The 65184-nt window shown below is 40.4% G+C and overlaps 1 protein-coding gene and 1 non-coding gene across 2 annotated transcripts in view; one reads left to right on the top strand and one right to left on the bottom strand.

Moving 5' to 3' along the window:
* LOC117192132 overlaps positions 1-3289 on the top strand; it is a 5079-nt gene extending 1790 nt beyond the window's left edge. The window contains exon 1 of the ribosomal RNA XR_004474228.1: positions 1-3289. This exon is cut by the window's left edge and continues 1790 nt beyond it. This is a non-coding gene — a ribosomal RNA (large subunit ribosomal RNA).
* A 22823-nt stretch (positions 3290-26112) lies between these two features.
* Positions 26113-27926, bottom strand: LOC117191276. Its single transcript, XM_033396186.1, has 2 exons — positions 26612-27926; positions 26113-26541 (listed from the first exon to the last, which is right to left on the bottom strand). Exons 1-2 carry the CDS (start codon positions 27692-27694, stop codon positions 26512-26514), a joined length of 1113 nt encoding a protein of 370 aa, XP_033252077.1. The 5' UTR covers positions 27695-27926; the 3' UTR covers positions 26113-26511.
* Positions 27927-65184: the final 37258 nt, after the last annotated feature.

Below are 65184 nucleotides of genomic sequence, written 5' to 3'. Positions count from 1 at the left end.
TTTTCAAGTAAAAAATCAGTGAGTAATATTGTCAAATCTTTTATGATTTTTAAATACTTGAATAATTTTGAACGAAAGGGAATACGGTTCCAATTCCGTAACCTGTTGAGTATCCGTTTGTTATTAAATATGGGCCTCGTGCTCATCCTGGCAACAGGAACGACCATAAAGAAGCCGTCGAGAGATATCGGAAGAGTTTTCTTTTCTGTTTTATAGCCGTACTACCATGGAAGTCTTTCGCAGAGAGATATGGTAGATGGGCTAGAAGAGCATGACATATACTGTTGTGTCGATATTTTCTCCTCGGACCTTGAAAATTTATGGTGGGGACACGCAAACTTCTCAACAGGCCGTACCAATATCCGCAGCTGGTCTCCAAGGTGAAGAGTCTCTAGTCGATAGAATAATGTAGGTAAGGGAAGTCGGCAAATTAGATCCGTAACTTCGGGATAAGGATTGGCTCTGAAGATTGAGATAGTCGGGCTTGATTGGGAAACAATAACATGGTTTATGTGCTCGTTCTGGGTAAATAGAGTTTCTATCATTTATGGTAGTTACTTGTTCCCCGGATAGTTTAGTTACGTAGCCAATTGTGGAACTTTCTTGCTAAAATTTTTAAGAATACTAATTGGGTTAAACCAGTTAGTTCTTATTAATTATAACGATTATCAATTAACAATCAATTCAGAACTGGCACGGACTTGGGGAATCCGACTGTCTAATTAAAACAAAGCATTGTGATGGCCCTAGCGGGTGTTGACACAATGTGATTTCTGCCCAGTGCTCTGAATGTCAAAGTGAAGAAATTCAAGTAAGCGCGGGTCAACGGCGGGAGTAACTATGACTCTCTTAAGGTAGCCAAATGCCTCGTCATCTAATTAGTGACGCGCATGAATGGATTAACGAGATTCCTACTGTCCCTATCTACTATCTAGCGAAACCACAGCCAAGGGAACGGGCTTGGAATAATTAGCGGGGAAAGAAGACCCTTTTGAGCTTGACTCTAATCTGGCAGTGTAAGGAGACATAAGAGGTGTAGCATAAGTGGGAGATATTAGATTTCGGTTTGGTATCGACAATGAAATACCACTACTCTTATTGTTTCCTTACTTACTTGATTAAATGGAACGTGTATCATTTCCTAGCCATTATACGGATATATTTATTATATCTTATGGTATTGGGTTTTGATGCAAGCTTCTTGATCAAAGTATCACGAGTTTGTTATATAATCGCAAACAAATTCTTTAATGAGAAGATGCAGTTATGTATTTTCAATTTGAAAATTTGGTATAACTCCAATTACTCAGGTATGATCCAATTCAAGGACATTGCCAGGTAGGGAGTTTGACTGGGGCGGTACATCTCTCAAATAATAACGGAGGTGTCCCAAGGCCAGCTCAGTGCGGACAGAAACCACACATAGAGCAAAAGGGCAAATGCTGACTTGATCTCGGTGTTCAGTACACACAGGGACAGCAAAAGCTCGGCCTATCGATCCTTTTGGTTTAAAGAGTTTTTAACAAGAGGTGTCAGAAAAGTTACCATAGGGATAACTGGCTTGTGGCGGCCAAGCGTTCATAGCGACGTCGCTTTTTATACCCGATACTCAAAATGAGTATTGGGGTATATTAGATTTGTGGTAAAAGTGGATGTGTGTAACGTCCAGAAGGAATCGTTACCGACCCCATAAAGTATATATATTCTTGATCAGCATCAATAGCCGAGTCGATTGAGCCCTGTCTGTCTGTCCGTCTGTCCGTCCGTCCGTCCGTCCGTCCGTCCGTCCGTCCGTCCCCTTCAGTGCTCGAAGACTATAAGAGCTAGAGCAACGATGTTTTGGATCCAGACTTCTGTGATATGTCACTGCTACAAAAATATTTCAAAACTTCGCCTCGCCCACTTCCGCTCCCACAAAGGACGAAAATCTGTGGCATTCACAATTTTAAAGATATGAGAAAACCAAAAACGTAGAATTGTAGAGAATGACCATATCTTTAAGACTGCGGAATCTGAATTGGATCGTATTATTATTATAGCCAGCATCAAGAAAACAATTTAATTTTTTCTCGCCCTGTGTCTCTCTAACACACACGTAGCATAGGCGGCTTTGCTTAGAGTAAAACATTAGCGCCTAGATATCAGAGACTATAAAAGCTAGAGCAACCAAATTTGGTATCCACACTCCTAATATATCGGACCGAGACGAGTTTGTTTCAAAATTTCGCCACTCCCCCTTCCGCCCCCGCAAAGGACGAAAATCTGAGGATATTCAAAAATCTCAGAGACTATTAAGGCTAGAGTAACCAAATTTGGTATCCGCACTTCTGTTAGATCTTACTATAAAACGTGTATCTCAAAATTTCGCCCCACCTTCTTCCGCCCACACAAAGCACGAAAATCTGTTGCATCCACAATATTGCACATTCGAGAAAACTAAAAACGCAGAATCATAGATAATGACCATATCTATCAGATTGCTGAATCTGGATCAGATCAGATCATTTTTATAGCCAATAGGAACAAATCAATTTGCAGTGGTTACGCAGCGCCCGACGTCACGCTCAGACTGATTTTCTGTCTCTCTCGCACGCACTCTTTGTCGTGTCGTTTAATATTAGCGGCGTCTGCCGGAGGAGAGCCATACTGACTTAGTATCGGGTATAACCGTAGAGTTGCGGTGTCCGCAGCAACTCACAACGTTCCCCCTCGTTGATCCTTCGATGTCGGCTCTTCCTATCATTGTGAAGCAAAATTCACCAAGCGTTGGATTGTTCACCCATGCAAGGGAACGTGAGCTGGGCTTAGACCGTCGGGAGACATGTTAGTTTTACCCTACTAATGACAAAACGTTGTTGCGACAGCATTCCTGCGTAGTACGAGAGGAACCGCAGGTACGGACCAATGGCACAATACTTGTTCGAGCGAACAGTGGTATGACGCTACGTCCGTTGGATTATGCCTGAACGCCTCTAAGGTCGTATCCGTGCTGGACTGCAATGATAAATAAGGGGCAATTTGCATTGTATGGCTTCTAAACAATTAAAAGTTTATAATTTATTGTATAAACGACAATGGATGTGATGCCAATGTAATTTGTAACATACTAAATTGGGAGGATCATCGATCACCTGATACCGCGCTGGTTGTATATAAAAACATTATTTAACACAATGACAAAGTCTAGAATCAATTGTAAACGACTTTTGTAACAGGCAAGGTGTTGTAAGTGGTTGAGCAGCTGCCATACTGCGATCCACTGAAGCTTATCCTTTGCTTGATGATTCGATATATATAAATTTATTCTTTATATATGAAAATTATTTTTATATATTTATATGAATATACCTATAAATGGTAACATATATATATATATAGTGACATATCCATAATTCCCCACATCCCATACACATTATGTTTATGTACAATTCATCCACCCTATCCACACAAGTAACAGGACCCCACTCAAGAATCAATAACTGTTTCTTCCCATACTCCAAGCTAGGGCCCCCCATAATATAAACAATGGACCACATTGTTTCATCAACATTAGAATCACGCCACTCTCGAGAAATCGATTCTTTAGAATCACGCCACTCATGAGGACCAATCAAAGCTAGACATAAAACCAAGGAGTATCACATTCCTAGCTCCGTCATGTAATGCAACACCGATCGCCAGCAGTGGATGCCTTTCATCAAAGCCGACGCATCCCCAAATATCGATCCAGGCACGTACGCCACCGACACGAAGATGCAGCCGAGGAAAGCAACGCCCGAAGCCAGAGTCGGGAGTTCCAAGAGAAGGGCTCATGGAAACTAGCCAGCAGCAAAGAGATCAGTTCCGTTTGAGACAAGCAGACGTAAAGTTAAGTCGGGGAATTCAACCAATCTTGTGACATAAAGAAATTAAGTACTAAAAATAAAATCTTTTTTAAAAACTAAATTTTGAGTTGCGGATATTTAACTGGCGCAGTCGGTAGGATTTCGCTTAAAATTAACTCCTATATTTCGGTAATGGTCAGCTTGTGTAATTTCTAATTACTGTGATCACGTAATCCCGGAATCGTTAATAAAATTGTGAAATCCGCCAAAGAACCTATGTGTTACGAGCACATACGATTTGCAAAACTAAAATTAAGTGAACTGAAGTAAGCGGAGATAGTGATCCACCAAGAACAGTGAAACACTAAATACAAAATGAAAAAACTTACAAGTGAACCAAAATAAAGTTAAAAACTACTGAAAACAAAACAAAACCCAATCAACACCAACAACATGGCGTTACCACCACTATCATTGAGCGAAATCCACTTGAACCAGGCACTGCTGTCGATCAGACAAATACCTGCCTATGACGGTTCATCTGGACAGCTAAGCTCATTTATCAAACGAATCGAATATGTATGCGGATTATATCCAACTGAAGATCTTTGCCAACAAAGGATCCTATGTGGAGCGACCGAGATCCAACTGTCAGGAGAGGCACAACGCATATCGCAAATGATACAACCCAACACGTGGCTCGAACTGAAGACGGCGCTGATCAACGAGCTCAAAAATCACACACCATATGAAGAACTCCTACGACAACTATACACCACCAGATTCAACGGCAGTCTTCGTCAGTTTATAGAAGAATTAGAGATAAAAGCATTATTAATAAACAATAAGCTAAACTTAGAAAACATACCAGAAAATAATGTCATTTATAAAAACGCTTTGAACAACACAATTAAAGATGTCATTACTCGAAAACTTCCTGACAGAATGTTCATGACCTTAGCAAGAAAAGATATTACCACATTGTCTAATCTTAAGAAGGCAGCACAAGAAGAAGGATTGTACGAAGCTAGTACAACAGATTCAGGTACAAATAAAGATCAATCGAAATCGTCTCAATCAAATCGAAAGAATGTTGGAAACTATTATCCAAATTATAATACTACTAACTATCACAATCAAACTCAGAGTTCATCTGGAACAGGTCAGACTAATCGAACAAATCAAAAATTCCCAAAATCCTGGATTATACAATGAGTTCAAAAATTCCTTGAATCAAGGTAGGGCTCAGAATCCATTCAATCAGCAAATATCTCAAAACCAAGCTAGTGAGAGTGGACCCAACCAACCTACTAAAAGAGGGAGGGAGAGCCAGAGTGGCCAAACGAAGATGGACGTAAATTTGCATCAAGCCGCCTCGGAAGAAACCGAGGAGGACCCTATATAAACATTACCATTAATAAAAGAATATTAAGGTGTATCGCTGACTCGGGATCATCGATCAACATCATGAAAGAAAATTATACAGATTCCGAGATAAAAGACGATAACCTTACGGTCCATACCATCAATGGACCTGTCCGTTTAACTAAGAGTATAATGAGGAATGCGAACAAAACATGTCCGTCCGAACAAAAGTTCTACATACATAACTTTTCCGAAAATTATGATATTTTATGAGGAAGAGAATACTTGATGGCAAGTAAAGACGTCATCGATTACAGAAATGACACTGTAACACTAGGAGCTAGGTCGTACCCAATCATTCAGAGTGGAGAAGCTATTGAAGCCGGCAAGACCGCACAGAAGTTCACTGATCCCTCTACAAAAGAAGAGAAGATCGCACCTAAGTGCCTTGACCCATCTCCAGAGGGAGATCAATACTTCGCTTCCGCTCTAGACAGTGAATTAAGGGAATTCTATTCTACCTTCGAGCAAGTCTGTACATATAGTTGTACAATCCCAGGACGCAAGCTATCGAGCTTCCTTCGCTGCAATTGTCACCAACTCAATTGCGGAAATGCAGCCTAACTTCGGCGTAGACGCAAAGGATTGGCCAATGCCGAATAATCTAAAACTAGCTGATCCTAATTTCTCCAAGCCACAACGTATCGATCTGTTGATAGGTTCTGGTTTGTTCTTCGATTTAATGTGCGTCGGACAGATTCGACTATCAGCCCAATTGCCAACATTGCAGGAGACTAAACTTGGTTGGATAGTATCAGGAAGCATTGATAGCTCGGAAAATAAGCGTGCAGCTTTAGCCGCTTTTGAAAATTCCTCGTGCATCTCTATTGACTATTTTCGACCCACAACGCTGGAGTACCAAAACTTAGAGCGGCAATGCAGGAAGCAGCTGCTCGAGTGCCAGGTGCAAGTGGAAAAACTGCGATCGGAGAATCAGGAACTGCAGCGCGAACTTTTCCATATATTAAAAACCTACATATTCACGCTAAATGAAATTCAACTTTCAACAATTTCTACATTGCCAAATTTCCTGCCATTCTATGCAATTACAGAGGTTCCCGATGATCAAGACGTAATCACGACAAGCCGCCTTCGTAAAGAAGCGCCGATTGCTGCGTTCGACGATCATCCCAGCGTAGCCGCCAGCTGCGCCCAAGCAAGCATCTTCAAGAGGGCCGTTGGAAAAATAGCGGTTCTGCCCCTTCAGGATGGATCTGTTGAAAGCCTTTGCCTTCCAACGGGGGGTGAATGTTCGGAGCAGAACCCAGCCGATTAGCTGCTTGCCAAATAGCACCTAATTCTTGGCCCTCAGCCGCTTATTTTGTTTGTTACTTATGTCTATGTCACTCATTTGTTTGTTAAAGCTTTGCGCTTGCTTGCCCTGCTAAACGCTCTCTGCCAGCTCGCTCTTCGCTATCTCCGCTTTGCGTATGCCTACCGACGTCGGACGAGCGAAGCTGCGCTTAGCGATCGGAGCGGCAATGTAAAGAGCAGGCAAGCCACACTTGCAATTTTGATGTCACGCATTAAAGAACATATCGTAATTTTATTTCTGCGCCGAGTTTTATTAAATTCGAAATAATTAGTCGGCCGATTGGGGATAAAAAACATTATCTCCGGGTAATAGTATTTTCCCCTAAACCAATTGACGGTTTTCTCTATCCCTGGATGGAGTAAGCCTTTATGATTCTTTAATATGGTTTCTTTAAATTCAGCGTAATTCTGAATATCTAGGAGTTTTGTGCTTGATTTAATAGCTTTGGTTATATTGTTAGAATTAATGATTTCTAAATAGGCTTTTTGGAATGGAGGAAAATCTATTTCGTTATGGATATATAATGCGCTCTTTTTGGTGCATAGATATTCCTTTATTATATCCTTCGCTAAGGTGTTAGTCATTTCCTTATACGTGATCTTGATGATTAGCTTGTGAAAATAACGAATTGTTTCTACCTTATCTTCATTGCCTTTTATTAGCTCAATTGGTCGATTGTAATAGTTAATTGGTCTTTCCGTGATAGCAATGTGATTTAGATTGTCTTCCTGTGCGCTATGTACAGTTGCACCAACGCTATTGGAAGCTTCTCCAAGGAGATTTTCATTAATCTTTACCCTTGATAAGGCATCAGCTACATGATTTTCTTTGCCTGGTAGATATTTCATTTTAAAATCAAACTCATTCAGTTTTATTTTCCACCTTTGTAATTTCATATTTGGCTCCTTGAGGTTGTTCAACCAAATCAAGGGTTTATGATCGCTTTGTATCTCGAATGTTCTACCGAACAGGTATGAACGGAAATACTTGGTTGCCCATACGATCGCTAATAATTCCTTTTCGATGGCTGAATAGTTTATTTCATGTTCATTTAGGGTTCTGCTAGCGTAGCAGATCGGTTTGTGTTCTTGTGACAAAACCGCTCCCAATGCTATGTTACTAGCGTCGGTTGTTACCGTGAACATTTTGTCAAAGTCTGGGAACGCAAGGATAGGGTCTGAGGTGATGAGTACTTTTAGTCTCTCAAATGCCTCGACGTACTTTTCTTCCTTGGGGTCTATGACAGCTCCTTTCTTTAGTTTGAGTGTCATGGGTTTTGCTATGTTTGCAAAATTAGGAATGAATTTCCCGTAGAACCCGTACAGACCTAAGAATGACTTTATTTGTTTAGTCGTTTCTGGTATTGGAAATTTGACAATGGCAGAGATTTTGCCTGGATTTGGTACTATTCCTTCATGACCTAGGAATTCAGTTTCCTTTTTCATGAATTCACATTTATCCATTTGTAGCTTCAAGTTGGCGTCTCTCAACTTTCTAAATACTCTCCTTAGTGACAACAAGTGTTCTTCCAATGAAGTGGAAAATATAATGATGTCATCTAAGTATACAAAGCAATTTTTGAAGATTAACTCTTCTAGCAGATTGTTCATACATCTTTGGAAGGTAGCTGGGGCAGTGGTTAGCCCAAAGGGCATACGAGTGAACTCGTAATGTCCATGCTTAGTGGAGAACGCAGTTTTGGGGATTGAGCTAGGTTCCATGGGTATTTGATGGAAACCTTTTGCTAAATCGATTGTCGTAAAATACTTACATTTACCTAGTTTGTCTAGGATTTCATCCATTCGTGGAGTTGGGAATTTGTCCTTAACTGTTATTTCATTTAGACTTCTATAGTCTACTACCATTCGATATTTTTGCTTTCCTGAAGCATCCATCTTCTTCGGAATCATAGATATGGGCGAGCAGTAAGGAGAATTCGACTTTCGAATTATTCCCTGCCTGATCATATCTTTGATTTGCTGGTTTACCTCCTGATCATGTATCTGGGCATATTTGTATGGTCGTCTGTAGACCGGGTCTTCATGTTGAGTTTTGATCTCGTGCTTGATTGTACTTGTGAAAGTCAAATTGTCACCTTCTCTGTACTGCACATCCTTAAACTCATATAAGACCTTCTTTAACTCTTCCCTCTCTTCGTCGTTTAAGTGTTCCAATCTTAATTGATTGGCAATTGGGCTGATAGTCGAATCTGTCCGACGCACATTAAATCGAAGAACAAACCAGAACCTATCAACAGATCGATACGTTGTGGCTTGGAGAAATTAGGATCAGCTAGTTTTAGATTATTCGGCATTGGCCAATCCTTTGCGTCTACGCCGAAGTTAGGCTGCATTTCCGCAATTGAGTTGGTGACAATTGCAGCGAAGGAAGCTCGATAGCTTGCGTCCTGGGATTGTACAACTATATGTACAGACTTGCTCGAAGGTAGAATAGAATCTCCGATTCCAGAGATGTGAACATAAGACGAGCGATGATCCAACTGCAACTGATCAGCAAGTCTAGATGTTACAAAGTTTGCCTGTAATGCAGAATCCAAAATGGCACGACATGGGATAAGTGCTCCATAACGATCTGTTACATGGACGAGGGCAGTAGGTAGCAGCACGTTCTGGCTAGGCTGAGATTTCTGGATCGAGGGGGGAGGGCTAGAACACCCGCTTGCTAGAAGCACAGTCGCGGCCTCTTGCTGGATCGATTCCTCGGCCGGTGAAGAGGAAGATGAAGCACCAGTTCCCGATGGAATGTGGAGTAGCGTGTGATGTTTGGCCTGGCAATGCCTGCAAAGTCCTGACCTGCACCTCTGCAATTCATGGCCTTTGTTGAGGCAGTTCAAACACAAGCGGCTCTTCTTTGCTTCTTTGTATCGTTCAAACGCAGAGAGATTCAGGAATGCCTGACATCTAGATATGTAATGCTCGGAGGAATTGCAATGGTTACATATGGGGTTAGGATGGTCGTTACTGGAGGTGATAAGGGTGACAGGATTGTCTTCTCCCACCTGTTGACTAGGACTTGTTGCCATGGCTGATCCCAAATTCTCCAGCATCCGACATCTCGCTTCCAAAAATGAGGCCATGCTTGACCACCGAGGCAATCCTGACGTCGGCAAGTTCTCTTCCCATTTCTCCTTTGTTTTGTGGTCCAGTTTCGTGCCTATGATGAAGATCAGCAACCCATCCGAAATCTCCTGCGGGGTCGCCAAGGTCTGAAGTGCACGCAAGTGCGAATTGATTTTGTCGCTGAGCGCGCGCAGGCCGATAGCTGAGCCCTTCTCCACCCCTTGCAGCCCGAAAATAGCCTTGACGTGTGCCTGAAAATGTAACAGTTTATTATCGAATCGCAACATTAGCAAATTCAACGCCTTGTCGTAATTCTCCTCAGAAAGTTCCAAGGAACGAATCGTATCCAGCGCAGCACCATCTAGACATCCACGAAGATATTGGAATTTTTTGATGATTGGTATACGATGGTCCTTTCCCCCGAATCGCGGAAGCTGCAACTCGGGCATTCGAGAACGGCCTATACTATTATAGGCGAACAACGACGAATTCCCCTCGAGAGTATGCCGAGCCGTTGAATTGGCAACATTTACCGTGCGAGCAGCCATCAACTCCCGCGACAGCCTGGACCTAACCTTGATATAAACATTCGAAAAGTCCAGCCGGGCATCATGGGCTAACTGCAGGAAATCCAGCCTTTCAAGGCTCGTTTGAGCGGCATCGAAATCCGCATTCATTCGCTCGATTTGCTCTAAGCGAGCTTGAAGTTCTGCCTCATCTAACTCGGCAAGCTCGTCCTTGGTGAGAAAGCGATCCATGGCCTTTAGTTGAGGATGGACGCGCGATGGACTCGGCCTTGTGCTTGTAGAAATCTACATCCCTCGGCATTGCTGCGTTCGCGACATTGGTAGGCTCAGGTGCTGCCATGTTGAGGTTTTAAAAGAGTCACTCAGCACGACCGAAAAAGACACCCTGTATACGTATAAACGTGGGAACCCAAAGCAAAGGGATTACAGCTAATGCCTTTAGCTGTGCGGCTGTGCGAGCTGTCCGATTCCGCTTTGTACTCCGCTTGTGTGTATTAGTGAGTTCGCTGCACTGCCTACCGCACTGCCTACCGCACTGCACTGACCGAATTGTCGCGACAGAGAAATTAATAGCCAGCAATGCGTGTATGTAGGTGTATGTAAGTGTGTTTTAGCACCGAATTGTGCTTAACCGCCGAAAATTTGCTAGGGCTAACGAATGTCGATCGCGAATGATTATAAATTGACACTGCAACTCAGAGATCACGTCGGGGTCACCAAATTTTATGTGGAGATAATGTTTTTTATCCCCAATCGGCCGACTAATTATTTCGAATTAAATAAAACTCGGCGCAGAAATAAAATTACGATATGTTCTTTAATGCGTGACATCCAAATTGCAAGTGTGGCTTGCCTGCCCTTTACATTGCCGCTCCGATCGCTAAGCGCAGCTTCGCTCGGCCGACGTCGGTAGGCAGACGCAAAGCGGAGATAGCGAAGAGCGAGCTGGCAGAGAGCGTTTAGCAGGGCAAGCAAGCGCAAAGCTTTAACAAACAAATGAGTGACATAGACATAAGTAACAAACAAAATAAGCGGCTGAGGGCCAAGAATTAGGTGCTATTTGGCAAGCAGCTAATCGGCTGGGTTCTGCTCCGAACACCCGGATTATCAAAAACTAATCCAAAACATCATGAACGAATGTCCTACTTGTAATATTGCCAAAACAGAGCATAGAAATACGAAGTTGGCATTCGAAACTACACCGGAAATACTGAACATCAGAGAGAAATACGTCATAGATTTCTATATGGTTGGTAACCAACAGTTCCTATGATGTATTGACGTATACTCGAAGTTTGCCACTCTTGTAGAAGTAAAAAGTCGTGACTGGTTAGAAGCAAAAAGAGCCATCATGAAAGTTTTTAACGAGATGGGCAAACCAATTGAAATCAAAGCCGATAAAGATTCAGCTTTTATGTGCACAGCATTGCAAGCATGGCTGAATACGGAAAACGTCAAAATAGAGATCACTTCCAGCAAAAATGGAATATCTGACGTAGAAAGATTTCATAAAACAGTAAATGAAAAATTAAGAATAATATCTAGCGAGGATAACCCAGAAGATAGATTCACGAAGTTTGAATTAATTCTTTATACTTATAATCATAAAACCAAACATAATACCACAAATAGGACACCAGCTGATATATATTCATTTATGCAGGCTCACCTGATTATGACACCCAACTAAATAAAGTGAATAAAATCACTCAATTAAATAAAAACCGCATAGAGTATGAAGTAGATACCCGCTATAAACTATCACCTCTAGTTAAGTCTAAGGTAACAAATCCTTTCAAAAGGACGGGCGAAATTAGACAGGTAGACGAAAAACATTATGAAGAAAAGAATAGGGGTAGGAAAATAACTCATTATAAATCAAAATTCAAGAAAAAGAAGAAATCTAATAGAAGCAAATATAATAATTCCAGAGAAACCGAGGAAGTTAATGGAATCGGCGAACTTCAACACAATTAAAATCCTCATCTTCCTCATAATTACCATCGTAATGACACAGGGCCAAAACATAGAAATAAATCCTATAAAATCCCAAAACGGATATATGATATTCAAAACTGGATCGATTAACATACCTATCAATTACGAATACCATTATCTAACTGTTAATGTAACTAAAACCGAAGAACTATACCAAAATTTATTAATGCAAGCCACTAAATTCCAGGACATAATCCAAATAAAATATCTAGTAGACAAATTGCAAAGAGAAATGAACGGGCTAAAAGTAACCAAAAGAAATAAAAGAGGACTAATCAATATAGTAGGAACAGCCTACAAATATCTCTTTGGAACACTAGATCAGGAAGATAAAGTCGATTTGGAACAAAAAATAGAAAATTTAGCCAGCCATAGCATTCAAATGAATGAACAAATTTTGGTAATAGATGCAGTTAATAGCGGAATAAACGTTATAAACAAACTAAATGAAGAAAAAGACAGGAATCAACAAATAGAAATTTTGATATTCAATCTACAACATTTCACAGAATATATCGAAGATATAGAACTAGGTATGCAATTAACTAGGCTCGGTATATTTAATCCAAAATTATTAAAACAAGACTACCTGGAACAAATAAATTCTGAGAAAATACTAAATATAAAAACCTCCATGGCTAAAATCCGATACCAACGAAATTCTAATAATTTCCAACATTCCCAAAGACATTACAAAAGCACCAATCTATAAAATCGTTCCGTATCCAGACGAATTAAATAACATGTTAACAGATATGACATACGACAAGTACTACATAAAAAATGAAGAAGTATTTGTTAAAGAAACTAGATTGAAAACCAATGACAATTGTATAAAAGGAATTTTAATGCAAATTCCCACTAAATGTCCATATTCCAAAACTTTTCAAAACTTTCAAATAAACTTTATTGAACCCAATATACTAATCACATGGAATCTTCCAAAAACAACGCTAAACCAAAATTGTGTAAACCAAGAAATCATAGCGGAAGGAAATACCATTATAAAAATCTACAACTGTTCAATCCAATTAAATGAATTTACAATATCAAACACAATGTTAGATTTTGCCCAGAATGTTTATGTCAACAACAACATAACTAAAATAAACCCACTGTCGTATGTCCAAACTAATGAAATAATTATGCAATACACCAAATATAGTAACCTATTACAAATAAGTCTACTAATTTCATTTGTCATAATTATATTAGTACTACTAAGTTATGTAGCTGTTAAATTTAAGAAAACTTCTAAAAGAGTCACGGTTAAATGTATTAACCCTATAATAGAAGCAGAAGAGGAACCAACCTCAGCCACCGCACTTGACACCCCGTCACTATACCCGAGGGTAATCGGATAGGGACAGGCTAATAACAAACGTTGGGGGAGTGACATATCCATAATTCCCCACATCCCATACACATTATGTTTATGTACAATTCATCCACCCCATCCACACAAGTAACAGGACCCCACTCAAGAATCAATAACTGTTTCTTCCCATACTCCAAGCTAGGGCCCCCCATAATATAAACAATGGACCACATAGTTTCATCAACACTAGAATCACGCCACTCTCGAGAAATCGATTCTTTAGAATCACGCCACTCATGAGGACCAATCAAAGCTAGACATAAAACCAAGGAGTATCACATTCCTAGCTCCGTCATGTAATGCAACACCGATCGCCAGCAGTGGATGCCTTTCATCAAAGCCGACGCATCCCCAAATATCGATCCAGGCACGTACGCCACCGACACGAAGATGCAGCCGAGGAAAGCAACGCCCGAAGCCAGAGTCGGGAGTTCCAAGAGAAGGGCTCATGGAAACTAGCCAGCAGCAAAGAGATCAGTTCCGTTTGAGACAAGCAGACGTAATGTTAAGTCGGGGAATTCAACCAATCTTGTGACATAAAGAAATTAAGTACTAAAAATAAAATCTTTTTTAAAAACTAAATTTCGAGTTGCGGATATTTAACTATATATATTAAAAAGAATATATTTTATATAAATATAGATAAATTATTTATCCTATATAATTTACGTTGGCTTGAATATGAATATAATTATATATTTTAAGTTTGTTATACTTAATTACATATGATATTATACTTATAAAAATTTTATTATATAAACACACGAAACATAGATATATGCATATGTGCAAATGTGTATGTATATACATATATATGAAATAATATGAATGCAAATAGCTTGGAGTGATCGTATTTGGAACATTGAAGTATTTCTAATATTGGAATTTAATGATATGTGATATAAAAGCAAGAATTTAATAGTTTGGTATATAATAAAATGACAATATTATGGATATGGGGAATGTTTCCCCATATCCTAAAAATTAGAGCATGAGCATGATTTGATTATGAATACAGAAAATATAAAGATATATTTTATATACATATTTACAAAAATATATGTATATTTTTTATTAAAGTTATTTTATTTGCAAGACAGCAGAAGATCAGTATACAGAATTATATGTGCTTCCGAGTAACATACGCAAGAGACAGACGCCAAAAGAAAAATATCGATATGAGAACATCGATATGAGAACATATGATATGATATGATATGACAACAGGGCACATGCGCAGTGTTGTTAGAGATCAATATCTAATTATCGTGGCGGTCACTTTGAACACTCCTCCTCAACACAACGCATGTTTACAAACTTTAAATATACTTAACTAATATCCAATAACATGTCAAGCACTTATAAACGATCTTTTAAACCAAATGCGAATACAAATTTATGGTGCTTAACCTTGGCTAAGTTCTTTGTGAGGACATCTGCTATCATCTCATCGGTTGGCAGATACGCAATGTTGACTTCACCTCTCTTGAGAACCTCTCGAATATGATGTATCTTGACGTCGATGTGCTTTGTACGTGCATGAAACATGGGGTTTCTAGCAAGCTGCTGTGCTCCAATGTTGTCGCCGTACATCTGAATAGCTGACTCCTTGGACATCAGCTTCAAGTCAATCAGTAGGCTGCGAAAGTATATCGCCTCTTTTGCTGCAGATGATAAGGCTATGTACTCTGCCTCCGTGGAACTGAGGGCAACCGTCGATTGCTTTCTTGACTCCCAAGAAACCGCTCCTCCTGCCAACATGCATACATAGCCAGTGAATGACTTTCGGTTCGTCATATCACTTGCCCAATCTGCATCAACAAAACACTCAATTACCTTTCCTTGCTTTGTGTAGCATATCTCCCAGTCGATAGTTTTTGCCAAATATCGAAGGATGTGCTTGGCTGCCGCTTCATGCTCGGAATGAGGATCCTTGTTACGTTGTGCTAATTTGTTCACCGAATGCGCAATGTCCGGACGAGTCATAACAGCAAGATAAGATAACTCTCCAGTTAACCCTGCGGCAGTCCTCTTTGTTGCATGCCACCTGGTAACCAGCTTCAAGAGGCGTGGACGTCTGTTGACAATCTTTCAAATTGTACTGTTCGAGCAACTCTCTAATATACTTCCGTTGGCTGATTGAAATCGCACCCGTACTGCCTTCACGTTTCACCTCAATACCTAAAAAGTATTGCATAGGACCGATGTCAACCACATCAAATTCTGCTGCGATCTTTATCTTGATATCAGATATATCATCTAGGTCCTTACACGCCAAAATAATGTCATCTACGTAGACAGCTATTAGACACATATTTTTACCTGGCTTACAATACAGACAGGGTTCGTTGACAGTCGGTATAAAACCAATGCGTTTCAGCGTTGCATCCAACGTAGAGTTCCACACTCTTCCTGATTGTTTTAGGCCATATATACTTTTGTGAAGCCTCAAAACGTGATTTGGGTGAACTTCGCTGATGAAGCCCTCAGGTTGTCTCATAAAAACCTCATCTTCCAATTCGCCGTTGAGATACGCCGTGACAACATCCATTTGATGTAGGTGGAAACCATGTTCGACTGCAAGTGCAATTATCAACCTGATAGTTGCGTGGCGTACAACTGGTGCAAATGTTTCCTTGTAGTCGATCCCGTAGCGTTGGCTACAACCTTTCGCCAACAGACGTGATTTGAGCCTGTTCACGCTTCCATCCGGATTGGACTTAACTGCGTAAACCCATCTGCATCCAATGGACTTTTTCCCGCTAGGCAATTTAGTAAGCGAACACGTGCCGTTCTTCACGATAGATTCGTACTCGTCCTTCATTGATGCTTTCCATATCTCGCCTTCAGTAGACCGTTCAGCTTGTGCGTAGTTTTGTGGAACTTGTACGTCTGCTGCCAGTATCGCATTGAGCATATGATACTGCTTCCATGGTCGTCCTGGTTTGCCCGTCCGTACTATGGTTGGGCGTCCTGGTCCTCTTATTGGTTCTGGAATTACAAGAATGTCATTACTAGACCTAATCTCCTCCTGATTTTCTGGCTCATTTTCTGGATCTTTAAATTGCTCGCTATCCATTTCGGGTTCAGAGTCCTGGTTTTGTTGAACCTCAATTGATGCCATGTCATTGGAACACGATGCATCTAGTTTGCCCCCTTCAGGTTCTACAAAAATGACATCCCTACTCTCTACGAGTTTCTTGGTTTCTTTACTGACCAAACGGTATGCTTTGGCCGTATCCGAGTAGCCCACCATTGTATACTCTAAGCCTTTCTGTGCGAACTTTGATTTCTTTGTTTTATCTAGAGCTATCGCTACTGAGCCAAAAACTCTTAAATGCGATACCACTGGCTTTCTACCTGTCCATATTTCAAAAGGTGTCACCCCGCTCAAGCAGCTGCTTGCCACTCTATTTCGCAAATACGTGGCAGTTCGAATCGCTTCTGCCCAATAGCATTCACTTAACCCAGCATGCAGCAGCATACTTCTTGCCATTTCTACCAATGTTCTGTTGGCCCTTTCTGCAACTCCGTTTTGTTGAGGTGTATATGGCACTGTTAAGTTTCGCTTTATTCCATTTTGGTTTAGGTAATTATCAAAAACGTTTGATATGTATTCTCGGCCATTGTCGCTTCGTAAAACCTTGACTTTTCTCCCAGTTTGGCACTCAACTTGACTTTTAAATTCTTTAAAAGCCTCGAAAACCTGATCTTTGGTTTTTAGGAAACTTACTGATACATATCTTGAACAATCATCAATAAATGTGGCGAAATATCGATTGCCTCCCATTGACTGCTTTTGCATTGGACCGCATACATCAGTATGTATTAAGTCTAGAACGCCCTTTGGCCTGTTTGAGCAAGTCAAAAAATGGTTGCACGCAAATTTTACTTTTTGCGCATATTGCACACACTTGTTTTGGCTTGTATATGCCCTTGAGATCTATTACCATCTCCTTGTTAACCATTTCCTTTAATGCGTCAAAATGTACGTGGCCGAACCTATTGTGCCATTTGAATGCATCTGCTTCAACATTTACAATGTTCATACACTTTTCCTGATTGTCCTGAACCATAAACAATCCATTTTCCAGATGTGCCTTTATAACTATTTTTCCGTTTTCAAAAATCATCGCTTGATTTTTCTCAAACACAACTTTTTTTCCATGTTTTAATAGTTTTGTGACCGATATAAAATTGTACTGCAAATCTGGTACCAAGATAACCTTTTCCAGCGTAACGGATCTATCACCGAACTTTACTTGAACAGTTCCATGCCCTTCAGCAATAAGTGATTTACCGCCGGCTAAAAATACTTTTTGATTATCTTCCGTGAACGACACAAAGCGTTCCTTGTCACAACATAGATGCGCCGTTGCGCCACTGTCTATGCACCATGCATTTAACATCTGGTCATTTGGCTTAGCTAAACTTAGGATTGGTACATATTTTTCTGGTTCCACTTTGGCATATTCGGTTACGCAAAGCATTGTACCCAATCTTTCCCCGCTTTTACTGTTTGCGCCCTTGTTGTTTGCTCCTTCCTGCTTGCTTTTAGCACGGCATTCCGATTTAAAATGACCTTCCTTTCCGCACTTAAAACACTTTTTGCCCTTCTTAAAGTTTTTCTTAAAATTGTTGTTGTCATAGCTGACGTGTAGTTCCGCGCTACTTGTAATTTCCTTGCTAATGCTATCTTCCTGCCTATTCGCTTCTTCAGAAATTTGTATTTTTAGCATGCTCAAGCTCGGCAAATCATCTCGCGTCTAAATCGCAACAACAAAACTTTCATACGATTTAGGCAAACCATTTAGCAACACAACTGATAAGATCTTTTCATCAACCTTTATGTTGACCTCTGCTAAAGCCTCGTGTACCACCTGGAATTTCCGCAAATATTCCTGTGCACTTATACCATCCGACATTTTTAACGTCAACAATTGTTTAATTAAAAGCACTACCCTTTGCTGGTCCGCTTGGCCTGTGAATTTTATTTATCTTTTGCCATGCCTGTGACGACGATTTTTATACCGATACTCAAAATGAGTATTGGGTATATTAGATTTGTGGTAAAAGTGGATGTGTGTACGTCCAGAAGGAATCGTTTCGACCGCATAAAGTATATATATTCTTGATCAGCATCATAGCCGAGTCGATTGAGCCCTGTCTGTCTGTCCGTCTGTCGTCGTCCGTCCCCTTCAGCGCCTAGTGCTCAAAGACTATAAGAGCTAGAGCAACGATGTTTTGGATCAGACTTCTGTGATATGTCACTGCTACAAATATTTCAAAACTTCGCCCGCCCATTCCGCTCCACAAAGGACGAAAATCTGTGGCATCCACATTTTTAAGATACGATAAACCAAAAACGCAGAATCGTAGAGAATGACTATATGTTCTAGAGTGTAAAATCTCACCAGATCGTATATTATTATAGCCAGAATCAAGAAAACAATTTCATTCTTTCTCGCTCTGTCTCTCTCTAACACACAGGTTTCATGGTCGGCTTTGCCAATTGCAAAATATGAGTTCAAGGATCTCAGAACCTATAAGAGCAGAGCAACCAATTTGGTATCCACACTCCTGTGATATCGGACCTTGACGTTTCGTGTCCAAATTTCGCCACACCCCCTTCCGCCGCAAAGGACGAAAATCTGGGGCATCACAAATCTCAGCGACTATTAAGGCTAGAGTAACCAAATTTGGTATCCGCACTTCTGTTAGATCTCACTATAAAACGTATATCTCAGAATTTGCCCCACCCCTTCGCCCCACAAAAAACGAAAATCTGTTGCATCCACAATATTGCACATTCGAGAAACTAACACGCAGAATCATAGATAATGACTATATCTATCAGATTGCTGAATCTGGATCAGATCGGATCATTTTTGTAGCAAAAGCAAGAAATCAATTTGCAGTGGCACGCAGCGCCGACGTCACGCTCAGACTGATTTTCTGTCTCTCTCGCACGCACTCTTTGTCGTGTGGTTCAATATAGCGGCGTCTGCGCAGGAGAGCCATACTGATTAGTATCGGGTATAACTGTAGAGTTGCGGTGTACGCAGCAACTCACAACGTTCCCCCTCGTTAATATTGTTTAGTTGGGTCGATTTAACACAAAGTAAAATTGACGCCAACGCCTTTTGATCCTTTAGTTCAAAAGCTGCACGTTGCTCATTTGTTCCACTTTCACTAAGCTCAATTTTACCACTGACGATTGGCACAAATCATTTTGTATGAGAACACTTCTCATCAAAACTTCCATGTGCTATAATTGTTTTCGTCCAGTTTCTCAATATTGAAATTCATATATCCACTCATTTTTTTATACTTATTGTCCCACAGTGCAAATTTGTAACTGTCGATCGTCTCATGCACAAAGAAACTACGACGACAATACTGTTGTCCGTGTGTTTCTTTTGTTTTTTCGTTTTCTCTTAAGTATCCCTCCGAGTTGCTATTTACACACATACACTCGGATTTTCTATGCTTGGTATACACACTTTTGGGTATACACACTCGCGGTTTTGTGCGGCTTGGCATACGCACTTTTTGGTATACACACTTGAATCTCCGTTCGCTTTTGTGTTTCTTGATCCGTTGGACTGCTTTATTTTGGACTTTAACCACGGCAACGGTCCGATTTCGCTGCAAAATTCTAATCAAAAAAAACACAATGCGAATCTCCGTTGAATTTGTTCAACTTGTTCTTTTGCCTTTTCTATTACACACATACACTATGAGTCTATGCCATTTTTTTAGCACTGCTTTTCACTAAGCACCAAACAATGTTTATTGTTTCTCACTGTTTCTGTTTTATACTGTTTCTGGGTGAATTGGTGTCTGGCCATAACTGTTAAAGTTTTTTTATTTGTAAGACAGCAGAAGATCAGTTACGAATTATATGTGCTTCCGAGTAACATACGCAAGAGACAGACGCCAAAGAAGAATATCGATATGAAACATCGATATGCAGCAGGGCACATGCGCAGTGTTGTTAGAGATCAATATCTAATTATCTGTGGCGGTCACTTTGAACATAATATAACATTATAACATAATCATAATGCGATTTTAAATATAGAAATATAAAAATGTATTTAATATAAATATATCAATTACGTGTATATGTGAAATTAAAGCAAGATACCAGCTGATATGATATTTTTCATGTAATGAATGATGATGTAATGAAAATAATTCATTTAATTACATATGATATGGGGAACATACTAAGCGGCATGTCTGTATATTTTACATGAGTATTATTATATTTCTTAATATATATGAATAATTTTGAAGTGATAGTATAGTATTTTGTATTGAAATTCGAAAAGAACATATTGTTAAGAGGCACTCTCAAGTAAAAATACCAGATTTGCGGAAAGAGTGGCAGAAAACCTATATAGGGAGTGGTAGTCTCGTGCATGGTATTTTTCATATGATAAATTTATAATGAAAAATTATTAATTTAATTTCATATGATATGGAGAATATACTTAGCCGCAATGTCTGTATATTTATATGAATTATATAAATTTCTTAATTTATATGAATAATTTTGAAGTGATAGTATAGTATTTTTTATTAAAATACAAAAAGAAACTATTGTTAAGAGGCAAAATACCCGATTTGCGGAAGCATGGCAGAAACCTATACATGATGACAGTTGATGTCCATCGGTATTGTATACAATATTTGGTACAGTATTGTATATGATATTATTATATGTTGTCATTATACTCAAAGTAGTGTTTAATAGGAGATATTTGTTTTCAAATTGATCTTAATAAAGATAATATAGTGAAACTAACCAGATATATACTATTTAGTATATATCATTTCTGTTTCGATTATTATTCGTGAATTTTTTGAAATGGTTCTTATATGATTAAATATTGTATGAGTACCATTTCACATGTACCAGCATATAATCAAAGCGATTTATATGCAATTCAAATATTGCCAAATATATAAATTCCATTCCACATGAACTCATGTGCTTGGTTTTATTTAATGTATATCACAAAAAAATGAAACATTATTCTGGTTGATCCTGCCAGTAGTTACATGCTTGTCTCAAAGATTAAGCCATGCATGTCTAAGTACACACGAATTAAAAGTGAAATCGCAAAAGGCTCATTATATCAGTTATGGTTCCTTAGATCGTTAACAGTTACTTGGATAACTGTGGTAATTCTAGAGCTAATACATGCAATTAAAACACGGACCTTAAGGGACGTGTCTTTTATTAGGATAAACCAAGCGATCGCAAGATCGTTATATTGGTTGAACTCTAGATAACATGCAGATCGTATGGTCTTGTGTGGTATGCACATAATGTCTAGTGGTGGATTATCGGCAAATTAATAAAAAAACTTCTAGCTGATAAATATCCATTACCTAGAATAGAAGAATATTATATCAATTAGGAAGGGCGAAATATTTTTCGTGTCTAGACCTTATGTCTGGATTCCATCAAATAGAACTAGAAACAAATCTAGAAATATAACATCATTTTCTACGAGCACTGGTCATATCGCTTCACGCGATTACCCTATGGTCTAAAAGTAGCCCAAATTCATTTATGAGAATGATGCAACTTGCTTTTTCTGGTCTAGAACCATCGCAAGCATTTCTTTACATGGACGATTTATTTGTTATAGGCTGTTCTGAACAGCATATGTTCAAAAACCTTACGAGTATATTTGAATTTTGTAGAAACACCAACCTTAAATTAAACCCAGAGAAATGTTCATTCTTTATGCACGAAGTAACATTCCTCGGCCATAAATGTACAGACCATGTCATCCTTCCGGATGATAAAAATAGGATGTTATTAAAAAACTATCCAACTCCAACAGACGCAGATAGTGCACGACGTTTCGTCGCCTTTTGTAACTATTACAGAAGATTCATTAATAATTTTCGCACAATACTCACGCAATTTGACAAGATTGTGCAAGAAAAATGTCCAATTCCAATGGACTAAAGAATGTGAAGAATCATTTAATTATCTAAAGAAAGCATTAACGAAGCCAACATTATTGCAATATCCTGATTTTAGCAAAGAATTTTGCATAACCACAGATGCAAGTAAATATTGTAGGCCGTCTAACCCGGGAATTGTAGTGACCAATATCGGTGCGTGAGTGAACTGTATAGGTATAAAAACACAAACCCGGTGATTTAATGTAACTCTTTTTTATTAGCTGCGCGTCCGTCTCTCACAATCGCCATTTACAAAGTGCACTCACTCTCTTCTCGATGTTTCTTATCCGATATCTCCCTATTGGTATTTCCCACCGAGTGTAATCGATGGTGCGGTAAATACCAATGCGCGCTGTATGCTATTTTAAATACTAGTTGAATGCCTCACTAATTATTACCTTGCTACAATTCGGCCATCCTGACCGGAGTGCTCTGAACTCCTTACATTTAATTTAGTTTCTAGATAGGTTGATTTATTACAGTTGGGTGTGGTTTACTCTTAATATTCTAAGTTTACGTGTTACAATCATTTTCTTCATTTTGATTCCCTGTGACATTTGCATTATTACCTTTTCAATCCACGGCTTCATATTTGCCACCGCCCAAACTCCTTTATACGGATCCTTGATTGTTGAAACCCCTCTACATCTTCTAGCAAATACCTATCATTTTTTAACACCTTTGATATCTTATAAGGTCCTTTGAACTTCGGGATAAGCTTTTTAGACACCCCTGTATGAGTGTCGAAATTTCTCACCATAACTAGATCATTATCTACGTACACGTGTGGCTCCCTTCGCTTTGAATTTGTTGCTTGTTTGTTATAAGACTGTATTTTTTCCTGATGAGTGCTGCTACTGCTCTAATCTTTTCTATATCCTTGTTGCCCGCTGTTCGGTTAGTTCGTCTAGATGATCTTTTAGTAAATCTGAAACCTTTCCTTTTTGTACGACCCCAAACAACATTCTGCTCGGGTGTTCATTAATTGTTCTTTGAATTGTGTTGTTCATCGCGTGTTCTACTGTTTCCACTACCATATCCCAATGTAATCCTTTTTCCGGGTCAACAAGCTTTGCAATCATGGGTCCCAAACTTCTGTTCACCCTTTCTACCTGCCCGTTGGCCTGTGGCGACCCTGTTGCTATCTTTACGTGTTTAACATTGCTCTGTTCTAAGAATTCTTCAAACTCTTTTGACGTGAAACAGCTTCCTCTGTCTGACACAATGCATCTGGGTCTACTGTAAGCTCGGAAATAATCTTTCATTGCAATTACTGCTTCCTTTGTGCTAGTGGTTTTGGTCGTATAAAGTCTTACGAATTTGGTGAACGCGTCTATTACTACTAAAACATGTTTGTTGGCCCTGCCTTTGTCGACTGGCCCGAAATGGTCGATATGTACTACCTCGAATGGTCCTGACCCTTTTGGTATGTTGTGTAAAAACCCTTCCTCTTTTCCGTGTTTTGCTGAGTACGCTATGCATTTTAGACAGTTTTCAATGTGTCGCTTGGCTTTATACCTTACGTTTGAGATCCAGTAGCTTTTCGATATAGCGTCGGTCATCTTGTCTATACCGACGTGCCCTAGTTCATCGTGGTACTTATAGAGTACGTGGCCTTCCATTTCCTCGGGTACGCAGAATAGGATAGTATTGTTATCTTTTTTCCTGTATATTATTCCGTTTCTCATCTCATAATGTTTGTGTTCTGATTTCTGTAACGTTTCTCTCAGCTCCATCAGTTTGTTATCTCTGTTTTGGCATATAATTAAATTTTCTTCAAAGGTGTTTGTGTCTACCGTGAGTATCTGAACGGCTCTGCTTAGCGCATCTACGTGTTGCATTCTACTTCCTGACCTGTGTTCTAACTTGTAGTCATAATTTTGTAACTCTAACGCCCAGCGGGCAATGCGTGGATTGAGTTCTTTTTTGTTTAGAGTCATAGTTAGCGCGTTGCAGTCTGTCACTATTTTGAAGGGTATGCCTTGCACGTATACTCTAAACCGTTGTAGTGCATAAATTATCGCTAGTGTCTCCAGTTCAAAGCTGTGGTATTTTGCTTCGGTAATTGTTGTCCGCTTGGAGAAATAAAACACCGGGTGCATTCTGCCATCACCCTTCTTCTGCATTAGAATTGACCCGAAACCTAACGAACTTGCATCGCAATGTAATTCTGTCGGATCTCTGGGATTGTAAAGTGCCAAGATCGGTGCTTCCAACAAATTACTTTTGAGTTGTTCGAAACATTCTAGTTCTACGATACCGAATTCAAACTTCCTGTCTTTTTTGACCAAATCATAAAGGGGCTTAGCTTTCGTAGAAAAATCTTTTACGAACCGTCTAAAGTAAGAACATAACCCTAAGAAACTCTGCACTTCGTTCGTTTTCGTGGGGACTGGGAACCCTTTTACTGCCTGTAATCCCTTCGTATCTGGTTTAATTCCGTTACCCGATATGGAATAGCCCAGGTACTTAACTTCTGACTGTAAGAATTCGCATTTATCAATCCTTAATTCAAGTTTATTCTCTACCAATCGTCTCATCACTTCTTGTAAAATTTCCATGTGACTATCACTATCTTTTGTTGCTACCATAATATCGTCCATGTATATTATAACTTTGTCTTCCTTTACCATATCTGCAAAAATGTTGTTTGTGAATCTTTGAAACACCGCCGATGCATTTCGTAACCCGAACGGCATCCTCAACCATTCGTATTGTCCCATGGGGGTCGTGAACGATGTGTATTTAACTGAATCTTTATGCATAAATACGTGGAAGTATCCATTCTTCAGGTCTAACTTGGTGAAAAGTCTTTTCCCTGACAGTTTATCTAGTAGGTCGTCTATCAGAGGTGTTGGGTAATTGTCCTTTATCATACCTTTATTAAGTGTGCGATAATCGACGCACAGTCTCAACTCTCCCGAATTCTTTTTTACCAGTACTATAGGCGAAACGTATTCTGACTCACTGGTTCTGATGTAACCTTTTTCTGTGTATTCGTCTATCATTTTCTGTACTTGGGCTTTTTCGCTATACGACAGTCTTCTAGGTGGGCAATGAAACGGTTTTTCGTGTTCGAAATTCAACTTCATTTCCCACTTGGTTTGTGGTAAGTTTGGTCTTTCTGCGTTTACATACGCTGTCCTAAACATGTATTTAAGTCGTCCTGCGAGTTCTTGGCTACAATCTGTCCCTACTTTCAACTCCCAGTCGTTTTCTTTGTCTGGATACTGGCTTGGTAGTTCGTTGAAATTGGTTTTTACGCTCTCGCAGGTATCGCTGTCTTCCAGACACTCAACCATTGCAGAACACTCATTTTCTACCTTGCCTCCACTTTCTACTTCATGCTTATTCTCTTTATCACCCTCATCTTTAACTTCACATTCATATTCTCCTAAACACTCATTCTCTATTTTCCACTCATTTTTTTCTAAACACTCATTTTCTCCTAAACACTCATTTTCTTCTAAACACTCATTTTCTCCTAAACACTCATTTTCTTCTAAACACTCATTTTTTTCTAAACACTCATTTTCTCCTAAACACTCATTTTTTTCTAAACACTCATTTTTTGTTTCACACTCGTTTTTTGTCTCACTCTCCTTCTCCTTGCAAATGTCACTTACAATTTTAAATTTGCATAAATTCATAAAATCCCTACCTAACACAGCCTCATAGCCCATCGACTCGTCTGCCACTACTAGTAATTCAAAGTTGATTCGATTTTTGTTAATAATTACAAAACTGGGTATTTTACCAAAGATGTTAAGTTTGCTATTATTTAGTCCAACATAAGCGTAATCCGCATTTTTATTCAAAATAAATTCAATTTCTCTGTTTTTCTTGTCTTTGTTAAACTTATATAAACTTAAATCATCTTCTTTGATTTCGTTCGAACTTAATCGTGAGCGCTCTTCCACTTTATTTAGGTTATTTTCCGACTGGTGCTCTAGACACGATAACTTCATAAAACTTATTGGGCTCCCTGAGTCGATGAGGCAATTTAAGGACAAGCATTTGTTATTGTAATTGCTAATGTATATATTAAATTTGTATATATAATCGTTATGTACCTTGTACTTCTTTTCGTCACAGTGTGACACCTGGTGACTCATGCTGCCGCATCCGTAGCACGCTCCTCTTTCGCGCTTGGGCTTGCGGCACTCCCCTGCCACGTGGCCCAAAGAGTTGCAGTTGTAGCAGCGAATGGGTGTTGGCGAGGCTCCAGTGTTTGCCCCTTCAGTTGAACCGTACTTCTTTGGCAGCATGATCTTCTCGAACGCCTTGAGTAGTTGATATGGAGCGCCAAAGCACTGCATGTGGGCTTGCCTACGCAGGCCTACATCTGGGATACCTTCGATGACTCCGTCAATAAACTCCTCGTCGTCAATGACTATGCGGGATGCCAGCGACACTTTGGCGTTGAAGTACATCGAGAACTCCTCGCCACGTGCCCATGAACGGGACTCGAACTTGCGACGGAGCAACAGTTTGCTTTCCTTGTGATGGCAAGTGTCTTCCATGACGTTCAACAATTGATCGATTGGCAGCGACATGTGCTCCGGACTCGAATGCAGCCACACCAATGCTTTGTCCTTAAGCTTCGACATTAGCAGCATTAGTAGCTTCTCATCCTTCAGTTTGTTCACTTTTGCGACGGCCTTAAACTGCGCGATCCAAGTTGTGACGTCATCGTTGTTTCCAGAAATGTTGCCATGATATGTTGGCAACATGTCTTTGGCGGCATTTAGCAACATGACGCCAGCGTCATTGCTGGCGGCTGGTGTTGTGTTCTCTCCTCTCCCTTCCTTCTCCCTCTCGCTCTGCAGCTTCAGCAGCTCGATTTGCAGTTTTAACATTTCAACCTCTGCTCGATATTCGCCATGGTTGTTGTTGTGCCCAGGCGCTTGCGGTGCTTTTTCGTTCTTCTCTTTGCGTTCGCTCTTCGTCGAGTCTTGATCTGCGGCCGCCTCATCTTCCCTCTCGTTCTCGCATGTTTCGGCTGCCGGTGGTCCCTGTCCCCGCAGCTCTACTGGTATTTCGTTAAGTCTCGCTGCCATGGCAGCTTTGCTTCCACCTTTTGGTAGATTGAGGGACTCCAGCCATTCGCGCAGCTGGGCGGCCGAGAACTCCTCCGTGCCGACCAAGTCCGACATGTTTTTTTTCAGCGATGGCGTCTTCGACGGACGAGATAATAAAAATTTTCGCTATTTTTCACTGGCGGCGATTGATCGTATCCCACTTCTGAAATTGTAGGCCGTCTAACCCGGGAATTGTAGTGACCAATATCGGTGCGTGAGTGAACTGTATAGGTATAAAAACACAAACCCGGTGATTTAATGTAACTCTTTTTTATTAGCTGCGCGTCCGTCTCTCACAATCGCCATTTACAAAGTGCACTCACTCTCTTCTCGATGTTTCTTATCCGATATCTCCCTATTGGTATTTCCCACCGAGTGTATCGATGGTGCGGTAAATACCAATGCGCGCTGTATGCTATTTTAAATACTAGTTGAATGCCTCACTAATTATTACCTTGCTACAATATGCATGTGGAGCAGTACTGTCACAGGAATTCCACGGTACGCAACTACGAATTGCATACGCATCAAGATCCTTCACACAGGGAGAAAGCAATAAATCGTCTACCGAACAAGAGTTAGCAGCAATACACTGGGCAATAAAACACTTCAGACCCTATATCTATGGAAGGCATTTCTTAGTAAAAACAGATCATAGACCACTAGTATATTTATTTTCAATAAAGAATCTTACTTCAAAGCTGACAAGAATGAGACTAGACTTAGAAGAGTATCAATTTATAGTTGGTTTTCTCAAGGGGAAGGATAATCACGATGCAGATGCATTATCTCGCATAAACGTAAAAGATTTAACTGAAATAAACAGAAATATATTGATGGTACAAACAAGATCATTAAAAAAAAAGGAAAACAACTGCGCAGATGAAAAAATTAAAATGCATGAAAAAATATATGAGCCAAATGTCTACGAAGTCGTTAGCAATAGCGACGTAAAGAAATTTGTAAAAATAAAAATGAATAATTTCAAGTGTTTACTCAAAAGAAAAAACCAAATCATTTCACAAATTTCAGCTAAAGATTTATATTCTAATGAAAAATTCGATTTAGATCAATTTTTTCAGAAACTTATTTCAGAAGCCGGGATAAACAAAATCATTAACTTACAAATGCCACCAAGTGAACAAATTTTCGAATATGTCACTTTAAATGAATTTAAAAATAAGGGCAATAAAAATTTACATAATATACGAATAGCGCTATTACAAAAGGTGACACAAGTAGACAAAAATGACGAAAGTCAAATTAATGCAATCCTGTTAAAATATCACAACGATACAATAAAATGAGGCCATACAGGGATTACGCGTACCCTATTAAAAATAAAGAAATTATACCATTGGCCCAAAATGACACAAACTATTAAAAAATATGTAAAAACGTGTTTAGACTGCCAAAGAGCTAAGACTACAACACATACAAAAGCCCTAATGATTATAACAAACACCCCAAACACAGCTTTTGACACTGTTTTAATAGATACTAGATGGTCCTACCATTACCTCGAACAGAGAATGGTAACTATTACTCAATAACTATAATATGCGATCTCAAAAAGTATCTAGTTGCAATACCAATACAAGACAAAAGCGCAAAAACAGTAGCTAAAGCAATATTTGAATTGTTTATACTAAAGTACGGTCCTATGAAGACGTTCATAACAGACATGGGTACAGAGTATAACAATTCACTTATTAATGACAACAGCACACCACCATCAAACTTTAGGAACAGTACGAATACATTCGTTCTTATCTCTCAATTGAGAAAGATGATTGGGACGAATGGTTGAACTATTTCACATATTGTTTTAATACTACTCCATCAACAGTACACGACTACTGTCCGTATGAACTTATTTATGGCAGATTACCTAGACAGTTCACGGAATTTAATACTTCAACGAAGATAGATCCTATAATAGATGATTATGCAAAAGAGTTTAAATTTAAATTACAGTTAGCGTATAACAGAGAAATATCAATGATAGAAATAGAAAAACAAAAACGTAAAATAGAATATGATAAAAAAGTTAATGACTTAAAGTTAGAAGTAGGAGATTTAGTATTACTCAAAAACGACTCGGGTCCTAAATTAGATAATCAGTACTTAGGACCCTATGAAGTAATAAAAATAGAAGAAAGAAACAATATCATAATAGACGTAAACAACAAGAAACCACAGACAGTTAATAAAAATAGGCTAAAGTTATTCAAAAAAAAAAAAAAAAAACAAAAAAAACAAAAAAAAAATTAAAAATATATAAACACCAATATAGTGACATATCCATAATTCCCCACATTCCATACACATTATGTTTATGTACAATTCATCCACCCCATCCACACAAGTAACAGGACCCCACTCAAGAATCAATAACTGTTTCTTCCCATACTCCAAGCTAGGGCCCCCATAATATAAACAATGGACCACATTGTTTCATCAACATTAGAATCACGCCACTCTCGAGAAATCGATTCTTTAGAATCACGCCACTCATGAGGACCAATCAAAGCTAGACATAAAACCAAGGAGTATCACATTCCTAGCTCCGTCATGTAATGCAACACCGATCGCCAGCAGTGGATGCCTTTCATCAAAGCCGACGCATCCCCAAATATCGATCCAGGCACGTTCGCCACCGACACGAAGATGCAGCCGAGGAAAGCAACGCCCGAAGCCAGAGTCGGGAGTTCCAAGAGAAGGGCTCATGGAAACTAGCCAGCAGCAGAGAGATCAGTTCCGTTTGAGACAAGCAGACGTAAAGTTAAGTCGGGGAATTCAACCAATCTTGTGACATAAAGAAATTAAGTACTAAAAATAAAATCTTTTTTAAAAACTAAATTTCGAGTTGCGGATATTTAACTGGCGCAGTCGGTAGGATTTCGTTTAAAATTAACTCCTATATTTCGGTAATGGTCAGCTTGTGTAATTTCTAATTACTGTGATCACGTAATCCCGGAATCGTTAATAAAATTGTGAAATCCGCCAAAGAACCTATGTGTTACGAGCACATACGATTTGCAAAACTAAAATTAAGTGAACTGAAGTAAGCGGAGATAGTGATCCACCAAGAACAGTGAAACACTAAATACAAAATCAAAAAACTTACAAGTGAACCAAAATAAAGTTAAAAACTACTGAAAACAAAACAAAACCCAATCAACACCAACAACATGGCGTTACCACCACTATCATTGAGCGAAATCCACTTGAACCAGGCACTGCTGTCGATCAGACAAATACCTGCCTATGACTGTTCATCTGGACAGCTAAGCTCATTTATCAAACGAATCGAATATGTATGCGAATTATATCCAACTGAAGATCTTCGCCAACAAAGGATCCTATTTGGAGCGACCGAGATCCAACTGTCAGGAGAGGCACAACGCAAATCGCAAATGATACAACCCAACACGTGGCTCGAACTGAAGACGGCGCTGATCAACGAGTTCAAAAATCACACACCATATGAAGAACTCTTACGACAACTATACACCACCAGATTCAACGGCAGTCTTCGTAAGTTTATAGAAGAATTAGAGATAAAAGCATTATTAATAAACAATAAGCTAAACTTAGAAAACATACCAGAAAATAATGTCATTTATAAAAACGCTTTGAGCAACACAATTAAAGATGTTGTTCAGGCCAGCCGTAAACAATTTCCGCGCACTGTGCCAACTCCGTGCGCCCCGGTCCCAACTCGCTCTCGCGCGCTCGGAGGGGCGCTCGGATCCACAATCCACGATCCACACGGCGCTCACGGCAGAAAAAGCACCATAAGGCATAGAGTTAAGCAGTTACGATTTCACCCCCGCTTCAGACGGCCGATCTACCGCGCGACCGTCCAACCAAATACACACATAATTATATATATACCACTAAACATAACGGTTTTCAATTCTTATGACGGCTACCGCAATTGCGGTGTGGGAGAGTTAAGCTTCGATCCGCCCCACTACAAACATTGGTCCTTCGAGCCGGATCTTCGCCTTCCCATAAGGAGAAGCTCACCCCAGCCAGCATCGGCGGATCGCTCCAAGTTCAAGATAAGTAATCTTCGATTGTGCCTAACAACAGTGCAGTGATTTTGTGCGAGTTTTCCATCCCAGTCCGAGTTCCCGTGGCATATGTACATGCATGTGTATGTATTTATTTCTCGCTCTAGCTCAAAATTAAACCATACTTCGTTCTGCCAACGGTTGTGGCTTCCTACTTCTCCAAAAGTTTAATTTGATCCAAGCTAACTCCTGCGTTCAGCTTCCGATCCAGTGTAAATAATATTCTTACCTCTCCAGCTACCAGCTGAGCTTTCGTTGCTAACATACATACATACATACATGTATGTACACATCGCAACGCAATCCAAGCGGCTGGCAACAAACATAAAGGCATATTCTTGCAATTATTTTTGTGGTTTATTCCGTGCATGCTCAACGTTCCATAGTTTGTCGGTTTTATAAGGAAATAAAATAACAAATCACTGCGCCTCCTTATATAACTAATTATACTGCCAACAAAATAACGATCCATACATACTGCACATACATATGTAAATTAAAAAACTGCGGTAGCGGATTGTGTTTTTAAAAAGTTTTTATTTTACTTCTAACTTCACTGATATAGATTTAAGTAGAGGGTCACAAAGGATTCCGGACAAAGGGTTTGCGCGATCTTAATTTTTAGCTCGACTTTGCGGTGTCGCTTCTGGATCAAGACTGACTTGAACTTTCTGATCTTTGCATCGTTGATCCCTTTCGGGAATAGTTTTTCTATAAACATTTCAATTGATTTCGCCATCCCGAGTATTGGATTTCGTCATCCAAAGAGAGAACTGTAAAATGCCTAAAGTGCAGGATCTGCAGAAAGCCGGGAGTGAGATTGTTTATGAGAAGCCGGGTGTGGGCAAACATTGGTTTTCCATTTAGGCGAGTGTCAAAGATTGGGATTGCGGCGGGAGCCCTTGAGATTGTACATCTTAGAAATCAATTAGGCGGAGGCCCAAGATTGAAATTGTTTTCGTTTTGGAAAGCCAAAGATTGTTTACAACTCGTATAAGAGCTCAATAGAATTGGGTACGTTACCTCCCCCCATTCTTAAATGTTTCGTCCCGATACATTTTGAAGTTCTGATAGAGCTCTTATTTCTTCTGACAGGATTTGAATGTTGCTTTCCACTATTTCTTCTGACGGTATTCTTATTGATTTAATAAGTACAAATTTGGTTAATTTATAGCCGAAGTAAAATAACATTATCAATATCAAAATTATTAAGAATAATGTTGTTAATGGTAAGGCCGTATTACCTAATGTTATAAGCGGATTTAAAATATTAACACTATCAAAAGAAAATTGCTTATCATTCGATTGTATATAATCAACTAATTCAAAATCGCTATATCTATGATGCGATATATATCTTAGAATTTTACCCTTATCATTTATGTGGGTTATATTATTTATTACAATTGTGTTGTTGAATATAAGGAGATACGATCCTAACAAAGTAGTATTGTCTACGATATTTTTGCCTGAAACTAATATGGCACCATCCTGAATGATGTCTATTTCTTTGTTTTTTTCCCTTTTGTTAGTGCAGTTGTCTTTAAAGCCATTAAGTAAATTGGTGAAACAGGTCTTCTTTAAATTTATTTGTGCGTAATTGTTAAAAGTTTCACTTTTAAAATTATTCGTTAAATAGTATTTCTCCTTACATTCACAAACTTTTTCACTTATAACTAACATTCCATCATTTTGTGAGATGGCTCTTGCATGGTAAAACTTGCAAATATCTTTAATTTGAGGATATTTTATGTAAATGATTATTAAATCAGCATTTCGAATTATTTTAACCGTTGCAATGTCCAGCAGATCAGACAGTTCAACAGGATGTTTTTCATGCTTATAAATGTCCTCTATTTCGTTTATATTTAAAATTTTTGTATTGAAAATGTTTACTTTTAAGAGGGTTATGGTATCAACTAAATTTAGTAGGTCAAAAGTTATTAATTTTAAACGACGCTTTCTCAGTATCGTTTCTTCATTGAAGATGAAATTTTTTAATGAATTTGATAGCAATTCAATTTCTTTGAAAAATTTGGAATTTATTACAAATTGTTTATTATTATTTTCAGTTAATTCATTTACTTTATTTTGTATTTTCAAAAAGTCGTCATGAAAATATTTAATATTTGATGTTATCTTTATGTATAATTCTGTTTCTATTGTTGATTATAATTTTATTCGGTCGATTTTCCTTAACTACCTGCTTTTTGTATCGGGATTGAAGTTTATTTCTTTCCCCGAATTTCTTTTCATAAACTATTTCTCCTATTTTATAATCTTTTTCTCTTCTATCTTTGTTATGTAGCTTAAGCATTTTGGTCTGAGCTTCCTTAAGTAATATTGGATTATGCTTGTGTTCTATTTTGTTATACAATATGTCATATGGCATTTGATTGGTCGTTGAATGTATCGTCAGGTTATATTTCAGTGCCGCCCTTATTATTATTTCTGAATAATCTGTTAGATTTAGTTCATCCTTGATGCACCGCGCTATTTCTGTTAGTGTGGAATGTACCCTTTCTACCTGACCATTTGAGGTGCTGTGTCTGGGATCAGCATAATAAATAGTTAAGTTACTTCTTTGTATGAATGATCTAAATTGTGCTGAAGTAAAGCTTGGTTCGTTGTCAGTCATTAAAGATGTTGCTAACGGAAAGTGTTGCAAAATTTCCATTACCTTATTTTCAATGTTTAATTTACTTTTAATTTCCTTGACCATCAAGTGAATGTTAGGTTTTGGGCATAGTATATGTCTAAGTGTAATTGATCTCCTTCTTTTGCTGGAATGGGAGCTTCCCCAATTGGAATTTTTACAGGGTGTCTGTGATATTTGTTTTTGTTACAGATCTCACAATTTTTTATATATTCTTTTAATTTTTTGTGCAGGTTTGGCCAATAATACAGCTTAGTTATTTGTTTGTAAATTTCGTCTAGTCCTCTATGGGCTCTGCAATGTGTTTCTTCTATAATTATAGCTTTATCTTCTGAATTTACTACATCTTGGAGGAACTTTTTCGTGAAGAGAAATTTATTTATGAAGTTTTCCTTTAGCTTATTTTGGATAAGGTATAAATCTTCTAAAGTGCAGTGTATTCCTGTGGTTAAGTGAGGCTGAATAAATTCTTTTAAAATGATTAACAGATTGTCTACCGTATCAAATTCAATAATATGTCGGGAATTTTCATAAACTCTTACTAACTCATGAACTGTGAATCTCCCTTGCGCTAATAGTAGCTGCTGTTTAAATTGGTTTAGAGGCTTGCTAGTCTCTTGAATGACGTTTTCAAAACTACTCTCTGCTGAATGCTGAGTATTTATGTCTGATTCTGATTCTGTCTGGTCGACATCACTATCTGTCATATGATTTATTTTAATCCGAGATAAAGCGTCCGCTACTACGTTAGTTGAGCCTGGCTTATAAATGATTTTTGGTGTGAAACTTTCTATGAAGTAATACCAACGTTTCATTTCAACATTTGGATTTTTTTGCGACATTGCAAAGGACAAAGGTTGGTGATCTGTATGTATTTCAATTCCACTCACTCCGTATAAATAATTTCGCAAATTTTTTAATGCCCATACAATAGCTAATAATTCCTTTTTATTAGTAGCATATAATTGCTCGGTTTTACTTAAAGTTTTAGAAATAAATGTTATGGGATTCCCATCTTGCGACAAAACTGCACCTATTGCTATGTCCGATGCATCTGTGGTTAATGTGCATTTTTTATTGTAATCTGGTTGTACTAATTCAATATGTGCTATTAAACTGTCCTTTAAATTATTAAATGCTCCCATTGCTGGTTCATCCAGCTGTATTAATGTTTTCTTGGATGCCCTTCGTGAAACTTTCCCATTTACTCCATTCAGATATTTTGTTAATGGTTTGGCAATTGTAGCATAATTTCGGACAAATTTTCTGTAATACCCTGTTAGTCCTAAGAAGCTACGTAGCTCTCTGATATTTTTAGGAATTGGATAGTTTTGTATTGTGGAAATTTTGTCTGGATCTGTTTTAATGATATTTTGGGAAACAATGTATCCCAGAAATTTTGTTTCCAATTGAAAGAATTTAGACTTCTCTAGGGAAATTTTCATATTAGAGTTTTGCAATATCTGTATTATATGAATAAGATCTTTATAATGTTGTTCTATAGTTTTTGAAAATATTATTATATCGTCCATATAGACGTGACAAGTTTTCCCAACTTGTTCTCTAAGTATATCGTCCATTGCCCTTTGGAAAATTCTGGGAGCGTTCGTCAATCCCATAGGCATTCTTAGAAATTCATATTTGCCGTTATTTATGGAAAAAGATGTTTTTTCAATATCTGATTCCCTCATTAAAATCTGATAGAAACCTGACGCTAAATCAATGGCCGAGAAATACTTTGCCTTACCTAAATTGGCAAGGATTACTGAAGGATCTTGCATAGGGTATCTATCCGGTATGGTGTTTTCATTAAGTTTCTTAAAGTCTATTACTAATCTATGTTTAGGAGTTCCGTCCTCATTTACTCCCTTCTTTGGTACTACTATTACCGGTGAATTATATGGGCTTTTACTAGGTCTGATTATACCTTCATCTAACATTTTACTTATTTCGTTATTAACGAAATCGTTAACCGAATAAGCGTATGGATACTGCTTGCCATATACCGGTCTATCATGTTTAGTGTTAATCTCTCCTTTTATATCCGTTCTGAACGGTAACTGTAAATTTATATTGGCATGGTCTTCTTCGATTATAGATACCATTTTCTCTCTGAGATTTTCTAAATTGTCCTCTTTGTAGGTTATTGTGTTAAACAATTTCATTATTTCAATTCAGAATTTGCATATTTTTTAATGTCGGATATTTGACGGCGCGTTCAGGATTTTTGCATCCCAAACTTTTAAATTGTTCATTGTCGGATAATTCAACGACGGCGTGTTCAGGATTCTTTAATCCCAAACTATTCGAACTTTTAGTGTCCGATGATTCAACGACGGCGTGCTCAGGATATTTTAATCCCAAACTATTAAAACTTTGGATGTCGGATAATTCAACGACGGCGGGTTCAGGATATTTGAATCCCAAACTATTGACGGATAATTCTTCGTCGGCGTGCTCAGGATTTTTTGATCCCAAGCTATATAAACTTCCTTCTACCTTTACTGAATCACTTTTCATTTCTTTTTCTTCTTCAAAATATTTTTTTATTATATATTCGTTCAACGGAAGGATGGTTTTTCCTTCTATAAAGGTTAATTTGTTTAAAGAAAGGACCTCGTCATATATTAGTTTCTCCTCATTGTCTTTATAACTTAAAGTCCCCTTTCCTGTATCAATAACAGCTCCGATTTTCTTTAATAGGTTAAATCCTATTAGTAAATCTGCCTCCATTCCATCTATTTCATAAAACACTTGTTTTGTGTTGAAAATAGTTATATTATGGAAATATTTAATTATTGAAAACCCATTCACTGTAGCAACTTTCTTATAAATTGATAATTCTTTTTTATTTTCGTAAATTCCCTTTTTTATATAACAGGAAGTTGCTCCCGTATCTATCAAAACTTTTAATTCTCTGTTTATTTTTTTATCCACTCTTTTTAAGTAGGGCAGACCTACTTCGGGGGCTGATCTAAAAAATGGTCCTCCTCAATGTTATTTATCCGCATTGCTTTATTAGCCGGTTGTTCCGACATTTCGTTTGGCTTTCGTTACTGCGCCTGATTTTCGTTAGACTGATTATTCGGTACTACGTTTGCCCTAAAATGCTGAGCTTGGTTATAATTGTTATTATTTCTCCTATAATAACCGTTAGTATTCTCCCGATAATTTCTATTATTATTATTTCCCCTGAATTGATTGCTGTTCTGTCGGTTCTTGATTTGTATCGATTCGTCTACATCCATTGGTTCTGGGGCCTGATTTTGTTGTCTATTACCCAAGAAATAGGGTTGTCCCCATGACATGTTATTCCTCTGAAGATCCCTTTTTTGGTCGAATGGTGAACTATTAGTCCTTGGTTGTCGTTGGTTGAATCTTAATATATTGTAATTATTATTCCCTGAATTTCTGGGGCCTTTGAATTGGTAGGCAAATTGGGCCCGAATGTTATTTGATTGCAATTCCTGTACTTTGCCAAGGCATTCGGTAAATCTGGGGGATTCAAAGAAAATAGGATTTCTGCAATGCCGCCGTTTAGGCCAGTGACAAAAATGCGTAAGGCATTGTCTCTAATTTTCTTATTTGATTCTTTCGTGATTTCACTGTCCTTTCCGTGAGTCATTATTGTCTTATTTATTAACAAGGTCATTTTCTTGTTAACCTCGTTATAGAAATCTATTATTGAAAGGTTCCCTTGTCGGAGAACGCTTAACTCCTGTTCTATTATGTAAATTGGTCTCTTGTCACTGTAAACAAAGTCAAGTCGTGAGAGTATGGCATCAAAATTTAAAACTGTCCCGTGGTTGGTCAGTGCGTCATGTGCTGGTCCTGCTATTTTGTTTCTCAAAATTGTTAAGGCAATATAATATTGCTTACTTCCTTTCTTATATAACTTCACTGCAGTTTCTGCAGCTTCCCTCCATGCTACGTATTGGTTTAATCCACCATTGAAAATTGGTAGGGATTCTATTACCTTTAATGTGGTGTCATCTTTTATTGTCTCGTCTATTGCTTCTGCCTGATAATCTGATACCTGATCGGATTTAGTTTCTATTTGTTGTTTTAAATTTATAATTTGCTCCTGTACTTGTGAAATTTGAAGTGCTATCAATTGTTTGACCAGATCTGCAGTGAGATCGGTCCTTGTTTGTGAGTTAATCATTTTTAGTTTTTCAAAATCTAAAGTTAGTTGATCCACCTTAAATTTTTCTTATATGTTTGTTTTTATAATCTAATATAACCTAATTGAACTTATATATTTATTAATACAACTTTTGCTCACGGACTATCCGGTAGGGGTCGTCCTTCTTAGTTTGGCTGACAGATCTTCGAACGGGTCTTCCTTCTTGATTTGGCTGACAGGTCTTCGAACGGGTCTTCCTTCTTAAATTTCTTTGTTTAACTGGGTCTTCTGGGGGTCTTCCTTCTTTGGTTTAGCTGATAGTTTCACTTTCTTTGTGTTTTGGTTTGGTTGGTTTTGTTTAAAAACTTTGGTTTTTTTGGTTTTTTTGTATTTTTGAATTGTCTTGATTAGCTTTTGTATTTATTTGTATTTTGTATTGTATTTGTATTTGTATTTGTATTGTATATTGTATTTATTTTTGCACACCCTAAGCTCCGGTTTGTTTCCTTTTTATCTCACTTTTTCTTATCTTATATCTCACAGTCACTCCGCGTTTTTATATCTGAAGGATTTATTCCATTAATTAATTGTCCTTCGGGTTTCGGCACGACGCAACACTTTTATTATTCGGTGCTTTTTATACAACGTCGCCCCACGTTGGGCGCCAATTAAATAACTGCGGTAGCGGATTGTGTTTTTAAAAAGTTTTTATTTTACTTCTAACTTCACTGATATAGATTTAAGTAGAGGGTCACAAAGGATTCCGGGCAAAGGGTTTGCGCGATCTTAATTTTTAGCTCGACTTTGCGGTGTCGCTTCTGGATCAAGACTGACTTGAACTTTCTGATCTTTGCATCGTTGATCACTTTCGGGAATAGTTTTTCTATAAACATTTCAATTGATTTCGCCATCCCGAGTATTGGATTTCGTCATCCAAAGAGAGAACTGTAAAATGCCTAAAGTGCAGGATCTGCAGAAAGCCGGGAGTGAGATTGTTTATGAGAAGCCGGGTGTGGGCAAACATTGGTTTTCCATTTAGACGAGTGTCAAAGATTGGCATTGCGGCGGGAGCCCTTGCGATTGTACATCTTAGAAATCAATTAGGCGGAGGCCCAAGATTGAATTTGTTTTCGTTTTGGAAAGCCAAAGATTGTTTACAACTCGTATAAGAGCTCAATAGAATTGGGTACGTTAACTTGCATGCTTGCAAATTCCATTTAACTCAATTTAAACTTAACAATTTTGTAAATTCGACATGCTGTCTCTTAGGGAGATTCTTGGTCAAGATATCTGCAATCATATCTTTCGTACTAGCATACTTTAACTTAACTTGACCTTCTTCTACAATCTGTCGAACAAAGTGATATCTAATATCAATATGCTTGGTCCTTGAGTGATGCACTGGGTTCCTAGCCAGCTCTTGTGCGCTCAGATTATCGCCATATAAGGTAGTTGAGGTAGCTTCATCTCCACAGCCAATTTCAATGATTAAACGACGTAAGAATATGGACTCCTTACACGCAGCCGACAGTGCCATGTATTCTGCCTCCGTGCTGCTAAGTGCCACGCTGCGTTGTTTCTCAGATCGCCAAGAAATTGGGCCACCTGCCAAAAAATAAACATAGCCCGTATACGACTTCCGGTTAGTTCGATCGCCGCCCCAATCCGCATCCACATATCCAGTAAGTGGCTGGTGACACCCTTTGTAGTGTAGTTTGAAGTTCATCGTCGCTGCCAAGTACCTCACAACGTGCTTCACACCAGCCAGATGCTCTGCGTGCGGATCTTTGTTCCTCTGGGCCAACTTTGCAACTGAATGCAAAATGTCCGTTCTGGTTGTGAGTGCCAGCCACATCAGCTCACCAATCATGGATTGATACATGACAGGATCAACCTTTTGACACTGCTCATTAGTACAATCCACCTGGAACCCCGCATCCAACGGAGTAGCCACTGGTCTACATTTGTCCATGTCGTGAGCTTGCAATAGTTCCTTGATGTATTGCGAGTGGCCTAGGGTGATAGGCCCAAGCTCACCTTCACTGTGCACCTCCATGCTTAAAAACAGCTCTGGAACACCTTTGTCGATACATTCGAACGCATTTGAAATAGCCGATTTGATACCGAGCATGTCCTCTTTGGACTGACATGCTATAAGTAAATCGTCAACATATACCAAGATTAACGATAAGTTACCTTTCCCTCTCTGCTGGTAGAGGCACGGCTCGTTGTCACAGGAAACAAAACCCAGATTAGTCAGGACGCCATTCAGCTTCGAATTCCATTCCCTTCCTGACTGCTTTAATCCATATATTGCCTTTTTAAGCAGCATAGCCTTCGCTGGATAAGCTCGATCAATGTACCCTTGTGGTTGCTTCATGTACACCGTATCGCTCAGGTCACTGTTGAAGTATGCCGTACATACATCCATTTGGTTGACATATAATTTCAATTCTGCTGCTAGCGCAAGAATAAATCGCACGCTCTCCAGTCTGCAGACTGGAGAAAATGTTTCCGCATAGTTTATGCCGTACTGCTGGGAGCAACCTTTTGCCACCAGCCGCGCCTTGAAACGTTCGATTTGACCATCTTTGTCGCGTTTCAGGCTATATACTCATTTGCATCCAACTGCTCGTTGTCCTGCCGGTAAGTCTGCCAACTGCCATGTCTCGTTTGCCATTAATGCCTCATATTCGCGTTGCATCGCTTCGGACCAATGTGATGCATGAATACTGATCAACGCCTCCTCGTAGGATACTGGAATCTTTACGTCGCTGGCAACCAGAGCACCAAGAATGTTGTACTCCTTTCTCGGACGGCCAGGTTTGCCGGTCCGAATCAGCCTTGGTCTGCCAGGTCCAACGCGAGGAGCTGGCTCATCTGACTCAACCTTTTCTGTTGCGCTCTCGTACCCATCAGTACCGCTGCTACTGGGATTCACCCCGTCAACGCTTGCACCATGGCTGTTGTCTCCACCGCTGCTGTCAATGTCATCAGTATCGCCGCCTGACTGCATGCTAACTTCTGCCTTCGGAAGTTCGAATGTGACTGTATCCTTGTCGTCTTGGATCTCGTCAAAGAGAACATCTCGCCTCTCAATCACCTGATGAGACACAGGGTCATACAGTCGATAGCCCTTAGCCGCTACTGAATATCCAATCATGCGATATTCTTTGCCTTTTGGTCATACAGTCGATAGCCCTTAGCCGCTACTGAATATCCAATCATGCGATATTCTTTGCCTTTTGGTTGAAGTTTACTCTTCCTTGGACCCTTGTCCAAAGCTACTGCAACGGAGCCAAAAACCTTTAGATGACCAACAAAAGGTTTCTTACCAGTCCACGCTTCCATAGGCGTCATACTGGTCAGCGCCTTGGTCGGTGATCGATTCCGTACATACACAGCTGCGATGACTGCCTCAGCCCACAAGGATTCGCCTAATCCTGACTGGACCAGCATACATCTTGACATTTCCACCAGAGTGCGGTTTGCCCTCTCAGCAACGCCGTTTTGCTGTGGAGTGTACGCCACTGTCAGCTGCCTCTCAATCCCATTAGTTTTCAGAAATTCATCAAACGATTTGTTGACAAATTCACCGCCATTGTCGCTCCGGATACATTTGAGACTTTTTCCCGTTTGCCGTTCAACCAGGGTTTTGAACTCGACGAACTTCTGGAAGACTTCATCCTTTGTCCGCAGGAAATACACAAATATACGCCTTGATTTGTCATCGATGAAGGTTAGAAAATACTGTGATCCAGCAAGCGACTGTGTGCCAAAGGGCCCGCACACATCTGCATGAACTAGTTCCAATATATCTTGAGCTCTAATGGTGGTTGCAACAGGAAATGGTTGCGCATAAATCTTGCTGACCATACATGTTTTGCAATTCATATTCGCCGGGAAAACCATATTTTCAATGCCGCGCACCATTCCTTTGCTGATCAAATCTTTCATATTACTGATGTTCAAGTGGCCGTACCGTTTATGCCACAGGGCACCATCAGCCTTAACCGCCGCAAAACAGTTGTTTTGTTTTCCTCGAAACATATACAAGTTTCCAACTCTGTTCGCCTGTACAATGCATTCGCCATTTTGGTTAACTCGTGCATATTCTTGTCCAAAAGTGACGAAACATTTATTCTGTACAGCGCTGCTCACCGAGAAATAATTTCCATTCATTTCGATATAGATTTAAGTAGAGGTTCACAAAGGATTCCGGACAAAGGGTTTGCGCGATCTTAATTTTTAGCTCGACTTTGCGGTGTCGCTTCTGGATCAAGACTGACTTGAACTTTCTGATCTTTGCATCGTTGATCCCTTTCGGGAATAGTTTTTCTATAAACATTTCAATTGATTTCGCCATCCCGATTATTGGATTTCGTCATCCAAAGAGAGAACTGTAAAATGCCTAAAGTGCAGGAAATGGAAAGCCGGGAGTGAGATTGTTTATGAGAAGCCGGGTGTGGGCAAACATTGGTTTTCCATTTAGGCGAGTGTCAAAGATTGGGATTGCGGCGGGAGCCCTTGAGATTGTACATCTTAGAAATCAATTAGGCGGAGGCCCAAGATTGAAATTGTTTTCGTTTTGGAAAGCCAAAGATTGTTTACAACTCGTATAAGAGCTCAATAGAATTGGGTACGTATGTATTTATCTTACATATCTATACGTACGCATTTTAAATTAGCATATTCTTGCACATCTATATAATATACATGTAGGAAACGAAGGAAAGATAGAGACACGAAGCGGTCGTGTTTTCGTCGTCTCGTCGGGATAGAGCAGTAATCGGCTCTGAGAGAGCCGATAGCAAGAGAGAGAGATCAGTCAGTTGTCAGTTCAGCCACGCATCAGACGTACACGCATATAATTAGTCACAAACATACTTGTAAAACTTGGAGCTGTTATAATTTTAAGTCCAACATACTTATCAAATAAATGTTACTCGTTGCCATCAAGCAACTTAAACTACTACATACATATTGTATATAAAACGGTTATCCACCGTTTTACCCGTTGTTTGACATCTCTTCAATCCAAGCCGCGGTACATAGCACTTACAGCCATACATACACACATACAAGCAGCAGCAGCGGTGCATTCTTTTCGTTTTTCTTTTCGCTTTCGCTTCTCCACCGTTTGCCTGCGTTGTAGTTGTTGGGACAATATTTTTCGGTGCCGCGCTTGACTGTAACGGAACGCCAAGTGACGCGCTACCCTGCATTTCGAGAGTATATTGGAATCGCGTCCGCATGGAACGCCCTCCGTGAGCGTTTCAATCGTAGTATTTATATCTATATATTCCGGCCACGGTGTACTATTTCCATAATTTAAATACTCGCAATAAATTCCCCCAAAACCACATATCCACGGTTCGTAGTTCTGAAATTCCACGTCGCCTTTTCCGCTCACCTACCTTTGCGACTCTACTACGCGTTATCGCAGATCCATCAGCAAAACATGCCCACTGTTGAGAAGAAATCTCGCAAGAAGTTTAAGCGGCTGAGTTCGCTGAGTTTGACCCATCCACCCAGCTCCAACGGCTCAGCCACTACGCCCACATCTTCCCGTCCGGCCCCAGCTGAGCGAGGTCCGACCACGTCCAGGGCTCACGCACCACATGCCTTCGAGGATTTGTTGCTCCCCTCGGGAGTCCCTCGCACGGCTCCTAGCACTATGGCCGCCAGTTCCGCACAGTCTAAGTTTGCCTTGGCCGCAAGCAGACTGACCCGCTTCGACCAGAAGCTCAGCGCTCCAGATGCTAGCACACCAACCCGCTCGCTCTCCCAAGTCCATCGAGAACAACTCCGAAGCCTGTGGGCAAAGGTGGACGCGGAGTTCGCGGCCTGTTCGGTGACGATGGCGGAAGAGGATCCAGAGGGTGTAGCTTATGTCCAAGAGATGTACGATGACTGCTACGCGGTCTACGCGCAATGCCTGGCCGAACTGAACGATCAGCTCGAGCCCCCGACTGTCCCTCACACGCCGCAACTGGCCGTTCAAGTGCCGACTTCCGGCGGTTGCCGCCTCCCTCCATGTGACACTGAAGTTTTCAGTGGGGACTACCAGCAGTGGCCCACGTTCCGAGACCTGTTCACCGCCATCTACATAGAAAACCCAAGGTTGGCTCCAGTGGAAAAACTGTTCCACATCAACAAAAAGACCAGCGGTGAAGCCCACGACATAGTGGCACAGACTCCACTTACGAACGAGGGTTTTGCGTCCGCATGGAACGCCCTCCGTGAGCGTTTCCAAAACAAGAGGCTGATACTCAAGGCCCAGCTGAAGATCCTTTTCAGTCTGCCCCAAATCCGTACCGAGTCAGCAGCAGCGCTAAAAGAGCTCCAGAGGGCCGTCCACAAGTGCCTCACGACACTCACCCATTCCGAGGTCTCCACAGACAGCGTTTTCGCTGACGGAGTTTTAGTGTACCTCATTTCCGCTAAGCTGCCAAAGACGACCTTAGAGCTTTGGGAGCAATCCGTGACGCACAAGTCCGAAATTCCCACCTGGCACGCCATGGACAACTTCCTGGCGGAGCGGTACCTGTCTCTCGAAGTGACCGAGGACGACCATCCAGGCATGGAGACTCAGGCCCACTCCTGGGCGAGCATACGCACTGCAGACAATTCGAGAAGCAATCCGTTTCGGTCTCAAGGAAGTCCTTATCCTAGGAGTGCCCACTCGTTCGAGACCACAGTGAATCAAACGAGGAGCACGTGTGATCTCTGCTCCAAAGAGTATCATCCAATCCGGTTATGCCCTTACTTCCTGCAAATGCCCGCTGGCGCTCGCTCCGACTACATTAAGCAAAAGCAGCTTTGTTTGAACTGCTTTGCAAGGGGCCACCAGATACGAGCATGCCAAAGCGCCCACAATTGCATAATTTGCGGAGACCGGCACCATACGCTTCTGCACCGTGGCAATCCAGCAAACTCCAGCGAGGCGATTTCCACAACGGCACAAAATTCCTCAGCGTAGTCCGAGCTACATCTACGAGTACCAAGCGTACGAAATCCAAGTTCGTCCGAAGCCCAGCCAAACGTTCAGTCATATTTCGCCTCCGGCACGAGTGCTGTCCTCCTAGGTACGGCCATCGTTAATATTTGCCACCTGGGAAAATTTTTCCACGCCCGCGCTCTGATCGACTCTGGCTCAGAGGCGACGTTCATTACAGAACGTCTTGTGGACATGATCAAATTGCCATTCCAACGTATCTAGGCACAGGTCTCCGGCCTAAATAATGCCGTATCCGCTCAGTCAAAGAAGCTCTGCAGTTTTTCCAACCGTTCTCCGACTAAGCCAGGCTTACAACTAAATGCCACAGCCTACGTTATTCCGGAATTGGCCGCGAATTCCATCGCATCCAATCTCGCAAGGGTTCTTGAGAGACCTGCCGAACCTCTCATGGGCGGATCCGACCTTCTATGAGAGTTCACAAATAGATATCCTGATTGGAGCGGATATCCTTCCGTCCATTCAGTTAAGTGGCTCACTGACCAACATCTGTGGCTCTCTCCTCGGGCAGGAGACCTTTTTCGGCTGGGTACTCACAGGTCCAGTGCCTCAGGTGATGAATCAAATCTCATCGTTCTCGAGTCAAATTTCCAGACGACCTATCACACTGGTAGAAGACTCGGGGTCTTTTTACGACAGCAATTTCCTTCCAGCTACCTCCGCAGAAGTTCTCGAACGGTCTCCTGACCGACGGAAATATTTCCAAAATATGCACTGTATGAAAGCTCTACGCTCCGGTCCGAATTCAAGCCTGAACTCGAAGGTGAATCCGTCCTTAGATCAACATAGCCTCACCAGACTATGTAACCGGGCGGCAATTTCCAATGTCTTAAATGTACCTCTCACCCGTTCCAAGATCGTTACTAATGTGTCTTCGACGACTTTATTTCAATTTAGTTCTCCGCACCCAGATATGGCCCCACGTCCCAGCGCCAACCGCACCAGGGAGAATCGACGTGCTCGGGAAATTGGCTCCTACCGTTGCCGAATCTGCCAAGGAGCCCATCCGCTACGGACCTACCACCAATTTCTTCTACTGAGCCCCGAAGAGAAACTCCGAGCTGTCCTTATCAACCAGTATTGCGGGACTGGCTGGCTCACCAACACTCCGGCAAAAACAACCACACGCTACTCCACGTACCCACGTCTCGACGTCCGGCCCGCTCAGCCTCGGGAGCATCGTCGCCACCTAAATCGAACCATGCAAAACGCCGCCCTCGTCGTCCAGCCCGCTCAGCCGCGACTGTACCGTCGCCATCTACATCGGCTCACGACGAACGACACACTCGTCTCCCCGCGAGCCGCCCCGTCGTAGGAACCACGGCGCCATCCACAGGTTCCTCAAGAGCAACCCCCGTTTTGCGCATCCTCATGCCTATCCGACCGTGGAGCGACACTGAGTCGACGTCCTTGTCAAGTCCAGAGCGCCTTTTTTGGGATGAATCGGGTCCGGGGCGTACGCCCAGCCATAGGCCACCCTATTATACTTTGCAATCCTGCAAGGAGAGGATGTTCAGGCCAGCCGTAAACAATTTCCGCGCACTGTGCCAACTCCGTGCGCCCCGGTCCCAACTCGCTCTCGCGCGCTCGGAGGGGCGCTCGGATCCACAATCCACGATCCCCACGGCGCTCACGGCAGAAAAAGCACCATAAGGCATAGAGTTAAGCAGTTACGATTTCACCCCCGCTTCAGACGGCCGATCTACCGCGCGACCGTCCAACCAAATACACACACATAATTATATATATACCACTAAACATAACGGTTTTCATTTCTTATGACGGCTACCGCAATTGCGGTGTGGGAGAGTTGAGCTTCGATCCGCCCCACTACAAACAGATGTCATTACTCGAAAACTTCCTGACAGAATGTTCATGACCTTAGCAAGAAAAGATATTACCACATTGTCTAATCTTAAGAAGGCAGCACAAGAAGAAGGATTGTACGAAGCTAGTACAACAGATTCAGGTATAAATAAAGATCAATCGAAATCGTCTCAATCAAATCGAAAGAATGTTGGAAACTATTATCCAAATTATAATACTACTAACTATCACAATCAACCTCAGAGTTCATCTGGAACAGGTCAGACTAATCGAACAAATCAAAATCAAAATTCCCAAAATCCTGGATTGTACAATGAGTTCAAAAATTCCTTGAATCAAGGTAGGGCTCAGAATCCATTCAATCAGCAAATATCTCAAAACCAAGCTAGTGGGAGTGGACCCAACCAACCTACTAAAAGAGGGAGGGAGAGCCAGAGTGGCCAAACGAAGATGGACGTAAATTTTCATCAAGCCGCCTCGGAAGAAACCGAGGAGGACCCTATATAAACATTACCATTAATAAAAGAATATTAAGGTGTATCGCTGACTCGGGATCATCGATCAACATCATGAAAGAAAATTATACAGATTCCGAGAAAAAAGACGATAACCTTACGGTCCATACCATCAATGGACCTGTCCGTTTAACTAAGAGTATAATGAGGAATGCGAACAAAACATGTCCGTCCGAACAAAAGTTCTACATACATAACTTTTCCGAAAATTATGATATTTTATGAGGAAGAGAATACTTGATGGCAAGTAAAGACGTCATCGATTACAGAAATGACACTGTAACACTAGGAGCTAGGTCGTACCCAATCATTCAGAGTGGAGAAGCTATTGAAGCCGGCAAGACCGCACAGAAGTTCACTGATCCCTCTACAAAAGAAGAGAAGATCGCGCCTAAGTGCCTTGACCCATCTCCAGAGGGAGATCAATACTTCGCTTCCGCTCTAGACAGTGAATTAAGGGAATGTAATCAATTAAGATTGGAACACTTAAACGACGAAGAGAGGGAAGAGTTAAAGAAGGTCTTATATGAGTTTAAGGATGTGCAGTACAGAGAAGGTGACAATTTGACTTTCACAAGTACAATCAAGCACGAGATCAAAACTCAACATGAAGACCCGGACTACAGACGACCATACAAATATGCCCAGATACATGATCAGGAGGTAAACCAGCAAATCAAAGATATGATCAGGCAGGGAATAATTCGAAAGTCGAATTCTCCTTACTGCTCGCCCATATCTATGATTCCGAAGAAGATAGATGCTTCAGGAAAGCAAAAATATCGAATGGTAGTAGACTATAGAAGTCTAAATGAAATAACAGTTAAGGACAAATTCCCAACTTCACGAATGGATGAAATCCTAGACAAACTAGGTAAATGTCAGTATTTTACGACAATCGATTTAGCAAAAGGTTTCCATCAAATACCCATGGAACCTAGCTCAATCCCCAAAACTGCGTTCTCCACTAAGCATGGACATTACAAGTTCACTCGTATGCCCTTTGTGCTAACCACTGCCCCAGCTACCTTCCAAAGATGTATGAACAATCTGCTAGAAGAGTTAATCTTCAAAGATTGCTTTGTATACTTAGATGACATCATTATATTTTCCACTTCATTGGAAGAACACTTGTTGTCACTAAGGAGAGTATTTGGAAAGTTGAGAGACGCCAACTTGAAGCTACAAATGGATAAATGTGAATTCATGAAAAAGGAAACTGAATTCCTAGGTCATGTAGTCACTACTGAAGGAATAGTACCAAATCCAGGCAAAATCTCTGCCATTGTCAAATTTCCAATACCAGAAACGACTAAACAAATAAAGTCATTCTTAGGTCTGTACGGGTTCTACAGGAAATTCATTCCTAATTTTGCAAACATAGCAAAACCCATGACACTCAAACTAAAGAAAGGAGCTGTCATAGACCCCAAGGAAGAAAAGTACGTCGAGGCATTTGAGAGACTAAAAGTACTCATCACCTCACACCCTATCCTTGCGTTCCCAGACTTTGACAAAATTTTCACGGTAACAACCGACGCTAGTAACATAGCATTGGGAGCGGTTTTGTCACAAGAACACAAACCGATCTGCTACGCTAGCAGAACCCTAAATGAACATGAAATAAACTATTCAGCCATCGAAAAGGAATTATTAGTGATCGTATGGGCAACCAAGTATTTCCGTTCATACCTGTTCGGTAGAACATTCGAGATACAAAGCGATCATAAACCCTTGATTTGGTTGAACAACCTCAAGGAGCCAAATATGAAATTACAAAGGTGGAAAATGTTAAAGTTATTTTATTTGTAAGACAGCAGAAGATCAGTATACAGAATTATATGTGCTTCCGAGTAACATACGCAAGAGACAGACGCCAAAAGAAGAATATCGATATGAGAACATCGATATGAGAACATCGATATGCAGCAGGGCACATGCGCAGTATTGTTAGAGATCAATATTTAATTATCGTGGCGGTCACTTGGAACACTCCTCCTCAACACAACGCATGTTTACAAACTTTAAATATACTTAACTAATATCCAATAACATGTCAAGCACTTATAAACGATCTTTTAAACCAAATGCGAATACAAATTTATGGTGCTTAACCTTGGCTAAGTTCTTTGTGAGGACATCTGCTATCATCTCATCGGTTGGCAGATACGCAATGTTGACTTCACCTCTCTTGAGAACCTTTCGAATATGATGTATCTTGTCGTCGATGTGCTTTGTACGTGCATGAAACATGGGGTTTCTAGCAAGCTGCTGTGCTCCAATGTTGTCGCCGTACATCTGAATAGCTGACTCCTTGGACATCAGCTTCAAGTCAATCAGTAGGCTGCGAAAGTATATCGCCTCTTTTGCTGCAGTTGATAAGGCTATGTACTCTGCCTCCGTGGAACTGAGGGCAACCGTCGATTGCTTTCTTGACTCCCAAGAAACCGCTCCTCCTGCCAACATGCATACATAGCCAGTGAATGACTTTCGGTTCGTCATATCACTTGCCCAATCTGCATCAACAAAACACTCAATTGCCTTTCCTTGCTTTGTGTAGCATATCTCCCAGTCGATAGTGTTTGCCAAATATCGAAGGATGTGCTTGGCTGCCGCTTCATGCTCGGAATGAGGATCCTTGTTACGTTGTGCTAATTTGTTCACCGAATGCGCAATGTCCGGACGAGTCATAACAGCAAGATAAGATAACTCTCCAATTAACCCTGCGGCAGTCCTCTTTGTTGCATGCCACCTGGTAACCAGCTTCAAGAGGCGTGGACGTCTGTTGACAATCTTTCAAATTGTACTGTTCGAGCAACTCTCTAATATACTTCCGTTGGCTGATTGAAATCGCACCCGTACTGCCTTCACGTTTCACCTCAATACCTAAAAAGTATTGCATAGGCCCGATGTCAACCACATCAAATTCTGCTGCGATCTTTATCTTGATATCAGATATATCATCTAGGTCCTTACACGCCAAAATAATGTCATCTACGTAGACAGCTATTAGACACATATTTTTACCTGGCTTACAATACAGACAGGGTTCGTTGACAGTCGGTATAAAACCAATGCGTTTCAGCGTTGCATCCAACGTAGAGTTCCACACTCTTCCTGATTGTTTTAGGCCATATATACTTTTGTGAAGCCTCAAAACGTGATTTGGGTGAACTTCGCTGATGAAGCCCTCAGGTTGTCTCATAAAAACCTCATCTTCCAATTCGCCGTTGAGATACGCCGTGACAACATCCATTTGATGTAGGTGGAAACCATGTTCGACTGCAAGTGCAATTATCAACCTGATAGTTGCGTGGCGTACAACTGGTGCAAATGTTTCCTTGTAGTCGATCCCGTAGCGTTGGCTACAACCTTTCGCCAACAGACGTGATTTGAGCCTGTTCACGCTTCCATCCGGATTGGACTTAACTGCGTAAACCCATCTGCATCCAATGGACTTTTTCCCGCTAGGCAATTTAGTAAGCGACCACGTGCCGTTCTTCACGATAGATTCGTACTCGTCCTTCATTGATGCTTTCCATATCTCGCCTTCAGTAGACCGTTCAGCTTGTGCGTAGTTTTGTGGAACTTGTACGTCTGCTGCCAGTATCGCATTGAGCATATGATACTGCTTCCATGGTCGTCCTGGTTTGCCCGTCCGTACTATGGTTGGGCGTCCTGGTCCTCTTATTGGTTCTGGAATTACAAGAATGTCATTACTAGACCTAATCTCCTCCTGATTTTCTGGCTCATATTCTGGATCTTTAAATTGCTCGCTATCCATTTCGGGTTCAGAGTCCTGGTTTTGTTGAACCTCAATTGATGCCATGTCATTGGAACATGATGCATCTAGTTTGCCCCCTTTAGGTTCTACAAAAATGACATCCCTACTCTCTACGAGTTTCCTGGTTTCTTTACTGACCAAACGGTATGCTTTGGCTGTATCCGAGTAGCCCACCATTATATACTCTAAGCCTTTCTGTGCGAACTTTGATTTCTTTGTTTTATCTAGAGCTATCGCTACTGAGCCAAAAACTCTTAAATGCGATACCACTGGCTTTCTACCTGTCCATATTTCAAAAGGTGTCACCCCGCTCAAGCAGCTGCTTGCCACTCTATTTCGCAAATATGTGGCAGTTCGAATCGCTTCTGCCCAATAGCATTCACTTAACCCAGCATGCAGCAGCATACTTCTTGCCATTTCTACCAATGTTCTGTTGGCCCTTTCTGCAACTCCGTTTTGTTGAGGTGTATATGGCACTGTTAAGTTTCGCTTTATTTCATTTTGGTTTAGGTAATTATCAAAAACGTTTGATATGTATTCTCGGCCATTGTCGCTTCGTAAAACCTTGACTTTTCTCCCAGTTTGGCACTCAACTTGACTTTTAAATTCTTTAAAAGCCTCGAAAACCTGATCTTTGGTTTTTAGGAAACTTACTGATACATATCTTGAACAATCATCAATAAATGTGGCGAAATATCGATTGCCTCCCATTGACTGCTTTTGCATTGGACCGCATACATCAGTATGTATTAAGTCTAGAACGCCCTTTGACCTGTTTGTGCTCGATTGAAATGGTTGGTTGGAAATGGTTTGTGACCGATATAAAATTGTACTGCAAATCTGGTACCAAGATAACCTTTTCCAGCGTAACGGATCTATCACCGAACTTTACTTGAACAGTTCCATGCCCTTCAGCAATAAGTGATTTACCGCCGGCTAAAAATACTTTTTGATTATCTTCCGTGAACGACACAAAGCGTTCCTTGTCACAACATAGATGCGCCGTTGCGCCACTGTCTATGCACCATGCATTTAACATCTGGTCATTTGGCTTAGCTAAACTTAGGATTGGTACATATTTTTCTGGTTCCACTTTGGCATATTCGGTTACGCAAAGCATTGTACCCAATCTTTCCCCGCTCTTACTGTTTGCGCCCTTGTTGTTTGCTCCTTCCTGCTTGCTTTTAGCACGGCATTCCGATTTAAAATGACCTTCCTTTCCGCACTTAAAACACTTTTTGCCCTTCTTAAAGTTTTTCTTAAAATTGTTGTTGTCATAACTGACGTGTAGTTCCGCGCTACTTGTAATTTCCTTGCTAATGCTATCTTCCTGCCTATTCGCTTCTTCAGAAATTTGTATTTTTAGCATGCTCAAGCTCGGCAAATCATCTCGCGTCTCAATCGCAACAACAAAACTTTCATACGATTTAGGCAAACCATTTAGCAACACAACTGATAAGATCTTTTCATCAACCTTTATGTTGACCTCTGCTAAAGCCTCGTGTACCACCTGGAATTTCCGCAAATATTCCTGTGCACTTATACCATCCGACATTTTTAACGTCAACAATTGTTTAATTAAAAGCACTACCCTTGCTGGTCCGCTTGGCCTGTGAATTTTATTTAGCTTTTGCCATGCCTGTGACGACGATACACAATTTTTATACCCGATACTCAAAATGAGTATTGGGGTATATTAGATTTGTGGTAAAAGTGGATGTGTGTAACGTCCAGAAGGAATCGTTTCCGACCCCATAAAGTATATATATTCTTGATCAGCATCAATAGCCGAGTCGATTGAGCCCTGTCTGTCTGTCCGTCTGTCCGTCCGTCCGTCCCCTTCAGCGCCTAGTGCTCAAAGACTATAAGAGCTAGAGCAACGATGTTTTGGATCCAGACTTCTGTGATATGTCACTGCTACAAAAATATTTCAAAACTTCGCCCCGCCCACTTCCGCCCCCACAAAGGACGAAAATCTGTGGCATCCACATTTTTAAAGATACGATAAAACCAAAAACGCAGAATCGTAGAGAATGACTATATGTTCTAGAGTGTAAAATCTCAACCAGATCGTATAATTATTATAGCCAGAATCAAGAAAACAATTTCATTCTTTCTCGCTCTGTCTCTCTCTAACACACAGGTTTCAGGGTCGGCTTTGCCAATTGCAAAATATGAGTTCAAGGATCTCAGAACCTATAAGAGCCAGAGCAACCAAATTTGGTATCCACACTCCTGTGATATCGGACCTTGACCGTTTCGTGTCCAAATTTCGCCACACCCCCTTCCGCCCCCGCAAAGGACGAAAATCTGGGGCATCCACAAATCTCAGCGACTATTAAGGCTAGAGTAACCAAATTTGGTATCCGCACTTCTGTTAGATCTCACTATAAAACGTATATCTCAGAATTTCGCCCCACCCCTTGCCGCCCCCACAAAAAACGAAAATCTGTTGCATCCACAATATTGCACATTCGAGAAAACTAACAACGCAGAATCATAGATAATGACTATATCTATCAGATTGCTGAATCTGGATCAGATCGGATCATTTTTGTAGCCAAAAGCAAGAAATCAATTTGCAGTGGCCACGCAGCGCCCGACGTCACGCTCAGACTGATTTTCTGTCTCTCTCGCACGCACTCTTTGTCGTGTGGTTCAATATAAGCGGCGTCTGCCGCAGGAGAGCCATACTGACTTAGTAGCGGGTATAACTGTAGAGTTGCGGTGTACGCAGCAACTCACAACGTTCCCCCTCGTTAATATTGTTTAGTTGGGTCGATTTAACACAAAGTAAATGGACGCCAACGCCTTTTGATCCTTTAGTTCAAAAGCTGCACGTTGCTCATTTGTTGCACTTTCACTAAGCTCAATTTTACCACTGACGATTGGCCACAAATCATTTTGTATGAGAACCCTTCTCATCAAAACTTCCCATGTGCTATAATTGTTTTCGTCCAGTTTCTCAATATTGAAATTCATATATCCACTCATTTTTTATACTTATTGTCCCACAGTGCAAAATTTGTAACTGTCGATCGTCTCATGCACAAAGAAACTACGACGACAATACTGTTGTCCGTGTGTTTCTTTTGTTTTTTCGTTTTCTCTTAAGTATCCCTCCGAGTTGCTATTTACACACATACACTCGGGATTTTCTATGCCTTGGTATACACACTTTTGGGTATACACACTCGCGGTTTTGTGCGGCTTGGCATACGCACTTTTTGGTATACACACTTGAGTCTCCGTTCGCTTTTGTGTTTCTTGATCCGTTGGGACTGCTTTATTTTGGACTTTAAACCACGGCAACGGTCCGATTCGCTGCAAAATTCTAATCAAAAAAACACAATGCGATTCTCCGTTGAATTTGTTCAACTTGTTCTTTTGCCTTTCTATGTACACACATACACTAATGAGTCTATGCCATTTTTTTAGCACTGCTTTTCACTAAGCACCAAACAATGTTTATTGTTTCTCACTGTTTCTGTTTTATACTGTTTCTGGGTGAATTGGTGTCTGGGCCCATAACCTGTTAAAGTTATTTTATTTGTAAGACAGCAGAAGATCAGTATACAGAATTATATGTGCTTCCGAGTAACATACGCAAGAGACAGACGCCAAAAGAAGAATATCGATATGAGAACATCGATATGAGAACATCGATATGCAGCAGGGCACAAGCGCAGTGTTGTTAGAGATCAATATCTAATTATCGTGGCGGTCACTTTGAACAGAAAATAAAACTGAATGAGTTTGATTTTAAAATGAAATATCTACCAGGCAAAGAAAATCATGTAGCTGATGCCTTATCAAGGGTAAAGATTAATGAAAATCTCCTTGGAGAAGCTTCCAATAGCGTTGGTGCAACTGTACATAGCGCACAGGAAGACAATCTAAATCACATTGCTATCACGGAAAGACCAATTAACTATTACAATCGGCAAATTGAGCTAATAAAAGGCAATAAAGATAAGGTAGAAACAATTCGTTATTTTCACAAGCTAATCATCAAGATCACGTATAAGGAAATGACTAACACCTTAGCGAAGGATATAATAAAGGAATATCTATGCACCAAAAAGAGCGCCTTATATTTCCATAACGAAATAGATTTTCTTTCATTCCAAAAAGCCTATTTAGAAATCATTAATTCTAACAATATAACCAAAGCTATTAAATCAAGCACGAAACTCCTAGATATTCAGAATTACGCTGAATTTAAAGAAACCATATTAAAGAATCATAAAGGCTTACTCCATCCAGGGATAGAGAAAACCGTCAATTGGTTTAGGGGAAAATACTGTTACCCGGATTATCAAAAACTAATCCAAAACATCATAAACGAATGTCCTACTTGTAATATTGCCAAAACAGAGCATAGAAATACGAAGTTGGCATTCGAAACTACACCGGAAATACTGAACATCAGAGAGAAATACGTCATAGATTTCTATATGGTTGGTAACCAACAGTTCCTATCATGTATTGACGTATACTCGAAGTTTGCCACTCTTGTAGAAGTAAAAAGTCGTGACTGGTTAGAAGCAAAAAGAGCCATCATGAAAGTTTTTAACGAGATGGGCAAACCAATTGAAATCAAAGCCGATAAAGATTCAGCTTTTATGTGCACAGCATTGCAAGCATGGCTGAATGCGGAAAACGTCAAAATCACTTAAAGCAAAAATGGAATATCTGACGTAGAAAGATTTCATAAAACAGTAAATGAAAAATTAAGAATAATATCTAGCGAGGATAACCCAGAAGATAGATTCACGAAGTTTGAATTAATTCTTTATACTTATAATCATAAAACCAAACATAATACCACAAATAGGACACCAGCTGATATATATTCATTTATGCAGGCTCACCTGATTATGACACCCAACTAAATAAAGTGAATAAAATCACTCAATTAAATAAAAACCGCATAGAGTATGAAGTAGATACCCGCTATAAACTATCACCTCTAGTTAAGTCTAAGGTAACAAATCCTTTCAAAAGGACGGGCGAAATTAGACAGGTAGACGAAAAACATTATGAAGAAAAGAATAGGGGTAGGAAAATAACTCATTATAAATCATAAAAATCTACAACTGTTCAATCCAATTAAATGAATTTACAATATCAAACACAATGTTAGATTTTGCCCAGAATGTTTATGTCAACAACAACATAACTAAAATAAAACCACTGTCGTATGTCCAAACTAATGAAATAATTATGCAATACACCAAATATAGTAACCTATTACAAATAAGTCTACTAATTTCATTTGTCATAATTATATTAGTACTACTAAGTTATGTAGCTGTTAAATTTAAGAAAACTTCTAAAAGAGTCACGGTTAAATGTATTAACCCTATAATAGAAGCAGAAGAGGAACCAACCTCAGCCACCGCACTTGACACCCCGTCACTATACCCGAGGGTAATCGCCTAGGGACAGGCTAATAACAAACGTTGGGGGAGTGACATATCCATAATTCCCCACATCCCATACACATTATGTTTATGTACAATTCATCCACCCCATCCACACAAGTAACAGGACCCCACTCAAGAATCAATAACTGTTTCTTCCCATACTCCAAGCTAGGGCCCCCATAATATAAACAATGGACCACATTGTTTCATCAACATTAGAATCACGCCACTCTCGAGAAATCGATTCTTTAGAATCACGCCACTCATGAGGACCAATCAAAGCTAGACATAAAACCAAGGAGTATCACATTCCTAGCTCCGTCATGTAATGCAACACCGATCGCCAGCAGTGGATGCCTTTCATCAAAGCCGACGCATCCCCAAATATCGATCCAGGCACGTACGCCACCGACACGAAGATGCAGCCGAGGAAAGCAACGCCCGAAGCCAGAGTCGGGAGTTCCAAGAGAAGGGCTCATGAAAACTAGCCAGCAGCAGAGAGATCAGTTCCGTTTGAGACAAGCAGACGTAAAGTTAAGTCGGGGAATTCAACCAATCTTGTGACAAAGAAATTTAGTACTAAAAATAAAATCGTTTTTAAAACTAAATTTCGAGTTGCGGATATTCAACTATATATATATATTTATTTATTCCCGAGTTTAGCTCAAACACGTCCGCTTTAATCAATTGATTCTTTGTCAATAACTCCAGCCCAACTTCTGCAAGTTCAGCTAAGCGGTACCGAACCAAAAGCTCGAAGATCGGATGATATTTGGAAACTTTAACTGCATAATCGGATGATCTTAGGAACTTTAACTGCATAATCGGATGATCTTTCGCCCAATTGAGCGAAATTTTGGTCAAGCTTTTAATCTATGCTCACCCTACGCTACGCTACTCTCTTGGGTCAAGGTAAACGCGACGTCTTTCGCTTAAATGCGTGCGCTGCGCACCGACTCTCTTTAGAAAGCTTTTCGGAAAGCTTGCAGCTTACGATCCACTTTCGGAGCTACTATGGATCTGCACCTTTAAGCATTACCAAAAGAAAACTGTGCTTATCCGTGATGTTCCATACGCTTTCCCTAAATTCGGCCCCTACACCACAGTTGAAGACGTAATTGTTCTTACAATGAGACTTAAACTGAAGAAGGCCATTTACTAAGGTTTAAGCTGAATATCTTTTAAGTGATAGACTCCTAAGTTTTTTTATCTTCGCTAGCTAATTGGTAATACATTGTCCCCACTCGGCGAATAACCTTGGCTGATATAAACACAGGCGCCAGCTTAGCGCTGAACTTTTTTAAAGCGTTGCTCTGACAAAAATTCCGGGCATACACGACGTCTCCAACTTTAAGTTGACGGACCCGGCTGCGTAAGTTGTATGTCCTCGCATTCTGCTCGTGTGATTCAGCTACCTTTTGCTGAGCGGCTTGTCGACATACTTGTACTACATCTGGATATTCGACTCTGGTGTCATCCGATAGGAGATTTAGTCGTCTGAGTAGTTCATAATCCTGTCCGTTAAGAATCATATTCTGCCCAGAAGCAAGAAAATACGGCGAATACCCTGTGCTTCTATGGATATTGGCTCGTAACGCTCCACTAATTTCAGGTAACTTGTTGTCCCAATTAGTATGATCTTTGCCGACGTACGCTCTTATAGCCGCTAACACGGATCGGTTTAACCGTTCACTGGCATTGGCTTGCGGTGAGTATATTGCAGTGCAACGGTGAGTTACCCCGAATCTGGTAAGAAATGCCTTGAAATTCCCAGAGACAAACTGCGAACCATTATCGGTGAGTATAGTCTCAGGGACCCCGAAACTACTAAATAACATATTTTCTAGGAAGTCACACACCTTACATGAGGTAAACTTCTTGAGCGGACATAAGAAATGAAATTTGGTGTTGTGATATTCGATTATTAAGATACCAATATTCCCTTGCTTGGAACGCGGATACGGGCCCAACAAATCCAAATAAAGCTTTTGAAAAGGTCTTTCTGAAATCATTGGCTTACCCATTGGTGGTCTTAAGACGACATTAGCAATTTTGGTCTGGCGTCAAACGTCGCATTGCGATACATAGGCTCGTATTTGTGTAACCATTTTTGGCCAAAACAAGTACCTTTTCACTTTTTCAACGGTTTTCCCAATACCACTGTGGGAAGCGTCTGGGGAGTCATGAGCCCTGGAAATTATATCGCTGGTAAGGCCTGATGGAATCCAAAGCTTCCAAGTTTGTTTATCTGCTATCGCGTTCCCTGAAGCTGGTTCGGTTCTTTTATACACCAAATTATCGTCAACCTTCAAATCGGGTAACTTAAGTTGATTAAGCCTTATGTGTTCTATTAGATCCATGTATTCTTTTTATTTAAACTCTGTAGAAGTAAGGTCGACTATGGGTCCGTTGCCGTTCAGCTCTCTTACCTCGGGTTCATCTTGGCGTGACAACGCGTCGGCCACTCTGTTTTCGGACCCTTTACGATGTGATATTTGAAAATTAAATCCCTGTAATTTTATAGCCCAGCGGGCCAAGCGACCTGACAAATCTTTTTGCCTCATAAGCCATTGTAGGGACGCATGGTCCGTTATAACTTGGAAATCCTGTCCTTCTACGTAAGCTCTAAACTTCTTTATTCCTTTAATCACTGCCAAGCACTCGAGTTCGGTGACCGAATAGTTTCGTTGCGCCTTGGAAAGTTTCTCGGACATAAACGCTATAGGCAACTCTATCCCTCCTCGTTTAATTGAGCTAGTACGCAGCGCAAACCAAAGGTGCTTACGTCACATACTAACAAAAAGGGTTTCTTAAAATCGGGGGTGGCTAGGATTGGAGCAGATGTTAAGCAGGAACTCCATTATGGATTTTATTTTCCCCGGATCTGTCTTTAACTGACCATAACCTATTATGAACCCCAGATATTTAATCTCCCGTATACAAAAGTTTGACTTGGCTATATTAATCGTGAGATTTGCCTTACGCAAATGCATCGCTACCTCTTGTAACAGCACCAAGTGTGAATCGAAGTCATCTGAGAGCACCATTAAATCGTCCAAATAGACAAAAACCCGATTCCTGAGGTGTGCAGGTATCACCTGATCCATAAGTCGGCACAACGTCTGAGCGGCATTAGTTAGGCCAAACGGCATTACCTTATACTGGTAAAGCGGCCTATTGGGAATGGTAAAAGCTGTATAGTGCCGAGATTTTTCTTCCAAAGGAATCTGCCAGTATGCGTGTTTCATGTCCAGTCCCGTTATGTATTTGGCTGGTGGTAATCTACTAAGAATGCCATCAATATGTGGTAAAGGGCAGGCATCTTTGCGAGTGTTCTTATTAATTTCTCGAGAATCTAAACATAATCGGTTTTTCGTACCTTTCTTAACTAAAACGCAATTGCTACTCCAGGAACTATTCGATTCCTCGATCACGTCTAAGGCCAGCATTTTCTCCACTTTGTCAAACATTAACTTTTCCGTCGCGGGTGAAATCGGCCAATGGCGTTGTTTAACTGGTCTATCGGGTACCATTTCGATCGTGTGTTGGATAGCTTTCGTACGTCCTAATCCTTCCCTTTCAAACGAAGGAAACGAATGAATCACGGATTCTAGTCTAATCTTTTGGTCTTTGCTTAGATCGTGTACTGGCGGGGATTCCGAAGCCTTGGTTTCATTTCCTACGTCTAATTCTTGTACCACAGATCTATCCGTTAAAAGTCTTGCTACAAGACCGAATTCTATCCAGAAATCAATTCCTAAATACACATTTTGTTTCAAGGCTGGTATTATGAAGAATTCTATCTCCTTAGTATGATCGCGAAAAGTTATGGGAACTGTAATTTTCGCTACGACTTTACAAGATTCATTATTGGCCGTTCGAATATTTCCGGAGCATTTCTTTGCCTTGGCGTGTTGCGCGAACGATTTAGCGGCTTCACTTCCAAGACAGCTTATCGTCGCCCCCGAATCTAGCAAGGCCATGAAGTTTTGTTCTTCTATGCTTAGTTCTATAAATAATCTGTTATCGGAGCTCAAAAGGACCGACGAGACCAGTCTCTTTCGCACCTTCTTTACCTTGGTCCAGAATTGCCTTAATCGTATGGTCGAACGTTTTGGTTGATACTTTAATTCTAGCTTATCTGAGTGGGAACTTTCACCATCTACAGTGGCGAGCACGTGTGGATACATGTTTGTCACTTTTCACTTTAAGCGCCTGTAAAATCTTTAAAAATGAATCAATCCTTGTGATTTTTTTGTTAAGATTCATTAATTTATTGAGAATGAAAAAAGACAAAAATTTCAATTGAAAGATATCCTTTTCCTTAAGAGATTTTAATTTTTTCAAAAAAAGAGCATGTATCACCTTTTGCACGTTTCAAATTTTTTTAATTTAATAATTTTTTTAAAATATTTGTTCCAAAGGGCCTTAGCTTTTATCATATCCGAATAAGTATTGGCATGCTCTCGACTAAATTTAGTGGATGCTGGCAAGGTATCGTGCGCCACTCCGACCTCACGCGCTCCCAAAGACTCACCCAATCCCTACACCATCAGGCTTCCTCGTCCATGCTTTATTGTTTCCTTGACTTCATGATTTTTATACCCGATACTCAAAATGAGTATTGGGGTATATTAGATTTGTGGTAAAAGTGGATGTGTGTAACGTCCAGAAGGAATCGTTTCCGACCCCATAAAGTATATATATTCTTGATCAGCATCAATAGCCGAGTCGATTGAGCCATGTCTGTCTGTCCGTCTGTCCGTCCGTCCGTCTGTCCGTCTGTCCGTCCCTTCAGCGATGTATAGCAACGATGTTTTGAATTCAGACTTCTGTGATATGTCACTGCTACAAGAAAATTTCAAAACTTTGCCCCGCCCACTTCCGCTCCCACAAAGGGCGAAAATCTGTGGCATCCACAATTTTGACGATACGAGAAAACCAAAAACGCAGAATCGTAGAAGATGACTATATCTTCTAGAGGTCAAATTTTGAAATAGATCGTATAATTATTATAGCCAGAATCAAGAAAACAATTTCATTCTTTCTCGCTCTGTCTCTCTCTAACACACAGGTTTCATGGTCGGTTTTGCCAATTGCAAAATATGAGCTCAAGGATCTCAGAACCCATAAGAGCTAGAGCAACCAAATTTGGTATCCACTCTCCTGTGATATCGGACCTTGACCGTTTTGTGTCAAAATTTCGCCACACCCCCTTCCGCCCCCGCAAAAGACGAAAATCTGGGGCATCCACAAATCTCAGAGACTATTAAGGCTAGAGTAACCAAATTTGGTATCCGCACTCCTGTTAGATTTCACTATAAAACGTATATCTCAAAATTTCGTCCCACCCTTTTCCGCCCACACAAAAAACGAAAATCTGTTGCATCCACAATATTGCAGATACGAGAAAACTAAAAACGCAAAGTTATAGATAATGACCATATCTATCAGATTGCTGAATCTGGATCAGATCGGATCATTTTTGTAGCCAAAAGCAAGAAATCAATTTGCAGTATCGGGTATAAATGTAGAGTTGCGGTCTCCGCAGCAACTCACAACGTTCCCCCTCGTTTAGCTTTCCACCTTAGCGGTAACAGTAGTATTCATTTCGATCAGGCTTAAAACGGTTTATTTTGGTATATCTGCCCAATTAACTTCTTACAATCTTCCGTGGTCCAGTTCCTATGCTCCTCGCTAAATAGAGGATGCGCAGCCACTTTGTGTGTGAGAGGGCAGGTTTTTTCTGGCTAACTGCCGGTGTCAGGCCGATCGTACGCAGAGCGTCCACTCATGGAACGTTCTCCAATTGGTTAAAATCGATGGAATAATGAAGAAAGAGTATTATCTTGATATTTAGGAACCCATTTTGTCAAATTTTATAGAGAAATGTGTCTTCCCCACATCCGAGATCACTTTATAGCAAGACGGTAGCCCGAAGCACAAGGCTAAATTCGTGAAAAATCGTCCCAATAATTCGAGTTTTCACTTAATCCAGTGGCCTGCTGAATAGTCCAGATCTAAATCCCATTGAAAATCGATGGGCTCTGTTTAAAAAACATTGGAAAAGTACGAGTCTGCACCAAAGGGATTGGGTGAGTCTGTGTTCAGGCGTGAGGTCGGAGTGGCGCATGATACCTTGCCAGCACCTACTAAATTTAGTCGAAAGCATGCCAATACTTATTCGGATATGATATAAGGATATTTTAAAAAAATTATTAAAATTGGATACATGATCTTTTTTTGAAAAAATTAAAATCTCTTAAGGAAAAGGATCTCTTTGAATTGAAATTGTTGCCCTTTTTCATTCTCAATAAATTAATGAATCTTAAAAAAAAAATCACAAGGATTGATTCATTTTTAAAGATTTTACAGGCGCTTAAAGTGAAAAGTGATAAACATGTATCCACACGTGCTCGCCACTGTATATCTATCTGCGCCGTCTGTGCTTGTGCCTCTACAAACGACCTATTAGATCGAGGTGGTTATTGGAGGTGTTTTCTTGGAAAGTTTGCTCTTTCATTCTGTCATCATTGTCGGATGCGCCAGAATGGTGTTGGTTTGCGCATCCCGCTTGCGGTTTTCCGATGGGTTACATTTTTCGCACTTTGGCTTAAAAGTATTTTCGCCCCGCAGCCATAACAGAAGACTCGGCGTTCTGCTACGCAATCTCCAAACCGATGACCTGTTTTGTCCAGCAAACAAACCGCTTGCGGTGTAGTTCGGAGATACTCTCTTCTTCGAGTTCTTCTTCCTCACTCTGAATTTCTGATACGTGGGGTCTAGTTACCCTGTTTCTCTGTAGAAAGTTGCCAGGACCTTTACAGAAGTGTTCATGCTTTTTAACTTCCTCCCTCAACTCACTTCTATTCTGTATTTTTAAATGCAAAAGCTCATATCGCAGAGCACTTTTCGCATTCCGTTTAAGAATATCGATCAGCTTGAGTTCGCTTATCTCAAGTGAAAGTCGTGCCACTAACTTTTCAATGGCTGACTGAAAATCTTCGAAGGATTCGTTGTCCTTCTGTTGACGTTTCCGTATCAAAAATCATCTTTCTGATCGTCGAATCTTTGCCCAAACGCTGTACAGAACGATGGCCAGGAGTATTGGTGGCTTCTTCGATGAAAATCCCAGAACCAATCGCTGGCTTTGCCTGTGAAAAGCAGATTGTCGCAAAGTAACTGATCGTCATTCCCCAGAGTCTGTCCCGTAAGAGCACGAACGCGATATAGAAATTCTTCTACGTGCATTGCGTCTCGAGAACCATCAAATTTAAGACGCCAGCTTAGTAGGATATTTTCCGCCTTGCCGCTACATTTCCGGCTGTTTGACTACTCCTAGGAGTTCTTCCTTGGGAATCGCCTCTAACCATGTAACTATCATTGTCTACCTCTCGTCTAACATTACTGTGTGCCTCTGAGGGCCCACCGTTACCCGTAGCAGCGGCTGTGGCTAAATTCATATTGGAAAACTGGGCCTGTATAGTTTGTTCGATGGCTTTTATGAACGAACTAAGGTTTTCCATCATAGATTTCTCCTGGTTTTGCATGACCGAATGGATATAATTCGTAAGGTTTTCAGGTTGAGCGTTACTAAGTGACCTATTTCCGTTGCTACTAACCGACTGTCGACTCTCGGATAAATATTGATCTAAACTAGCTTGATACCTTGTTTGCATTCCTCTTTTAGGGGTTGCTCCTCGGCCTCGACCTCTGCTGTTTGTTCTCCCTTTTCTACGTAATAAGGTTGGATCTAGTTGTACCGTCCCATTGGCTTCGTTTCCCTAAACATTAGGTGGTATGGAGCCTGAACTTAGGTGTAATTCTGCTGCTAGAGTATTATTTTCGTAACGCAGTCTACCAGGTTCGCATTCCGCCTTACACACTGGACAAGACTTTTCGCTTTTCAAATGTTCGTATTATGAAATCGGTGGTGACAAGGCGTGGTAGCTATCAACTGGTCTTGCCGCAAATTTCCCTGGCAAATAATGCAAAACGAGTCTTGATTGATCAATACCGAAGCTAAATTTTCATTACTCCGGTGGACCGCCATGATTTGTATGAATCTCTTAACAATAAAAAAAAATAATAATAATGAAAATAAAATTATGAAACTAATATGCAAATA

The sequence above is a fragment of the Drosophila miranda genome, assembly GCF_003369915.1.
Source record: "Drosophila miranda strain MSH22 chromosome Y unlocalized genomic scaffold, D.miranda_PacBio2.1 Contig_Y1_pilon, whole genome shotgun sequence".
Taxonomy (NCBI): Eukaryota; Metazoa; Arthropoda; class Insecta; order Diptera; family Drosophilidae; genus Drosophila; species Drosophila miranda.
The sequence above is the reverse complement of the archived record's forward strand: the minus strand, read 5'-3'. Positions and strand labels throughout refer to the sequence as shown.

Coding starts and splice junctions, on each gene's coding strand:
- LOC117191276 (XM_033396186.1), bottom strand. CDS start 27,694: ATGTCGGACTTGGTCGGCACGGAGGAGTTCTCGGCCGCCCAGCTGCGC. Junction 26,542..26,611: donor GTGACGAAAAGAAGTACAAG/GTACATAACGAT, acceptor GCTTGTCCTTAA/ATTGCCTCATCGACTCAGGG.